This window comes from Capsicum annuum, chromosome 1 (genome assembly GCF_002878395.1).
Source record: "Capsicum annuum cultivar UCD-10X-F1 chromosome 1, UCD10Xv1.1, whole genome shotgun sequence".
Lineage (NCBI taxonomy): Eukaryota > Viridiplantae > Streptophyta > Magnoliopsida > Solanales > Solanaceae > Capsicum > Capsicum annuum.
In genome coordinates this window covers 196,798,708-196,870,796 of record NC_061111.1, presented here as the reverse complement: position 1 = coordinate 196,870,796, position 72,089 = coordinate 196,798,708, and the positions used below count along the sequence as shown (strand labels likewise).

The 72,089-nt window shown below is 34.5% G+C and overlaps 3 protein-coding genes across 12 annotated transcripts; 1 reads left to right on the top strand and 2 right to left on the bottom strand.

Annotated features, from left to right (window-relative positions):
* The first annotated feature begins 13,036 nt into the window (after positions 1 to 13,036).
* LOC107843404 (protein SOSEKI 1) lies at positions 13,037 to 19,406 on the top strand. 5 transcript variants are annotated; one of them, XM_016687683.2, is made up of 7 exons: positions 13,037 to 13,147; positions 15,199 to 15,344; positions 15,454 to 15,523; positions 16,304 to 16,422; positions 17,290 to 17,878; positions 17,991 to 18,095; positions 19,025 to 19,406. In XM_016687683.2, the coding sequence occupies exons 2-7, from the start codon at positions 15,209 to 15,211 to the stop codon at positions 19,194 to 19,196; spliced, it is 1,191 nt and encodes a 396-aa protein (XP_016543169.1). In that variant the 5' UTR covers positions 13,037 to 13,147; positions 15,199 to 15,208; the 3' UTR covers positions 19,197 to 19,406. The 5 variants fall into 5 exon arrangements, with proteins under 5 accessions (XP_016543169.1, XP_016543196.1, XP_047255567.1 ...); XM_016687710.2 differs by having other exon boundaries at positions 13,095 to 13,183; XM_047399611.1 differs by having other exon boundaries at positions 13,114 to 13,178.
* Positions 19,407 to 19,670: 264 nt separating this feature from the next.
* On the bottom strand, positions 19,671 to 24,389 carry LOC107843396. The gene is made up of 5 exons (XM_016687671.2): positions 23,911 to 24,389; positions 22,927 to 23,427; positions 21,889 to 22,245; positions 21,676 to 21,767; positions 19,671 to 20,733 (listed from the first exon to the last, which is right to left on the bottom strand). Exons 1-5 carry the CDS (start codon positions 24,007 to 24,009, stop codon positions 19,950 to 19,952), a joined length of 1,833 nt encoding a protein of 610 aa, XP_016543157.1. The 5' UTR covers positions 24,010 to 24,389; the 3' UTR covers positions 19,671 to 19,949.
* A 41,699-nt stretch (positions 24,390 to 66,088) lies between these two features.
* LOC107857171 lies at positions 66,089 to 71,540 on the bottom strand. Of its 6 annotated transcripts, none has more exons than XM_047399580.1 (4): positions 69,940 to 71,540; positions 69,624 to 69,787; positions 69,143 to 69,259; positions 66,089 to 66,551 (listed from the first exon to the last, which is right to left on the bottom strand). In XM_047399580.1, exons 1-4 carry the CDS (start codon positions 70,013 to 70,015, stop codon positions 66,255 to 66,257), a joined length of 654 nt encoding a protein of 217 aa, XP_047255536.1. In that variant the 5' UTR covers positions 70,016 to 71,540; the 3' UTR covers positions 66,089 to 66,254. The 6 variants fall into 6 exon arrangements, 4 of the variants coding, with proteins under 4 accessions (XP_047255536.1, XP_047255543.1, XP_047255527.1 ...); XM_047399587.1 differs by having other exon boundaries at positions 69,158 to 69,259; XM_047399571.1 differs by having other exon boundaries at positions 66,089 to 69,259; positions 69,940 to 70,039; positions 70,862 to 71,540.
* Positions 71,541 to 72,089: the final 549 nt, after the last annotated feature.

Genomic DNA, 72,089 nt, shown 5'->3' with positions numbered 1-72,089 from the left:
TGATTTTCTCTTTAATTTTAATACTTACATCCGTTTTAAACTTCCTCAACTTATGTTTGACAGAAGGGAACGCGGGATCAGTTGGCAATTTGTGAGCCACTAATTCAGTGCTTAAACCAGGCATATCATCATAAGACCATGCAAAAACATCCTTATAATCAATTAATGCTTGAATCATTCCCTCTTTTAGCCGTGGTAAAGCATGTACACTGATTTTAGTTTCCCTAACATCTTCTTGATCCCCTAGATTTATTAGATAAGTCTTATTCAAATTAGGATTCGGTTTGTCTTCAAACTGTTCCAACTCTTTGCTTATTTCTTCTAGTGTTTTTTCTTCATCATATGTCCTATCCTGCTTCATTACATCTTGATTAGTTTGGATTTTAAGATCATGCTGAAAATTCCGCATGCATGTCATGTCATTAGAATCAGCATAAAGAGAACTGTGTAAGAAAAGAAAAACAAAATATATTAGACATGAAATAAAAGAAACATTGCATTTCATTAAATAAAAAGATAGAAGGGTTTAAACATAGATACCAACATAACATAAACAAACTAAAATCCGAATTACAACCCTGAAATAACTCGAATAAACAGAAAGAAAAACAAAATAAACTACCAAAACTCCCTCCTAACAGGGAGAGGAGTGACTTCCCAATTATTCAGCCGGACAGTTGGACCTATGAATTGCACGTCTGCCATACTGGTACCTTCTCCTGCTTCGACCATATCAACTTTAATACAAAGGTTCTGGAAGTCATCAACCAATTCAACCTCAAATTTCACATGCTTCGTGACACCGCTCTTAACAAATGATTCACTGAGTAGTGGCATTAGGTGAGGGAGTGACCATATTTCCTTTTTCCTTCCCTTGGATTTCTTCAGATCTTCAGCTGTAGGCTCAAATCCCAGACCAAACGTGCCCACGTTCTCACTCGGACATATGGGATGAACTATACCATGCAAAGACGCTCCCAAGCCCTTTCCTGGCTCGAATCCGTATTTCCAAAGTTCACTCACCATCATGATAGAAGCAGAAGACAATTGCGGTCCCAGTATAGCCTGTCATTCAAGGATACGATTCACTGGCACTGTATCAAAAATTTGATAGATGAATGTCTTCTCTATGTTATTTGCTTCAATAAGTGACAAGGGAGAATCTTCGTAGGCTGACAAATCTCCTTCACCATGAAGAACTACTTCTTGCCTGTCATGCTCAAACTTAATCATTTGGTGCAGTGTAGATGCAACCGCCTTGGCCTTGTGAATCCACGGCCTTCGCAACAACAGTTTGTAAGAAGAGTATACATTCAATACCTAAAACTCTACGGTGAACTCAACAGGCCCTATGGTCAACATTAGTTCTATTTCGTCAATGGAATTTGATTTTGAACCATCGAAAGCCCTAACACATACATTGTTGGGCCTGATCCTGTCAGCACTAATATTCAACTTTTGCAAAGTAGAAATAGGGCAAATATTTGTGCCTGAACCTCCATCAATCATAACATGAGTGACGTAGAAATCTTCACACTTCACTGTAATGTAAAGGCCCCAGCTATGCCCTATACCTTCAACAGGCAATTCATTATCAGTAAAGCTGATTCGATTGACCTCAAAGATTTTTCCAACCATTTTCTCAAGTTGGTTGAATGTAATCTCCCTTGGAACATATGCTTCATTTAATACCTTCAGTAAAACATTACGATGCTCCTTGGAGTACAATAGCAGAGATAAAAGGAAAATTTGAGCAGGGGTTTTCTTCAACTGGTATAATATTGAATACTCTGGCAATTTCATCTTTTTCAAAAATTCTTCGGCTTCTTCTTCGGTGATAGGCTTTTTGATAGATGACGGTCCACTCACCGTTGGCTGGGACTTTCTTAAGCTTTCAGGCATGAAGCATCTTCCTGACCTAGTCAAACCCCTTACCTCATCTACATCTTCCATAACTTCTTTCCCATGATAGGTCATCACAGTCTACCCATAATTCCAGAGAACCCTTTTCATATCAACTATCGAAGGTTGGGTCACTATTTTGAGGACAATAGGCGCTGCCAGTGCTCCTTTCACCGTCAAGATGGGCTGACTCAGAGCTCCCACCACTGTCAACTTAGGTTTATCCTGACTTAAATCAACATACCTTCTGGTGCCCTGTACTGTGATCAAGGGTTTCTTTGTGCTTTCTTGGGCTTTATCTTCCCTCACTCCTTTCCGGTTTAATAACATTGCTTTCAAAGACTCTGCTACATTCACCGATTTCTCCTCAATGGTTTGTATCTTGACAATAGGCTTATAACCCCTAGAAGACTCTTTCCTGTCATATATCAATTCTAACATATTGGCTTCAGCATGGGTTGGCAACGGATTCTGGTTAATGTTTGGGCCTTCTGGGGCCTGGACCAACATCTGATTCGTGTTAATAAAATCTTGGACAGCTCTCTTTAAATACCAGTATTTCTCAATATCATGGCCTGGCATATCAGAACAGTATGCACACCTTAAAGAATAAACGAGATTCCTCGGCGGTGGATTTGAAAGCCTTTCTTGAATTGGGCTTAAAACCTTTAACTTTCTCAACCTATCAAACAAGCTAGCATATGACTCCCCAAGAGGTATGAATTGATTTTTGATCGTCTTCTCCTTCTTATACTCGGGCCTAGGCTGAAAACTGGGTCTGGAGGGGTTTTGGTAATTTGGTGGAGCGAATGGGCGATTTTGTGAAGCTTGCGCGTGCTATTGCAGGTAAGAAGGAGTTTGGGCATATGGCTGCGTGCTATATACTGTGTATGGGGGTGGCAGAATAGAATATAAAGGGTTTTGTGGAGGGTAGTAATGGTGGGAAGGAATATGTAGAGCTTGGGCGTAGACTTGGGCTTGGGATTGGGGATAAGGGCGAGGTGGTCTTTCGGGATAGGAATAGGTTCCAGCTACGATAGTCGCCACGTCCTCTTTCTTCTTTTTACCTCTGAATGCACCAAATCCACCTTGAATCGCTTGTGTGGTGGCTTTTAATGCGTCAAAACTCACTATTCGGCCGGTCTTAATTCCGTCCTCTATCATCTCCCCCATTTTGAGGACTTTCATAAAAAACTTTCCCATTGCCAGAAGTAAATGTTGAAAATAGGTCTCATCCTGCGCCTGAATGAAAACTTCAACCAACTTACTTTCTTTCATTCGAGGCTTTACCCTGGCGGCCTATTCACGCCACCTTATCGCGTATTCCCTAAAACCTTCAGTGCTTTTTTTCTTCATGTTGATCAAGGATTTTTCGTCCGGAATCAGGTCGATGTTATACTGAAAATATTGAACAAATTCAGAAGCTAAATCATCCCAGCTGTTCCATTTATCGATATCTCGATCGATAAACCATTCTGAAGCCAGATCAAAAAGAATCTCGCCAAAAAAGGCCATGAGCAGTTCTTTCTTTCCTCCTGCAGCCCTCAACTGGTTGCAATAACGTCTCAGGTGTACAACGGGATCACCATGTCCTACATACTTCTCGAACTTAGGCATCTTAAAACCGGAGGAAAGATTGATGTCTGGGAACATGCAAAGATCTTTATAGGAAACACTCCTATAATCTCCGATCCCTTGCAAATTCCTCATAGCCTGCTCTAAACTTTTCAGTTTCCAGGCTATGATATCCTGTTCCTCTGCTGCGACAGGTTTCTCCATATCAAATGGAAATGCAGGCGGCTGAGTGTACCCATACGGTTCATTCATTTGCTAAGTAGGCTCAGGGGCATAATACTGACTATCTGGAACCTTCAGTACTGGCTCACTGGCAGACCTAAAAAGCCTCATTGTGGGACACACAGCATATATAGGAGTTTTATGTGGTGGCGTAACCACGAACACTGGTGTGATCGGTGGCACTGGCTAAGCAGATGGTCTTGATTGGGGAGCTGCCAAGGGCACACCAGAATTGTCAGGATAATAATATCGTGGAGTGAATCCTGGCGCGTGCTCAGGTGACTCAGTAGGAGCAGAGAATTAGGCCTGAGAGAGCGGTGGGCAATTAGAGATATTCCCAAGACCTTCAGGGAGCGGAGGAGGAGGCATTCCGCTGGCCCATGCCCAGTGTAAATCTATCAATTGTTGTCTGAGCCTTACTACCTCGTCATTGTGTTCAGAACTTTCTTCCCTGTGATCCTGATCCGGGTCAATGAGCGAATTTTCAATCTCCCTGCTAGCCATGGCGAGCTTTGCTTTGGATCTAGTGAAGTATGGGTGACTAACCAGAGTGCTGCATACCTACCACTGTTATCTGAAAGAGCATGCTCATCAAAGACGACATCCGTTAGGATTAGGGCACACAACAAGCATGGGAATCACATTGGTAAAATTGCCCTAAATTCATGTTCATTTCTACCAGCTTTTGAGGGTAGCGAGGTCATTTTAACATCATCCTGATTTTTGTTTACACTGATTTTTTATCTACACCTATTATTATTATTATTATTATTTTTTATTCTTTTCTCTCTCTCTTTCTTTCTCTCTTTTTTTTCATTTTTTTTCTTTTTTTTTCGTATCAATCTCTGTTCTTTTTCTCACGTTATCTACCTTTATTTTATCATTCTTTATGGCTTTTGTTTTTCCTTAAAAGAGGAAAAATAATGAAAAACAACGAAACAAAATGATTAGATCGAACCCAAAAGTAGGTTGCCTACATATCATGTTGTACATGAATCAGATCTTGTGTAGTTCGGGCAGTCTTGCGAAAATGGTCAATTAAACTCTTTTTTCATTCTTTTGCTTGAAACTTTAAGAAGAAAAGAAAATAACAATTTGTCAAAAGAATTGACGAACATCTTTTTGCATTTTTTTTTTACTTTTAAAATACCTATACAAAACGAAACCTATGATTACCAAAGAAAAATCTTTTGGGGTTTTCAATTTTGAATTTCATATGAAAATTAAACTTGAAACTATTAAAGGAAAATCTTTTTGTAGTTTTCTCTTGAAGATGTATATGAAACACCTACTCTAAATAAAGAGTGAAGAAAATCTTTTTTTGAATTTTTGGAATAAGATCAACCAAAAATAAAACCTACGACTATTAAGGATTTTTTTTTTGTATTTTTATTTTCAAGACATGTATGAAACACCTACTCTAGATGAAAAGTGAAGAAATTTATTTATATTTTTTTTTTTTGGATTTTTTAAATAAGATCCCCGAACCAACAATAGGCTGCCTACGTATCTCACTCCCGAAAGAGGAGAATCAGGAGTGCGTAGTTCGTCCAGATTGGACAATTAACGATTAACTAAAAAATTGACCCTAACTTAAGAGACACTACCAAAAACAAATGAAAAAAAAAACTTTTGAATTTTCCGCTAGACACTTTCACTAAGACTGACACCACCAATTATAAAAAAAATCTTTTTGGTATTTTTGTTTTTTTTAGAAAAGGCAAACAAAACTTCTTCTTTTTTTTCAGCTTTTACGGTATTTTGAGAAGACAAATGCAAAACGTAAAAAAAAATCTTTTTGAGTTTTTGGATCGTGAAGAACAAAAGCCATAAAGAATTCTAAAATAAACTACGACATTCCTCTCTCTTTTTTTTTTTCTTTTCGACTCACTTTTTCTATTTTTTTATTTTTCGTTTTTGCCTACGCACCTTACTCCTAACAATTTTTTATTTATTTTTTTTTTCAAAAATCAGTCCGTCAAATGACCACGTTACCCTTAAAAATGCAACAGTTAGCACGTAGGGATGCTTTAGAGGGGAGTCTCCTACAAAGGGCCATGTGGGTTCCGCTAAGTCTCCGTATGATGCACATAAGCATGACCTAAGGGCTGACCTACGTTGTGGTTTACTAACAAGGCTGTTCGGGGGAGCGTATGGTCGATAGTGGCTGCTTTGCTTTTCGCCTACTCCATAACACCGATGGCTCCCCCCTAAAATAAGGGTGACTCAACTAGAGGTTGTGTACAACACGTGTACTACAGACTTGTTGAAGAAAGAAGGTCGGGGGTGGACTCATGATGACAGATATAAAGCGGTAACACATAGGATAAATACTATAAACAAAGAGCACGAAAACGCACAAAAGTAAAAATAACACAAACAATAACCACAAACAATGCTTATACACTCGTAATGCCAAACAAAGCCGATACGACTCAAGAATAAGCTCGAATTCTCACTAGTTCCCCAGTAGAGTCGTTAGAAGCTGTCACACCCCTTTTTAACGTACTCTAAAAAAAGATTTATGTTTTAAGGGTCGAAAAGAGTTTTATTATTTAAGTGACAAGAAATGAAAATTTGTTTTGGTAAAAGGATTATTTACATTTTTTACTCAGAGTCGCCACTTGGCATAATCTGGTGTGCCAAGTCACCATTGGAAAAATCCTTTTCAAAAACCATTTGACTCTTTAAACTGGTTTGCGAACAAAGACTCCGGCTAAGGAATTCTGTTGATCGAGGGGAAGGTGTTAGGCACCCCTCGATCCCGTGGTTCAACCATGGTTGCTTGGTAGAGTGTATCAACTATTTTGGCATTACGAAATATATAAACCACACAAAAAGCACGCAAAATAATCAAACAATAAACAAAACAAAACAAGCCAAAAATGTAAAGTCCAGTCCAATTATACAGTCCAAAAATAAATAATTCGGAAATATAAATCTATTCTGCCCTAGACTAATCCTATACTACGCTCTACCGCTTCACCCGACGCCTCGGGCCTTCACCACGAACATCTTCCAAGTACAAAATACTTCGGGGCATTCCCCGGCCAAATGAGTATAATTTTTCAATGTGAGAAAACCAAACCATTCACCCAAATTTCAAATATTCAACAAAATTTCAAACATTCAACAAAACCCCAAATTCTAAATTTTGCCTACCCAACCTACGTTTGCCTATCCAATTCGATGGCATTTACATTCAAACACAATAAATCAAAATTTGTCCGAATCTAACATTTTCATCAATTTTTCATTTCAACCCCCAACTTATTTTTTATCGATCCATTAAAACATGGTCAAGTTCTTTCCTCAAATCTTCGAAAACGAATTACCAAACGTCATGATCATAACATCAACATCAACAAAAATCCAACAAAAGCATAATCCCATCACACATAAACACAACCAGTTCAAAATAATCAAGATAAAAAAATGAGCTAGAGAAATGGACCTCCACAGAATTCGTTCTTTTCGGTAATAATAAAGAAATTCGGAGCTGAAAACTCGTGTAGGCGACCTCAACAGTGACAAAGCACCAACGACAAGCCAACTCGATGCAAATTTTGAACTCGTAGTCCGACTGAAAACCCAATTTCTAGGGAATGGGCTCACCAAAAGGGTCCTTACCGGTCCTCCATTTCGAAGAGAACGTGACCGATGAGGAGGGGGAGGCTGAGTTGCAGCTGAGGGGTTGTGCGATTGGCTAGCGGCTGCTGAAGGTGGTGCCGGGGTGACTGTTTCGCATGGCTGGTGGCTGGCTGGTTTCTCGTCGAAGACGGCGAGACATGGCTGGAGAGGGCTGTTGACGGCATTGGGTGATGGCTCAACGGAGGGGGAAAAGAGAAGGTTGGCGGTGGAGAAGAGGTGGATAGCGGCGTTGTTTGCTGGCGTGAGGTCGGTGATGATGCATGGCAGATCTAGGGCGGCTGGTCGTCATCATGGTGGCGTTGGTCAGAGCGGGGGCTGGGAGAGGAGCTGGCTACGGCGATGGTGGGCTAGCCGTCGTCGTTGCGATTGAAGCGACAGTGGCGTCTCACCGAAGAGGGAGAGAGGAGGAGATCGAGAGAGAGAAGGAGGGCAGCTAGTTTCTTGGTTTTTAGGATAAGGCCGCACTTGTGTGTATCAATTTATGTGCGTGTATATAGGCTCTGAGGGTGGGTATTGGGGTAGAATAGGTGGGGTAGGGTATGGGGGCATGAGGTAGTGATGTGTTGTCCAAAATTGATAGGAGGAGTGGTTAATTTTATTACAAAAGAATAATTGGGGATTAGGTTTGTTAGTGGGTTTGTTATTTTTGTATTTTTATGGGATATAATCATACGGGTGAGGGCACGTGGTAAGACGGGGATAAAAATGTGTAACTTGGGTCTTCGAGAGGGACAGAATTAGGTGTCTACAGTTGTAATATAAGTGATCTGTTAGAATAGTTAAATAACCTATTGCAAAGGATGAGTAATCTGTTGCAATAATATAAAATATATCACTCATCTATTGAGAAAAATGAATGGTTCATGCAACAGATCACACATCTGTTGCAACATCATCTATTGCAATATATGAGTAATTTGTTAGAACAGTTAAATAACCTGTAGCAACGACTAAGTAATCTGTGGTGATAATACAAAACATATCACTCATCTATTGAGAAAGATGATGGTCTGTGCAATAGATCACACATCTGTTGCAACATATGAGTGATTTGTCAAAACAGCTAACTAACCTGCAGCAACGACTGAGTAATCTGTTGCAACAATACAAAATATATAACTCATCTGTTGAGAAAGATGAATGGTCTGTGCAACAGGTCACACATTTGTTGCAACATATGAGTGATCTGTTGAAACAATTATCAATGATCAATACTGTTTAGATTTCTTCCAACATAAGGGTCGTCTATCGCAGTAGATGAATGATAAGTTAGAAAAATCAAGTCTTGGACATGCCTTGTTGGAAGAGTTGATAGGATTTTACCCAATAGGAAGTTCATCTGTTGCATCAGATCATTAATCTGATGGTTCTTCCGTTGCATCAGATGGTTAATTAGTTGCATTAGATTTTTTATCCGATGCTTAATTTGTTGTAACATATGGTCAATCTGTTGCATCAGATGATTAATCAATTGCATTAAAATTTTAATCTAATGGTTCCTCTGGTGCATCAGATGGTTTATCCGTTGCATCATATGATAAATCTGTTGCATCGAATGGTTAATATGTTGCACCAGATGGATAATCTATTGGAGAAAATAAAAAACAACAACACGATTTTATTCAATAGATAAAACAGCAATATCACCATTTTTATCAAGAACAGAACAAATCAACCCAAATTGTTGTTTTGTTTATATAAACACAAACAACAAAAATCAAACTTCAAAAAAATGCAACAAACAACAAAAAATCATAATTCAATTTGAAAAGAGAAGAGAAGAAATACCAGAAATTGGAATTTCATTCAGATCGCATTTCAAATTAAAGCAACAAATGTTGAAATTATTAACCAATATTATAAGAGAAGTTGGCTCAAGTTCCTTTTTTCTTCAAAACTAAAAAGGCCATAATTTTTACCTGTGAAAGAAAAAAAGGAACAATGATGATTTCAAAGCTGTTGTAGCCGAAGAGCAAGATTGTCACGTCGATTGAAGTTTGAAGAATTCGAAGTTGTTGTGGCCGGAGAGCAAGGCTGTCACGTCGATTGATGGTTAAATTCGAAAAGGAACTCGAAGCCCAACTATTTGTCATCGGATGTTGAAGTCACCGAGGATTGAAAGGAGAAATTTGCAGAACTGTTGGTTGGAGAGAGTTGAGAGAAGCTGTCGAGAGAGAAAGGAGAGAGACTGATTAATTTGGATTGGAGAGAGGAACTCGAAGCCCAACTATTTGTCGTCAAAGGTTGAAGTCGCCGAGGATTGAAAGAAGAAATTTGTAGAACTAATAGTTGGGAGAGAGGTGAGAGAAGCTGTCGTGAGAAAGGAGAGAGACTAGCTGATTTGGATTGAAGAAAGGTGTTGGTTGGGTTGATTTATATTTTTGAAAAGATTAGAAAGTTTTGAAAATATTAATCAAGTCCATAATTAATTTAATCAAGTTTCCTAATGATATTTGACCCTTTAAGTTGGTCAATATCATCAATCCTTCATTCAAAACTTAAAAGACACCGGCCTTTCCTTCAATTTTCTGAAGTGGCTATGTAATTGCAGTGTTATGTTGGGCGATACATTTTTCCCAAATTTTAAGGCCGATGCAGCTAACGCTAAACCCAACTAGAAACCCAAATCCAAGCGGAAGAGAATGGGCCTTTTGGCTGTTTTGAGTGTTGGGCGTCATAACCACAATTTTTGAGTTATTTACTAGAATAGTTTTGGGGGAAAATTGCATAATACCATAATTTATTGTTACTAAACTAAATAAAATTTCTATCCTTTTTATTAATTACCTAAATTCTTTTAAAAAAAAACAATCAGATACATCCAAAAACTCATAAATTTTCAGATACATAATTTTAATTATGTATCTTCCTTTGGTCTAGTTTATGTATTATGTATCTCGATCAAATAGTGTTATAAATAGATGTATCTCAGTAATCAAAATTATGTATCCGAGCAAAAATGGAGTAAATAACTAATTTTACATTGTTAAGTTCAAAATAATAAATGCTAAGTATGTATTCGAAAATTACAAAATAAGAGATTATTTGTAATTTAGCAAAGAATAGGAATAATCAATAATTAGGAGTAACTTGTTTAGATTTATGTAAGTTTTACTAATTTTGGAGGCGGATGATCTTAAACTTTTGATCTCACTAATTCAATGACAAAACTTCAAGTTTAACAACTATTGACTTTCATTTTGAAGATTTGTCCATGTGACAAGCGGGAGTTAAAAGTTCTGCGCTTAAACAACATACCCTAGAACTAGTGCAGGCCTCGTCAATTCTTTGATTTAATTCTAAACAAGTTGTTTCAGCAGGCCAGTAGTTAATGAGTCAACAAATCAAGATTACCTTAACTTGATATGACCTTTGTGTAGAATTTAGAAAGAAAAAAAAAATACTGTTAACTAAATTGAATATTAACATGAGAAAACCAAGTCCTCTTAATTAAATTGCATTTGGTACCAAGAAACCACTCTACTCTAGGTATTGGTTGTAAAGCTATTTTTAATGACAACTTTGAAGTTATACATGTACTATTTATATAAAACGATAATTATTCGAATATTTTAATGTTGCTCGACGCATATATTTTGCTTAGTCGAGAGTGGTCTTGATGTACAAAGTTAAACGGATACCCGTTGACTAAAAATGTTTAATCCTTTGTAAGGGCGTCATGTGAAAGGTAATACAAAATTTTAGCAGGCAGCGGCAATAAAAATTTGAGAGAATAATTCAAGTAATTTTTGGATGAGCCAAAATTTTTGTTAATCTATATTAATTTAGTTGATTTTAATTCGTTCAAATTCAATTCAATCCGTCCATGTTGTTAGGATCAAATAATTAGGTGTCATGTGGAACCTAACAAAACAGACCTCAAAGATGCCAAAAATTAAGAAGACAAACGAGAAATATAACACAAGTGAGACACTATTTAATATAATTCGGTCAACCGACCTACATTCAGAAAAAAAATACGAACAATCCACCATATAAAAAAGAGTATAAAATATCGAGAGAAATATCCCCAGATTTAGGCAAATACATGTGACACACCAACCCTCCACCAAGCATATTCAATCCCATCAATTTGTTAGTCAGTTATTATCATGTGGGGTATTATTAATGTGAATCTTAACAAACAACCCAAACCAAATCTTAACATTAAATCAAATAAAACATGAAGATGATGACATGGCTTGATCACTATCTACATCATCATCATCCCTAGTCTCTAAACCTATAATCTCCAAAATACGACAACTTTTTTGTTTTTTCATATATAGCAAAAACTATAAGGTCCCAAGATGAACAACCCTATTTCTCAACTGCAACGGCACGTAGACTTAGTAGTTTTTGTTATAATGTATCTTCATATATATATAAAAATATTGCTAAGCTTTAAATTAAAAATTTCAACATCAAGTGAGTCTCCATGGTTACCGAAAACAATGACACTTGATAACTTAATTGGTATATTTATATAGGCCATGATAATTTACATTCCAACAGCTACTAAGAAGTGCTTATTATAAGCAAATGAACATCATAAATCATCATTCATATAAAGTTAATTCAGTTCATGCTCAGAAGCTCTTGTTTTTCGGAAGTAGTGCTGCAATGGAAAGAGAAATGTAAGAAGCTATTATTATTACATTCATAATGCCTCTTATCAACCTTTTGCAAGCTTGATATTGAGGTCTAATTTGTTCTTTCTGTCTTTTTTAATTTAAAAGCTTTTGACGGATATTCAGTAGGAGGAAATGAAGTTTATTCTTGTTTTTGGACTATAGTATTAGAATATTTGCGGTTTGGAACTTTGGATTTGGATTGAGTGATTTCAAAAGCTAATCGTCACCCAATTTTTACTTATTATTGGACTAAAAAAATTTAGATTATTTTTTTGTTACGTCACTTAACCTTGTCTAAATATCCCGGAAGTTCATTAGGAGAAATAAAAGAGACATTTTATATGATACGTAGGAAAAATTGAATAGTTTAAGTTCATTGTGAGAAATAAAAGAGACATTTTATATGATACTTAGGTAAAATTGAATAGTTTGAAACATTTTATATGATACTTAGGTAAAATTGAATAGGTTTTTAGTTACGTATAAAAATAAAATATTATTTACTGACTTGATGTGATTTTTAGGCAAAGATGCATGACGTTTGTTAAAAAAAAAATAATTTAGTAACATCAGTAAAATGAATCTTGTTTGTGATTTAACACCATCGATCATCACAAGTAGAAAATCAAAGTTTGGGTCGAATGTGTCACTGCCCCTTAACAAGCTAGAAGTCTATCTTTAATAGGGAAAATAAATTGGATGATTTATATTTAGGATGTAAGAATAATAATGGCGGAGTCGTCAGAATTTTCATCGAGAGAGAATTAAAAAATAATTTTAATAGTACATATAATACAGTTTCTTCGTAAAAGAGCTCGAATTAACCCGTTGCAACTGCCTAGCTCCATGCATGGGAGGAAGACTTGGCTTTTGTGGATAAGCACATTATGAAAAGGTCAACACTCAATTTTCTCACTAATTAGAGATAGTTTATGGCATTTGATTGGTTATTTACTTAACTTCTCTTTCACTAATTATTTCTTGTTGACTCTAACAAATTCAACAAATCATTAGCAACCTAGCTATGGGAAAGAATGGCCACAAATAATTCATTTATCATTTGATATATAAGTTACAAGATAATTTAAAGAAAACAAAAATACAAATGTAGCTAGAAGTATAAGGAAATGTTGTTACACGTCATTAAGAAGAAAGTCAATTAGGTTACCCAACCCTTACTATTTTACGTAACAAGTTTAGTGAGTGATTTTTTAGACAAAATTATAAAAATAGTTCGGCATATCTAGATTTCTTTATATTTTTTCCCTCTAATCTATTTATTATAAAGAACAGTATATATATGTTTTTATGTTTTCCATACTTGCTTGGCAATCTTACAAATGGCAGGCAATTGTTTCATGGATTAATTATGATTTCTATTTTGATCTATGTATATACTTTTATAAAATTGTGTCTTTTCTTGTTTCTAGTTAGAGAGTTAGGTATAGTTGAGGTGAATTAGTTGATATATAATTTTAATCAACTGACCAGAATGTTCTGATCATTTTAGTTTTGGAACCACACACACACAAAAAACTAATTAAAATAAATACTGAATTCCCGTTGTCCTAAAATACAAGTTTCGAAATGAGACACGTGGAACTAGACCCCAAAATACACGGTTGAAATAATGTTATTTCTTTAGTTATAGGGAAATGTTTCAAAAAGGCAATACATAAGGAGAGGTCTTAGCTAAAATAATATAATACTAAAAGAAAATAAACTAATTTTGTTTGATGAGTATGTTTTTAATTACTTGTATTTTAACTCATCTCTTTTACATATTGTTCCCTATAAAAAAAAAATACATAAAAAGGCATATTGTACACATTAATCCTAACTTAGGTTGGAACTTGGAAATCATTAAACAAAAGTTCTTTTGGGCCTTTGGCATGGATGATATACGGAATTAAATAGTAAACATAAAAAAGTGGTAAATAACGTAAATCTCGATAGTTTTGATATTTTATATAATTATTAAAAAATTTTATTTTAGGTCTGCTGCGACACATAATTAGCCCCTGATAGATACAATGAAGGTACATTTTTTTCTTTGTAAAAATACATAATTAGCTCTCGATATATTTTTTTTTATTTTAGGTCTACCGAGATACCCAATACATTCAAAGAAGATACATTTTTTCTTGTAAAGATACATAATTAGCTCCCGATGCATGTTTTTTTTTCATTTTGGCTTGGGTCTAGCGAGATACATAATTAGCTTTCCGACTATCCAATGAAGATACATAAGTAGTTGAAAATTTTATAATTATCTTATAAGGGTGGAGATTTGTATAAATATGATAAGATAAGGTATTTATGTTTACGTTATTTTTCAAAAAAACAGTTTGTAAACCAAAAAAATAACATACCACTAGAGTACTCATGCAGATCATTACAAAATTATGGATAAAAGAAAGTTTCTCAACGTAGAACAAAAATATGGTCAAAAGCTGCTAACCCCCACCACCCCCCCCCACCCACCCCCCCCCCCCCCCCCCCCCCCCCCTCCTCCCAAACACACAATACATACATATATGAGTATATGTATACATTTATATATATATATATATATATTTCCATTTCCTTGTATAAGTTGAGCATATCGCGGGAAATCAGATAAAACTTTCTTGGAATACCTAATTTTTCTACTTCTATATATGGTTTAGAAGCTCTAGATCTACTTCTTCATCACCCCCCCACCCCACCCCACCAATCTTTTTTTTTCTTGATCAAAAACACACCACACTTTCTCTTTCTTTCTTCAAAAGAAACAAAGCATTAAGGTAATCTCCAAATCCAATAATGTTCATTTTGATTAGTGTGTAAGAATTTTCTATACATGTATACTTTAAATAAATTTGAACTACACTAGCTAGGCCTGCACTTGCACATATTTACATATACTTACAAACATGTTTCTTTTAATATAATCTTATTTTATTACTTATAATTAGATAAAGTTGTTGGTTAAAAACACGATGAAATTCGTTATTCCCTTTTCTTTTCCTTCTAATCTTTTTGTTATAGCAGGCCGGCATATATAATAAGGACATAGATTTGTCCCATACTATTGATCCTTTGATTATTTACTAGTATATTACTGCTATTACTTTCTTGAATTTCTTAATATTATTTTAAAGCATGCCTAGAAAGAAGAATTCACTTTGTTTTATTAAAATTTGTTTGCTTAATTAACTTAAAAATGAATTAGGAGAAGATTAATGGAAGGACAAAATCAAGGAGGTGGAGAAGTGAGAAGACTTCATATCATATATTTTTTGAGTAGAAAAGGTCGTATTGAACATCCTCACCTCATCAGAGTTCATCATTTCTCCAGAAATGGCATTCGTCTTAAAGGTAATTAGTTCTCTAATCTTAGTATATATTTTGTTGTTTTTCCTTTTAATTTGTTGTGAAAAAAGATGATTAATGGGATTTTGTTTGATTAATGATTGGATAATTATAGATGTTAAGAGATGGTTGGGAGAATTGAGAGGAAAAGACATGCCTGAATCTTTTGCTTGGTCATACAAGAGGTTAGTACAAGTTTTTATATCATGAAAATTTCCAAGGATGGTGTATTGAGATAAAAAAAACTTACTCATACTCGGTGTTTACTAAATCAATAATTACATAGAATACATTTATGCATACTTTTTTATCATTTAACTAATTGTTAATCTATATATATTTTCACCTTAACCTATCACTTGATTATGATAAATTATCATAACTTGGTATACACATTGAAAATTTGAGCTGGAAGGGTTATGGCTTCTTGATATACACCGATTCTAAAGAGTAATTAACGAAAAGTGATTAATAGACATCGAGGTGTCTAACCAGCGGCTGAGTCAGGAATTTGACGAACAGTGTGTAAATTTTCTTCTCAGTTATGTTAAGAGTGTGCGTATTAAATATACACTCGTAATAGACAACATTTAAACTTTGTATACCACCATGTGTTGTGTCGAACGACTCTATTGATATTAGTTATTGAACTTCAAATAAAGAGCGATGCATAATGCGCCAAACCGCCTAGTAAAATTTTCTATGTATGAATTAACAGTTTAGAGTGAATATTGTATTTGAAAATTTGGATTTTGTCTATTAAAATCAGAATCAAGGTACAAATCTCATATGACAGAGTAAAATTTAATGCTCTGATGATCCTCTAGTTGGAAATGGGAATCAATCATATCATACCTCAAAATTCAGTCTCAATTAATTGTGCTGGACATATATGATTTGGAAGTTGAGATTTTATTCCTAAAAATAGAAGAAAAAAAAAAAGTAAGTCAAAATTTGTGATGCAGAAAATACAAGAGTGGATATGTATGGCAAGACTTACTGGATGAAGATCTTATTACTCCAATTTCGGACAATGAATATGTCCTTAAAGGATCAGAAATTTCATCCATAATCCCCATTAAAGGCAAGTACCCCTTCTCACTTCTTATTTTTGGGTTAATTTCACCGATGATCATTTAATAGACATTTAAAAATTAAAATTATATTTTGACCACGAAATAAATTATAAGTACTAATTTGGAGTCAAATAAAGTATAAATAGAATATTTTAAAATTTTACGTTCAAACATATTTTTCGAAGTGAAAAAAAAGTAGATTTTCATAACCAAATGAGCCCTTAATTTTTTCTTTGTAACATTAAAGCTGTAAAACTATATTTTATAATAATAGTAAAGTCATGATTGAACTATCTATAACGCTAAAATCACAAAACTAGTTTAGTCTATTAGATGAAATCAACCCTCCAATTCTCTCATTCTTTATTAATATTGAGTTATTTAAATTAGATCACAAAAATAGTAACTAACTATTATAACAATATATAGGAGTAATTACCTTGGACCAACATTTTCGAACATCAATTATAATAATATTCATCTTTGCAGTAATTTGGAGTCAATAAAGTACGTCAACATTATTTTAATTGGTGTCCAAAAATAGCAGTATTTATAATAATATTCATTGGTATAACTATAACAATTTAATGTCCATGCCTTTTTAAAAAAAAAAAAAGACACTTGCCAAGAAATGTAACAATTTAACCACCTACTATCTTCTCATTAAATGAATATTGCCTTATTTAGCATAAATTTAGTTCATTTTATTGTTGGAAAAGGACATTCAATAATCAACCATATTTTACTTACTTACAATCACTTCACAAAAATGATAAATCTAGACATAAAATTCCCATCAATTCAAGAACAAAGTATTAAATTGAACTTCACTATATTAACCAAATTTTCTATATACTATATAATTTCTTCTGCAGATGTTTCATTTGGTGAAAAAGGAGTAACAGCAACAACCATGCAAAAGGAACAAACAAAACAAGAAGATCAAAATCCAATGGATTCATCAAAGAAAACCCCTTCAGAGATTGAAGAAGAATCACAAAACATTGCTTCTGAAACATCAACAATCACCACTGATAATTCACCAAAATTCCAAGAAGAAGAAGAAGAAAAAGTTAACAACTTTGATAACAGTTTTTCTTCTAACTCTTCTTCATCTATTTCTTCTTTTGGTTCAATGAAAACCAAGAAGAAAATAGATCAAGACCATCATCATGTGATTGAACATGGAGAAAACAATAGTACAGACAAAAATTCATCGAAAAACCCGAAATTCAACAAGAGTAAAAGCTATTCAAATGGTGCATCCAGTATTTTTCGTAATTTGATAACTTGTGGAGCTGTGGATACTAATGATGCTGGAATTGTTCCATTGAGAAAAAATAAAACTTCTTTAAGTAGTGATAAAACTGTGAGTTTTTCATCTGAGATTTGTAAAGCTGACAAAATTGGAGGATCTCAAAGGATTTTTGGTACTAGTTGGAACCAACAAACAACTAATGGAAGGTAATTAATTAATTTTCGCTTATTATGAACAGTTACTTATAGTTATTTTATAAGGTGTAGAAATTCTGTTGTGTTGTTAATGATATGATTATTATTTTTCGATAAATTGTAGGAAGAGCTGTGATGGGGCATTCGGTTATTCAAAGAACAAAAGTGAATTTGGCAGTCGTAGATCAGTTTCTGCTAATTATAAGCCAATCAATGGACCCAATTGCTCGTAAGTTGTTTCACTTACAACTATGTATTACATTCAAGAAAATCATAGTTAAAATTTTGAAGTTTGACTGTCGTTAAATTGACAAGTTTTCATAGGGACTTGAAGAGTATGTCATTTTTTGTCTAAACTATCATTAAACGTCTCACATAATAAAATAAAATCTCCGGTTAAATTAGGAAAAAAGAATGTGTTATATGCTTGTTGTTTACCTAAAACATCAAAAGAATTGGATCAAGTTCAATTTGTCAAAACGACTAATGTTTTGGGCTAAATAAGTAAAGTTCTTTATTTTCGTAAATCTCATGTCAAGTCAAAACAGGTCTTCTTTTTTAAACGGAGGGAGTATTTCTTATTTTAGAAAAATAGTTTAAAAAAAGATAAAAGCTAATTTATATAATCCAACAAACCCAAGTCAGTCAAAAGAAAATTTGTCGAACTTCTGTGTTCAAGACCCTAATGGAGCAAGGTTTTAAATCTTTCTTTTGTGGTCAATTTAAACAAAGTGCCAAATCAACCAAAAAGGGAATCTGTAGGTCAAAGATTTATCTTTTTTTTAGTTTAACTTTTGACCTTTTCAGGTCAGCATCATCCAATAACCCCTTTAATGTGTTTTCATCTTTTTCTTGTGTAAGGTCTGTTAAGTACTTGAGTTAGTATCTTCTACTTTGTTTATTGTTACATGTTTATTTTTGGCTGTGTCCATCTTGGCTTCGTAGTCTTTATTGATTTCCCTTTTAGTTGCTTTGTTTTGCTAGGGTACTGCTATATTTTCTTGCAACATGTCTGTTGGAAACAGTTTATCTACCCTACTAAGGTAGAGATAAGGTCTACATACATCTTAACGGGAGTATAGTGGGGTTGTTGTGTACAAGGAAAGACAAAAATGGAATAATATGTCAGCATAGTATTAATTCATGACACTGTTGCAGGCAATGTGGAAAGCCATTCAAGCCAGAGAAACTTCATGCCCATATGAAATCCTGCAAAGGGATGAAAGCACTGGCAAAGGGTGCTTATTCTGCTACAGCTGCTGCTACTGAGAAGACATCTAAGGATGCATCAAAAGTGGATTCTCTTTCTGCAAAGTTCTTGACTCATTAAATGCTAGAGCTTTCATTTTAAAAAAAAAATTATTCTTTTTCAGCTTCTGTTGGAATTAGATTATGGTTTTATTTTTAGAACTTGGACACGCCTTCCATGTATATTTGAGTAAGAAGGTCCACAGGCAAAAGCCTAAGCAATTCAAGAATGTAGAAGTGTAAGTCCATTTTTACTGCATTCAATAGTTATAAGCCTTATTTTCCATCTTAATCTCGAGAATAGCTCTGCAGAGACGCTTCAAATTACCCCGTGCAATGCGAGTTAATTGAGCATATGTACAACATAAATACCAATTTACATCAAGGACATACCTAGTCCAATCCCACGAGTAGGACGGTAGAGTGTACGCAGACCTTATCTCTAAACCTTGAGAGCTCAGGAATAGGAGTAAAGAAAGTCATGTCAATATACTGTAGACTGATACCAGATTAAACAAACAAAAATAAAAAGACAGATGGGTAAAGAAGTCTGGGATATTTGGGGACAGATCAACTTTTGATGTTGAAAATATCTAAATTTAAGATTTCTTTCTCCAGTTCAGAGAAGCAATGAAGATATATTCTTCTATACATTTGGATACTGAAGCACTAGTCATATCTACTCCTCTCTAAATATCTTAGAGCCGGGCGATCAATTAGGAATTGTGTTAATGACCATATTCATGTCCCCGGAAAATACCTTATCTATAGCATCAGGAAAGAACAATCAAATTTCCAGGCTGTTAGTTGTTAATAGCTAAGACCATTGCTCGTTTTACTTGCCTCCAAGAATCGTGGAGTCAATATGGTTGAGCAAAAACCTATATAACTTCTTTTTTAACCCTTCTACCCTCTCGTCTACTCTGTTCCCTAACTTAACCATGTCATCCAACCACTGATTGACCCTTTTGAGCTGACCAAGAAGACCTGCAATTTCAGAATTCTCTTCCACAGTATTCAGCCCAAATCCCTTGCTCAACGAATCTTCCAAGAAGTTCAAGAACCAAGCCCGAGATGAAGAAAGCAACTTTTCTGCTAAATTTGCAGCCTCCTTCAGCCCACTCTCTCTCGACCATTCTTTCCTTTTAATATTTGTTCTTCTTGTAGCTGGTAAATGCTGCTTCGATCTAGATACTGATCTTCGTCCACTAGAATCAGGACCAGACGGCCCATTGGTTTTAATGCTTGGCTTGTTTATAGGCGAATGGTTTTCCGCTTCAGTAATCTTTGGATTGTTCTCTAGTATAATGTAATGAGATTTCTCGCTATCCAAATTTTCCTTCTTGCCTTCCTTTATCAACAAACAGAAATTGGAAAGATCGGAATCAATTGCAGCTTGAATCCAAGAGGCTGCGTTCTTATTTGTAAAATTATCACAAATTTCTGGAAAGGGATTCTGCAGACAGAACTTGTCATTGCCTTTTGCTTCAGGAGTTCTCGTCACCAAGGATTTCGTAACAGCCGCTGCTTTCTGCATGTTTTGATGAAGGTTCAGAAATTGCTCAACCAGTTGTCCAGCAGGTACTTTCTTTGACGCTTCACATAGCTGTGCAAACATGCTGTATAGAGGTAGGTGGTAAGGAGGAAGCTTACCTTCTATGTCTTACGGGCAGAATGTAGGTTCATAAAAAAAACTAAAAGGACATGATGCAGGACAAACAGAGAATAAGGAGAAAGAAAAAGGAAAAACTGAGAAACGAGACGAGAATAGGAGAGATATATAAGATAGGAAAAAAAATAGAGAATGATGGAGAGATTTAATTAGTAAATCATCAGTTCATCAATGAATCAAATTCAAATAGGTCGGTGCATAAAACTTCTGTGTATGTAATATAGAGTTGTGAACAAAATAGTACCCTTAGAACTACTACTTAAACCAAATGGCAAGCTGGATCCTAGAATTGGAAACAGAAGGTGGACATACCAACTGTCCAACTCCACATCGAAAGAAATGAGATTGAAATAAGAAGTTTAACCAAATTTGCCCGCCCCAGAGGCAATCAAGAAAGCCGCAAGTGAAAATATAACAAACAAAAAGGTGATCTTATTCAACCATTCTTGCCTATACATTGCAAAAGAAAAGAGTAGATAAAACTTATCTAGGTTCACTTTTACTTCATTTCCAACGAATGGATAATGATAAATAATATCTAGTAATCACAAGGTCATGGGCTCATGGCGCAAGCCAAATGGACACTGCTAAAGAAAGGAACGTGCCGACTCAAAAGGCAGCAAACACCACATAGTCTTGCATGGTACCAATATAAAAACTATAAATTTGATGCAAGATAACATTGCTGGATGAGCAATCAGGTGGAGTGCTGCAATATTAGTGAATTAAAATAAAACTATCTAAGTAAGATTGGCCAATATAGCGTTATTATACAACTAAGCGATCAAGACATTACACAAAATTTATTTACAAATAGACACCAACAGAATATGTGATTCAAATATTCAAATGCAAAGTAGAGGCATTGAAATAAAAACTGAACAATTACCTCATGCACTGGATGACATTTTCTGCAGCAGCAGCTTCTTCTAATGCTTGCATCGCAGACAGAAATGCGACATTCCTATGACTTATAACTTCCTGAAGAAATTACAATACACAATTTGATACACAACTTCCTGAAGAGAATATAATTCATAATTTGATAGACAAGCATACCGCTATCATAGACTAAAAACAAATACATTCATTCTTCACATACCTTGCCAAGGTCACCAACTGTAGATGGAAGTGAACTCCATGAAATCCTCGAGTCTGACCAATTTTTAAAACTGAGAGCCACCTTTGTCAGATTGGACGGAAGAGTCTCATCTTGTGTAAGCTCTAGATCTTTTCTAGTTGGCTTGCCAACTGATCTCGGTGAGACGATAAGCTCTAGATCTTTTCTAGTGGGCTTGCTAACTGACCTTGGTGAGACAAGCTCTAGATCTTTTCTAGTTGGCTTGCCAACTGATCTCGGTGAGACAATATTATTTTTACTTTTAAGCGGTGAAATACTTGCAGTTGAACGCCTTGGTGTTGAAACTTTGTCTAAAGAAGGCTTCTTCACAGAAGAAAGCTGCAAAATATCGACTCATCCAATTCAAACACAATCAACAGAACATAGGCAAGATTTTTTTTTAAAAGAAAAAAGACTTGGTCAATATTATATGTTTAACTAAAACTTCAGACACATCAAACTAAATAAAACACTAACATGATTCGAGATGACTCATCATCCGTACTCTATAACATACTAAGGCATATAAAAGCAAGCCATATAACTACAGGATACATTTCTTAAAATTTCCATGGAGACAAAATAGCCAGGTAGCTTGAGCTACAACATTGTGTTACAATATCTGGATTTAGCATGAACAGATTGTTCCGATATCTGGCCCATACATCCATTATGAAACAAAACCAAGTGTGATCATTTTAAAGAACCAAACAAAGAAAAAAGACAAGGACATTGAAATTAACCTAGTGCATTAATGTCTAACCATTTTTACCCTAGGTTTAAAATTGAACAAGCACATTTACCTAAAAACATAAAAACCAAAACTACTACTCTCCTAACAAACACATCAGTAATGGCAATGAATAAACACAACAGAATTCTAGTTGCTAACAGCATTAAAGCAACCAAACTTAACCCCTTTAAAAGAGAAAACTTCACTACTTTGTCAAGCTTAAATTAAATGAAGTCACATTCTGCCAAAAAGTTCATCAACAACCAAAACAAGTGGGGTTAACTTACTGTATCCGAACCCGATAACCCGGTTCTGGATTTTGACCCATTTCTCTCACCGGGGCTCCGATCCCATCCTCTTCTTACTGAATCCAAACTCAATCTCCTCATCTCTAACCCCTCCACCTTCCCATTTCCTATGGACTTTCTTCTTGATTTCACATCCTCATTCACCGCCACGACCCGTTTAACCTCATTCTTCTTCCCCTTTTTCGGGTCGGGTCGGTTCTTGGCAGTGAGAAAATCACTGGAAATCAAATCTTTAGGATCCCCAACACATGGCCGCCTCTTGGGAACCGGCTTAACACCACGAAGAACCGGAACAGGTGAACCGGAGTCAAGACGAGTGACATGAATGAACTGACCCAGTTGGATCTTGTCACTCAGTATCAACTCAGCATCTTGTTCTGATACAGAAACGTAAGCTGAATGGTGAGAATCAGACACGCGCAGATAAAATCCCCTGCTTTTCCATGGATCATCATCAAGTGAAGGAACTATACTAATCACCTGAAAACCCCCATAACATAAAAGGATTAAAAAAATGCACAGAGTGACAGAAACATGAAAATAACAGGAGTTTTTTAATTAAAAAATGGAGGAAATGGAAAAGGGATTACAAGGCATGGCTAAAGTTCAGGCAACCAACCAACTTAGCTAGTAAGATTTCCGAAATAGTAGGATTCAAATCATCCACAAAAGAAAAAGTTCCCACTATCAACAAATTTCCTTAGTCGGAATCTCTGTCGTGGATCAGATTTCAGAGTCAAACGGTTTGAAAATGATTTTCTTGGTGACTTGACACACGGAAACTCAATGTCAAATGGTGACTCATATCTCTTTGGTCACATTCGAATTTGAAAACCCCTTTACAAACTTTGAACAAATAATCAAATCATTTGATAAAAAGGGGGTGTGACAGCTCGAATACCTTTTTATTTGACCAGCATTGTTATTTAAAAAAAAAAAAAAAAAAGAGCTGGAATAACTAACCTGAAGAAGAGCAGAGCGGTGTTGGCCAGCGACTTTAGTATCTTTATCATCGAGGTGTTGCAAGAGTTTAAGCAAAATACCAGGCGTGAGAGACGCCATTAATGCAATGTGGATGAACAGAGTAAACAGAAAGATTATCAAACATGGCACTGTCAACAATGCAAGAAGGAAAAGGACAAAGGGAATAGCTTCAAGATTTGAGAGATGGGAATGGGGGAGGGGTCTTAGCGAATCTCAAAAAGTTTTGAGACGACAGGTGTCAAATGGGGATGTGGAGTTTGGGTGACAGAGTTGCAGAAATAGTACATAAGAGAGTGGGAATGGGCGCAAATATCAGAGTACATCCGTAAGGAGGAAGCCAGTACAAGACAAGATTCAACTAATAAGCTACCATCCTCCTACCTGGACAACTAATAATCCCTTTCTTTGAGACACATTCAAAATCAGGTTTCGGGTTCGAGTCTTCTTTTGAGCAAGCATGCTTTTGTTAAGAGTGTTTTATTTTAGTATGAAGATTTTTAGCCTGAATTTGTATTCAGTCATATAGATATTAAACACTAACAAGAAAATCAAAAAAAAATCTCAGAATATGGTTATGTAACTTTCGTTCTGAATTTGAAATTTGGAATTAAGAAAATTTAAGTTTGTGAATTTGTAATTTTTATAATTTGAAGTAATGTTTGAATATTTATCTCACTTGGAAAAAATTTAATGTTTTGTGAGCGAAAGCCTCAAAACAACTGTTTGAGCTAATTTTTATGAACTTAAAAATATTTAAAAATTAAATTATTAAAATTTGATCAAATTTTATGATCAAACACTAGCTAAATTTGTTAAGTGCATACTTGACAACGAAAACTTTTTTTCAAATAAGGACCTATATGGTAATGATAAGTATTCATACTTTTTGAAAATATTTTCACTTTATTTAAAAATCAGCTCAAGAAAAATTTAACTACAATATAAAATTGTATTTGAAATTTGAAAATTACATAAAACATCATTTTCACATTTTTCACTTTTTCTCCATTTTTCTTTTTCAATATTTTCCCTAAATTTCTTCCTTTCTGTAAAAATAACCCAATTTAAATTATATTTCATGTTTAAATCATATTTCTTGTTTTTAAGTGAAGTATATTCTAACAACCAAATATTATTTGCAAAAAATATAATCGAATGCAACTCCACAACTTTATCTTCAAAAAATTTAAATAACATAAAATAATATTTGTAATAGTATTTAGTAAACCATTACATGGTCTGATTTATGACATAATATAATTATTTATTTTAAGTTATTACTTTCTTCAAAAAATAGGATCAAACATAACTTCAACTCCAACTCTAAAAGCTTCAAATAAAATAAAAAATATTTAATTTTCATGGCTAAACGGCCACCTAACATCTGCACATTTTACTTGTTCATGTGTCTAACTTGACACACCTTTTACTATTACATTCCTATTAGTTATTTAATTATTGAGAAATAATTATTATTTAATAATAAAAATAAAATTGACATAAAATAATAAATTAATCTTATTTTTAAATTAAACAAGTGAAATTACACAACTATTTTTACCGGGACAAGTAAAATGAAAGGATGGAGGCTGGAGCTATAAAAAAAAAAAAAAAAGATGGATGGAGCTATAAGCTATTCTGGATTTCCCCTCAAACAAAGGATCTTTTTTTAATTATTTTCTCCTCCTATACGTGATCCATTGTTTCAACTGCACGGTTGTGGCCGCTAGGGTCCTCCAAATTATAAAAAATTGGATAAGTTTCTTCCTATTTGTTTGGAAAAAAATATTGGAAGAAACTTTATAGACTTTGTAATAGAGTATTATTTAATCCGACCAGAAAAGACCTTAATCACTACTTTGATTTGTGAATGTTACCAAAAGTGAGAAATGTCCTTATAAACGCTCCGACAATTGGAACATCAACTGTCCTTCTAAATGCACTTAGGATTGCTTTGCTTTGGTAGATTTCCTCCACTTTTTTTTTTTTTCAATTGGCAAATGTGTTGGCACAAGCGAGAAAGAGGTACAAGTTAAGTTCTCAAGTGCTCGTATGTTCGTTCATCGATGTATACATCAAACCACATGATCTTCAGAAACTTTTGTATGTGTATGTCATTACATATTTGTTGGGTCAAAGTGAATCTACTTGTTCCGTTCTATTGGAAAATGACTTGTACTATGGTCCTAATGTGCGTCGTGTCCCTCCTTTGCCTGCAATTCGTATTTGTAGATACTCTCGCTACATTATTAGCTAGGTAAAGATAGACTGATCGAGCTATCCCTTTGATAAAGGGCATCTCGTATTTGTAAGTCATATTACACGTTGATTGGATAAGAAACGTGCATCTCTAAAGTCGAGATGTGTATTGGTTGGGTCTTTAGACCAACTCAAAGGGGTTGATATAAACACACACAGGCATGTATATCTTATTTTTAATCCAATGAACCTCAACACAACAACAAAAGTACATCCCACTAAATAATATTATTATAAATAACCTATAATTGTGAAATAACTTGTGTCTAACCAAATGACCACTTCAGTGTACATTTTGCATTTCCACTACTAGACAAATTTGATATATACTTGTAATAGTATAATTTTCACATAATTTCTAATTGTCTAATTTCATTTGAAAAGATAAAACATTTTATACTTCATCTAGTTATTATTAAACATTGATCAAATTAATTCGCATTAATGAAACAACGAGAAAAAAATATTTCATTCATCCATGTTTACTTGTTCACTACTCCCTTCGTCCCATTTTACTCGTCTCAATTTGACATTGCACATTGATTAAGAAAAACAATTAATAATATGACTATTTTACCATAGTAATCCTATTAAATGATGTTTACATTTTAATTTGGAGATAAAACTATTAATACTAAGGGTAAAAAGGAGAAAAAAATTATCTTGTCTTGATTAATGAAAAATGACAAGTAAAATGAAAAATTAAATTAGAAAATTTGGGACAAAGATAGTACTATTAATTTGACACGTATTTTAAAAAATAATAAATTATAGGAGTAATTTACTATATTACTCTTTGAATATAATTAAAAAAAAATTCGAGAAATGCATTGAACAATAAAAAGTATTTAATAACAAGATCAAAATGAACACAAAATAGTAAATTATGCATTAGTCTTTTCAAACGAAATAAATATTATTAGATATTTATTTTTAATATTTTAGACGAGTAAAGATGAACGGAGGGAGTTACATGTGATGGTATTCTTCCTCAAAACTGAGAACATTATGGCAAAGGAATCATGAGGGAACAAAATCAAACTAAAGGACAAAGAGGTGCTTCAATGAATAATACTCATGATGATACACATATATATCGAAGCTTTTGACATAGAGTACCATGTAGGCCAAAGTCAAGATAGTGACTCTTCAATTGAAGTAACCTGACATCTTTTATATTTGATACCGTCAAGATTTTGATACCAACACATTCTTATTACCAGTACTAATTAATGTGTATACAAAACTATGGTATATATACGAATCGCCTAATGAGTACCTCAATAATTTTGTATTTATACAGTAATACTATACATAACTAATTAACTATAGTATTTATACAAATCGGCTTATGCATAACTCAGCTTGTAATTTCTATTTGCATACTATGGTCGAATTGGAGGCCTTCTCCATGATCTTACAAGGGAAAAATTTGCAAAAGAATAATTTGCCAAAACTATTTTGTCATATACCTACTAAATTTCTTTTTGATTTAATTTTTAGGGTTAGAGTATAAAAAGTGGAAAAAAGTTTAAAAAGTGGGGCCCACACGTGGGCTAAGGGATCATTTCAGCATTTTTACAACTTTGCAAATTTAATAAAATACACCTACCACCCTCCACTTATTCCAATGAAAAAAAAAAAAAAAAAAACTCTTTCTCTCCTCTTCAATTCTTTTCCAACTTCAACTTTCAAGAAAGTTGTTCCCAACACCTCATTTTCGTCTCTTCTTCTTCTCCAGCTGCTAAGGGCTCGTTTTTGCTTCGTAAGGTAAGTTAAAATCAAGTTTTGATAATTTGTAGATCTATTTAAACGGGTTTTTTTGCTAATCGATTCGCAGTGATGTAGGAATTTTTTTTTTTTTGAATTTGGTTGATTAGGTAGTTAAAAAATGAGAATTTTATAAGTAATGAGTTTGATTTTGAATCAATGGTTGAGGTTTTATTCAGCATTTTTGTCAGATTTTTTCGTCGATCACGGTGTTCAATTTTGAAATTTTTGTTTAGGAGTTTTGGTTCAGTTCTGATTTTTTTATAGCAATGAAGTGTTGAATGGTGGGATAATAGTTATTATAAGAGTTATTTTGACAATTTGATTCAAATAGTGACATATTTCTATCTGTTGACTTGTGGTCTATTAAATTAGAATGCCCTAGATTGAAATCAATTTTTAGACGTATGAAATTCTATTAAAATATGATTGCTGAAATAGTGAAAATTAAAAGATTAATAGCTAATTAGTTTGATTTGTAGCACTAGTTTGATTTTTAGCAATATTTGAGTTTTGATATTGCATTTTCGATTTTGGTTCAATTATTGTATTATTGTGTAGTGAACTGTTTAATGATAGAGTATTTCTTAGTTTTGGGGGGGAGAGGAGGGGGGTTCATTTGAGCATATAGTAATTTCTATTGGTAGACTTGTGGTCTATGAACTGAAAATGGTCGATTTGTTCTGTAGTTGTAGATTCTGTTGAAAATAGCTAAAAAAGACCCCTTGTTAAATACAAAGCCGGTACCGCATCTGATTCTGCTGGTAGCAGTAGAAAAAGAAAAGTTGAGGCAGTTAAAAATGTCTCAAAAAGAAAGAAAATTGAAGAGGCAGTTTTCGAGTCAGATTCGAAATTAAAGGAGATAAGAGAGTACGTCGATTCTAGTGAAGATGTTGCCAAGCGTAGTGCTAGTGGTGATAGTGAAGAGAGCGGAAGAAGTGAAAGAAACAATGCTGATGGGGATAATGATCCCTTGTCCGTGCCATCTCTTTCAAGGTTTATTTTTGTGGAGCGGTATGACCTTCGAACGATAATGGACGAGTTTGGATCTTTCCCGACAAAGATATCGGTCAGATCAAGAATTACAACTTATTGAGAATTTAAGCAAATTCTTGTCGACCAGGAGTTGAAGAAAAGATTCAAGCGGTCCTGTTTTGGACACCTGAGAAACCTTCAGGAACATCTCAAATTCAATAGGCAGTTGGTCCATTATTTGTTGTTGCGATGCGTCAAGAATGATAAGATGTGTCATTAGATATGGTTCTGCGTTAACAAAAAGTCTGCCTGTTTTGGCTCGAAAGAGTTTTGTTTGATCACAGGGCTGAACTGCCCATCATATCCCAGTGAATAAAAAATGAAGAGGGTGCTAGTCAAGGGGGAGCATTTTTGCTTTAAGGTGACGAAAAATAAAAATATTACAGCGGCCAACTTGTTACACCTGATCAGAGCGAATAAGCTGAACAAGGAGTGGTAGTTTAAATGTTGTTTACTATGATTTTTGCATACCATGTTGCTTGCAAAAGATTCGATGAAGGTTGTCAACATAAAACTAATTTGAATAGTCGATTCTTTGAGTTTCTTCGAGAGTTATCCGTGGGGAAAAGAGACATTTCAACTGATCATGGACTATCTAAAGAAAAAAAGTGACCTGAAGAAGCAGGGGGGAGTATTTAATGAGAAGCAGAAGGCAACCTATGCTTTATTCGAATTTCTCTGGACATTCATGGTATCTACGATCAACCCTTTAATGAGATTATCATAGATTCGTATTTTATTTATACTCTATCATAGACTATGAGTTATTTTTTCACTACTGTACTGCTTGCAGATTTGGATCTATAAGGTCTTTCCTCATCTTGAAAAATTTGCAGGAAAATCAATGGATGAGCCCTTTTCCATTCCCTGCATCCTCAGATGGCGCACAAAAAGTGGCAAGATAATCGAACGTGACCCATTCAAGTATAAAGAAAAAGTTACCGAGGTATGAACTTATTTTTTATTATGCAATAATACTACTGTTGTATCGAATGTTATGTAATTGTTAATTAATTTTTTGTAGAACATGCACCCGTACATCATTCCTACTGTTCGTGAGACGAAGATGGATTACATGGTTATGTTTAAGCCATGTACGGATGAGGTGAAAAATGATGTCCTCGATGGCTTGAATAAAGAGTTAGAAGGGGTGATTGTCCTTACTTCAAATGAGGACAGTGATGATGACGGGGATTTGGGTGGTAACCCCGTTAGAGTACGCTTTGGTGATGATGCTTCTCCGAGCACCTCCAATTCTCCGAGCACCTCCAAAGATGCAGCGGGCACCTCATCCCCTGGGGATCTTTATAAGCGTGTTGTTATGCTCGAGAAAGCGATGTTGGATATTGATGTCTATATCAAAAAGAAGAGATTGAAGAAAAAGGAAAAGGATGAGCAACAACATGAGCGAAGTGACTTCATTTAATAATTTATGTAGTTAATGAATTTTCAGCCTTAAATATTAGTAACACTTTGCAATATGATGACACGGTGCATGTGGACCTTCGGTAATCGAAAAGGAATGAAGAAGGGGAAAAAAGAAATAAAATGGATGAGTTGGCCACTGTTGTGGAAGAAGAGGACAAAAAAGGAAAAGAAGGATGAAGAAGAAGAAATGGAAGAAGATAATAGCCAAGAAGAAAGTAGAAAAGAAGCAGCTGCAGCTGCAGAAGAAGAAGAAGAAGAAGAAGAAGAAGAAGAAGAAGAAGAAGAAGGAGGTTGAAAAAGAAGCATCAACAGATGAAGAAGAAGGCAAGGAAAAAGAAAAAATTGATGAAGAAGATGAAGAAGCTGACAAATAAGAAGCTGAGGAAGAAAATAGCAGGTGAAGAAAAAGAAGAAGCTGAGGAAGAAACAACTGCTGCAGGTGAAGAAAAAGAAGAAGCTGAGGAAGAAAACGAAGTTGAAGAAGCCGCAGCTGCTGCAGATGCTGAAAAGGAAGGAGAACAAGGTGAGAATGAAGCAACAGAAGCAGCTGTTGAAAAAAAAGGAGATGAATCTGAAGATGGAAAGGAATAAACAGCAGACCAAAAAGAAGGAGAACAGAAAGAAGAAAAAAAAGAAGCAGATCAAAAAGATGTGGTCATGGATATCGTTGATGAAATCAACAGCAACATTTGTGTTGATGAGAAAAATGGAGAAAAATACATTTGAATGCTAATATTGTTAATGTGTTGATGAATGATCAGTTATTAGGATATGACAAATATTTCTTTTAGTTTGACAAATATGAAAGTTGAAGAATCTGTTGGTAGGATATGAGAAACATTCTTTTATCTTATGAAATTTGTTATAATTCTGCACTGAATCTATTTCTATCAAATAGTATTGTTGCATGGAATTTGAATATGCATTGTATTATCATAATTGATAGTGTGTATAGTTTACATCATAGAATGCATATTTAATCTATCGTATACTGCTTTCATGGTCTATCATTACCATGCTACTCGATTTTAAGTTGATGTATTGTTTGGTCAACTGTGATTCTATGTAAAACAATTTTAACATTATATAAAAATAGAAGTATTTTCATTTATTCAATATCACTACATCCATGTTACACTTTTTCAAAGAACAAATACTAGCATTATAGCACATAACATCATTTTTAGGCCATTCTCCCTTTCTTCGGCCAAAATCAGTTTTTGTTTTAGTTGATCCCTCTCCACTTGGGTGTCATGTAGCAATACTTTCAAGTGATCCCTCTGCTCTTCGACTTCTTTGAACAAAGTCATGAGAAAATTTTTATTTTCTTGGCATTCTCGAAAACTTTGTAGTAGATTAAATTTTGTCAAACCATGAAAATTTGATGTCTCGTGTCCCCGATTCAATGTTGATGGACTGCTTGGAGGTGATACCTCGTCAAACCATTTAAAAAAGAGCATGCGTCATCATCCTAGAAAAAAATAATAATTGCATAATGATTTACTTAACTTTATGAAGAAAAAAAAAGGCATACACGACTCACCTTAGCAATTGCATAATTATAAAATTTGCGACCCGGATTTGAGTCCGAACGTGACGTCCTCAAGACAGCCGCATTTCCGCAATAACAAATTAGAGTCTTTTTAGAATTGTATGTTTGGAATGCTTGAGACATTGTAGAATTTTAAAATAAAAATAATGTGGATGAAATAAAATAATGAGGGATGGAGGATATTATATATGAAGTAAAAAGAAGTGTTAACATTGAAGAAGTACAAAACTACCCGTTTGTTGCCGTTGGAACAGTAATTGCATTTTTTGAACTATTGTTGATACTTAATAAATTATCATAGATCATGACCTATATCAGTCATCAACGAGATACTAAAGTCTACCATCGACACTCGTAATCGATGAACCCTCAAAAATATGTTAAATAAAAAATATTACAGTAAAAAATATACTTGTGCTTTGAGGGTCCATCGATTCGATTGGTCTATCGTAGACTTACGTCGTAAGAAGTGCATCAAAAAAATCTCCTAATTATGCGTAGACCTCTGCTATAGACCAACACTTGGATGTTGTTTAATAATGAATAAATAAATTAAAAATAAATATAGTATGGGTTTGTACACATATGAAGAAGTGTAAACAAGTTACATAATCATATTTGAATTTAGGGGTGGTGAATTAAGGAGTGTGTGGGTGAGGAGTGGTCGAACAAATAATATCATAAGAGTAATGGTTGTCAAAGCACAAGTATGTTTTGAGAATGATGATTGTTCAACCACTATCCATTCCACATACTCATTTGATTTGGGGTGGTGATTGAAGAGTGGTGATTGAAGGAGTATGTGGAATGAGTAGTCATCAAATACAATCAACATCCTCAAAACATACTTGTGTTTTGACAAACATTACTCTTAGGATATTGTTTGTTTCGATCACTACCCATCCACACACTCCTTAATTCATCACTCCTAATTTGTGTAAGCTCTAATATGATTATGTGACTTGTTTACACTCCTTCATATGTGTACAAAGTCACACTACATTTATTTTTAATTTATTAATTTATTTTTTAACAACATCCAAATGTTGGTCTATAGCATTGTACATAGAACTATGTGGTCGACGAATAATCAGGAGATCAATCTATGCACTCCTGACGGTGTAAGTCTACGTGTTATGGGTGTCAAACGGGCCGGGCCGGGCCAATCCGGAACCGGCCCTTCCATTTTAACTGGGTTGAGGGTCAGTTAAGGGCCAGTTTTGACGCTAGCCAGGCCGGGCCAAACAGTAAAAAAATTAAAACCCACCCTAACCCGGCCCACTTAACCCAACCCGGTCAAACCCACCAAAACCCGGTTAAAAACCGGTCAAACCCGTTTAAAAAATAAATAAATAATCCAATATACACTATATACACTCCAATATACAATATATATTTATAAAAAAATATATAAACAATTACACATATATACGTACCATTCAATATATAATTATATATGACTATACGTACTACTTTAAATAAAACATATGCTATAAGAGTATAATATATATATATACACTACAATATATATATATATATACTAATTTATAAAACATATACACATGTATACGTTAAATATATACTACTTTAGAAGATATATATGCACCATTCAATATCTATGTACTACTTTAAATAAAATATATACTACAATATACATATATATATATACAACAATATGTATATATAAATAGTTACATACTAATTTATAAAACATATACACTTGTATACTTTAAATATATACGTCTATAGAAGATATATACACATATATATGCACCATTCAATATATATGTACTGCTTTAAATAAAGTATATTCTACATTTTATATATATATATATATATATATATATATATATATATATATATATATATACAAATTTATAAAACATATACACTTGTATACGTTAAATGTATACTACTTTAGAAGATATATACACATATATACGCACCATTCAATATATATGTACTGCTTTAAATAAAATATATACTACAATATACATATATATGTACAACAATATGTATATCTATAGTTACATACTAATTTATAGAACATATACACATGTATATGTTAAAGATATACATCTATAGAAGATATATACATATATATACGCACCATTCAATAATATGTACTACTTTAAATAAAGTATATACTACAATATATATATATATATATATATACTTACATACTAATTTATAAAACCTATACACTTGTATACGTGAAAGATATAAGTCTATAGAAGATATAAACACATATATACGCACCATTCAATATATATGTACTACTTTAAATAAAGTATATACAACAATATATATATATATGTGTGTGTGTGTGATAGTTAATTAATAATATATTAAAAGTAAGTTTTTAATTTAAACTAGAAATTCATTTTAAATCATTTTAAATCAATATATAGGTACTACTTTAAATAAAATATACACTACAATATATATGTATATACTAATATATATGTATATACTATGTATATATATATATATAGTTATGTACTAATTTATAAAACATATACACTTGTATACGTTAAATATACACGTCTATAGAAGATATATACACATATATACGCACCATTCAATATGTATGTACTACTTTAAATAAAATATATACTACAATATACATATATATGTATTACAATGTATAGATGGTTATATTATACTAATTTATAAAACATATACACTTGTATACATATAATATATACATCTATATAAGATATATACACATATATACGCACCAATCAATGTATATGTACTACTTGAAATAAAATATATACTACAATATACATGGATTACAATACATAGATAGTTATATTATACTAATTTATTAAACATATACACTTGTATACGTTAAATATATACATCTATATAAGATATATACACGTGTATATGCACCATTCAATGTATATATACTACTACTTATAAAATATACTATATTATATATACATTACTATATATATAGATATACTTATATACTAATTTATAAAATATATACACATGTATACGTTAAATATACACTTCTATAGAAGATATATACACGTGTATACGCACCGTTCAATGTATATATACTACTACTTATAAAATATACTACATTTTATATACATTACAATATATATAGATATACTTATATACTAATTTATAAAACATATACACATGTATTATTTAAATATACACTTCTATAGAAGATATATGCACAAATATACAAAACATATGCTACTTAATATAATAAATTAATAATATTTGGTAGTAAATTAATAATATATTAGAAGTAAGTTTTTAATTTAAAGTAGAAAACTAGAAATTCAATTTAAAATTTTAAATCGTTAAATGAAAAAATATAAAAAGCAAGGACTAAGGAGTGAATGAATTTGGGGAATTTTATTGATTGCAAAATGATCCAAAATTTATAATTTACATGAATGAAAAATCTATAAATTATGCATCATTTTTTCCAACTCACTCATGTTAATATTAATGGGAACTTGCATAGGATAGTCGAAGTCAACGGGGGAAAAACCATGCATTGGACTTGATTTTGCTGAGTTCTCCCGTGAAGTCATAATTTCTTCAAGTTTCAGCTCGTCGCTCGGCTCCGGTTCCATTCCTTGGTTTCTTCTTTCCACTCTAATCCAATCTCTGAGGCAAACTAGAACATTCATTGCATTGCTTCCCAATTAGTGTTGGTTGACTCCAAGCTGCTGTCGTCCCTGACTAAAGACACTCTCTGATGCAACGGTTGACATTGGAACATTCAAGATATCTCTAGCTAATCTTGAAAGCACAGGATATTGTGTTTCATTACTCCTCCACCAATTCAACGTGTTGATCCGTCGTCTGCGATCCTCTGGTGCCGTCCGAAGATAATATTCCAGCTCTTCCGGATAAGTTGGTGTGTAAGTTCTCTCATCAACACTGTTCCAACAATTTAAATCATAAAACGAATCAAAAACACCACTATGTGCCAGCCTTTTAGAAGATGATGGCTCCTCGGGAGGATGAGGAGCGACAGTTGGAGTGATATTTGTAGGTACAGCTAAATCAAATAAATTAGCATAGTGATTATATAATTTTTCTATGTAATCCTTTGCATCAGCCGTAGCCGTCCACAAATCAGGTTGTACTTGTTCAGAATCATGGTTAGTATTTATTTCTAAGTTAGTATAAATAAGAGTACCAAAGTGACACATATTATTATATTTCATGCACGGATTTAGCATAGCACCAACCAAGTAAATAGGGGGAATCGGAAAAAAATATTTTTTAAATTTCGTAAACATGGCGCCAACAGCTTCTTTATAACCTTCTTTATTTTTATATTCTTTGAGCAAACCAAAAATATCGGCTATATATGCCAAAATATTACAAACAGTAGGATAATAAGCACCAGAAAATTCAACCGTAGCTACATAAAATTTTTCTAAAAACTTAACAAGATCATTAATTACAACCTAATCAGAATTATGTAGCATGCAATCAGCAGAATCAACAAATGAACCGCAATGTTGGTTAAAAGCTAGTGTAATAGGAATTCTATGTTTATAACAAGTTTTTAAAAATTCATACGTAGAATTCCATCTAGTATCAATTTCCTCAGGCATCAAAATCGGTGTAAGTCCATTTTCTTGACATTTAACTTTAAATTCTCTAATTCTCGATCTACAATTATTTTCTTGAATAAAACCAACGGCAAGACGAATTTTTTCAATATAAAGCTCAAAAAACTCAAGACCATCTTTTACAATTAAATTATATATATGACATGCACACTTAATATGAAAAATTTCAGGCAAGGGCGGAGATAGCGTTGATTTTATTTTTTTATAGCAGTCTTGTTGTTAGAAGCATTATCAAAAGCAATACATAAAATTTTATTGTCGATACCATAATATCCGGCAATTTTAACAATAGAATCAGCAATAAATTGTCCAGTATGTTTACGATCTTCATCATATAAAAAAGCAAGAATACGTTTTTGCATCACGAAATTATTATCCATCAAATGACAAGTAACGGTTAAATAATCATTTTTATTTACAGCACGGCCAAGATCAGAAGTTAGAACAATCTACATTGAATATTTTTTAACAATGTTGATAAATAAAAATAATATTGTGAATGAAGTCTAAAAATATCAGACCGACAAGTAATTCTAGGAATATCGTTAAACATAGGATTATAAATTGCTTGTATATAACGAATAAAGGCATCAGAAGAAGGAAAATTAAAAGGCAAACAACCCACAACTACCATTTTATCCATTTCTTCCCGGTCCCTCAATTTATTATACTTCTTCGCTACGTGACCGATTGCTGTGTCCATTCTAGTTTGCGTTGGCCCACCAACATCCCCACCACCTTTTGCAATATTTAACTCTCTTTTGTGATCTTCAGCTACATGTCTCATTAACGTACCCATACCCCCTTGCTTGCCTCCACTTCTATGCTTATATATTTGTTGACAAATATTGCATTGCACCTCAATATCTGATATACGTTCAAAAAATTGCCATGCAATACTAGTTCTTTTACGAGATCTTGGGGCACTGGGAGGACGGTGAGGGAGATTAACCGATTCAGATCTAACGTTAGTATCTCCTAATGCGGGTGTCTCAGCAATATTTTCATTATCTTCGTCTAAATTAACCGCATCTGCTTCATTTTCTTCTTCTATACCGTAATTTTTCTGAGCTTCTACATAATCCATATCGTGAGCACCTTCACCTATTTTTTTCTCAAAAGATGTACCAAGCGGTACCGGAGGCGAAGGCACACGGGTATATCTACTACTTGAACTACCTCCACCGCTAGTAATTCGCTTTTTACTACCACTACCGCTTTCGGGACAAAAAATTTTAACACCTTTAGTAGCGAGGTTTCTTAATTTATCCATAATATAAATTAAATTAAACTAAAAATGTTCAAAATACACAAATATAATAAAATTAAATATTAAACAATTAATACAATAAATAAAAATTAAACGTAAGAGATGGAACAACAATATCAAATTTTGAAAGTATCCGAAGGTTGCGACTTTAGAAACTTCCGCTCGTACTTTGTAAACGAAAAATTAAAAAATTAAAGTGAACACTTTAAGAAATTAAATATATTGAATATTTGAGAATTGAGATTTGAGAGAGAATGATTTGAGAGAGTGAAAAATTGTGTGAAAAATGAATTGAAGTTGTAGGGTATTTATAGAATTTTTTGGGGATTAAAAAATATTTTTTAAAGTTCTTTTTTTTTTTTAATAAATGGGCTCAAGCTAGCCGTTTGGACCCAAAAACGGCTATATAGCCGTTGGGCCAATGGCTAGTTTGGCCCAAAATCTTTTTTTTTTTTAAAAAGGAATTCGGGTCGGGCTGGGGTGGTTAACCGGCGGGCCTGGACCGGGCTTGGTCCGGGCCGGGTTAGCCGGACCCATTTTAAAAAAATAACCGGCCCGGGACCCGAAACCCTAAAGTCCTAGGGTTTATCGGGCCGGGTTAGTTACAAGGGCCGGATCGGACCGGCCCACTTGACACCTCTATCTACGGTAGACCAAGCGGATGATGGACCCTCAAAGCACAAGTAAATTTTTTACATGAATTTGACATGGGTCAACATCGATGACAGTCTATTAAGTGTCACCAACAGTTCAATATTGCTTGTTTAACCGCCTTCAAATCATGTGAGTATGTGTTTAAACCTTTTTTAATTTAATTATTTTCTTTCAACACCCCAAATCATGTGATTATGTTTTTAAACTTTTTAAAATCTACTTATTTTCTTTGACTAGCCCAAACACGTGATTTATCTATTTATATCTTTTTTAATTTAATTATTTTCTTTCACCAGCCTCAAAATTTGTCATTATCTTTTTAAATCTTTTAAAATTTAATTATATTCTTTCACCAGCCCCAAATCATGTGATTATTTATTTAAACTTTTTATTAATTTAATTATTTTCTTTCAAACTACAAGAAATTCATGGGCCATCGATTCATATAGTCTACCGTCGACTATTATATTTGATCGAGGCATGAGGGAGTCTAAGATCGACGCATACTATATATGTGATTTGTATTAACTCTACGTGAATTCAATCAACAGATGTCTTCATTGAACATGTAATGAAGCAAACACAAAAAACAACAATAACCAAAAAGTGGGAAACAAAATTTGAAAACAGAAATACTTATATTAAAATTTGTTCATTGCACAATCATGGGAATCATACATTGGCACAGCGGCCAGAAGAAGCAAAATAAGCAAAAAAAAAGAAGTTTTCTTCTAATAACAATCCTACCAAGAAAGCTTATTCTGCAATGAACACGTACAAAACTTTATAAACATAAAATAAAATAAAAACTTAAAAATTAATTTCAGGGGATATTGGGGGATTGATGTAGTCAGGGCCTTCCATTCGTAGCCTTTCCAGAATTGTCCTCAAGAAACGAGAAATTCGATGGAGTTCCCGCTCTAAGTAGATGCGGTCTTAAACCAGGCCAAAGAAAAGGTGATCGAAATCATTCCTAAGCAGGAAGAGAACGTAGTGTCTTGGGGGAACACGTCTGATGGGGCGCAGGGGTATCCTTCTGGGAGGCATGAATTCAATTTTGGTGAAGAAGAAGAAGAGGGTTTCTAATGTTTTTGGTTTAGGGACAACTGAAGGCTTACATAAAAATAGTCACTTTACTTATAGACCTATAGAATGTGTCCTTTCATATTTCCACCCAATGGTCAATCAATGCGTGTGAGAATAAAAAATGTTTGGCTTGTGTATACCAACAGTTTTTTTTGTGAACAGACATTTTTACAGCTTTTAATTAAATGAAAATGGAAAACAATGATTCAATCCATTGATTGGAGAGATATAGCGGTAAAAAGACCCACATAACGTGTTTGATGAGTAATCATTTAACCAATACATAATATTTTATGGACCGTGTGAAAGATATACCATAGAATTATGTTGTCTACCATAGACAAAGCTTTAAGTGGATTACAACTGAACGTTAAATTCTACAGAAATGCATAGTTATCCCTCAAAACAGCAGCTTTAGAACTGAACAAAAAAAAACCTATCTAAGATTTGTTGGTCATGTTACATGTGGTTCTTTTGTGCCCGAATTTCTTACATATTGAACACCTATTCCTCCTTTTGGTCTTGAATGTCTCACTGACGCCCTTAACGCGTTTGACTTTCTTTCTTCTGAGTTTGGGATCGTAAGGGGTGGAGAAATCTTAGATTCTTATAATTCATGTGGAACAGTCTATTCGGCCTCTGGAGGGACAACGTTAATAGCTTTTGAGTATGCGAGGATGTAAGTTTCAGCTTTATAAATTGGCAAAGAGTACTCGTAGATGGAGTTACCATAACCTACATCATCGTTATACTTTGCTCGCAAAGCTGTCATCGCATGTTTGCACGATATTTTCACCAAGTCAAATTTTCAACAAGAACAACTCCTCTCCAAGAGATTGACCTTAGCAGTTACACCGTTGCCAAACACCATGAATTGGTCGAGACCCCCATTTGTATTAGTCACATATAAGAAATCGCTCGTACTCTTATTATCCCTTAGGATAGGCCTGTGCATATTTTGGTACAAACTGTTAACCCAAATCGTTAATTTGATTATCGGGATAATGGTTCGATTATTTTGAATATCGATTCGGGTGCCGAGTTGGTAATTTCTGCTATTGGGTTATTGGTTTGGGCCACGATTTATTAGTTTTTTTTATCGGGCCACCCGATAACCCGATAAAATAATAGGTGTTGTGCTGGGCTACTTCTAATAGTGGACTATTATCCCCCTACCTAATGCGGCCCATACTCATTACTCCATCCATACCCACTGGCCTAAGTTCAATTATTCACAATTTCACATTTCACAATTCAGTTCACATTTCACAATTTAGTTCACATTTCACAATAGATAGGGTTAGGGTATTATTGTATCCTCTTTCATAATCACGCCTCACCTCTCACTCTTAGTCTCTCACTCTCTCTCAGTCACTCTCTCACATCTCTAATCTCACTCTCTCGACTCTCAGTCAGTCTCTCACATCTCCGAGCTCACTCTCTCTCAGTCTCTCAGTCATGAAAAATTATTGTTGTTGACAAGATCGAACTTGTGCCGAAGATGGAACTTCGAATTGAGCCAAAAATTTGAATTAGAGTCTATTCGCTACTCACATCTCTGATCGAAAATTGAAGGTCAAAAAATTTCAGGTAACCTTTTTTCTCCATTTCATTTGCATGTTCAATTTATGTTGTTATTGATAGATGATAGTATTCTACTTCATCTTCACTTTCTGTCTAATCTCGATCTTGTCACTGGTATGGCAGTATTGACTCTTGAATAGTTGTTCTTGGCTTATTTCAGATTTTTAGTTGAGTGTGTAAATGAAATGGAAGTGGACAACATTGTGCGTGTGATTGAATAGTGCTATATTTGGTTCTTTGATGAATAAGGTGATTTTTTGGAATTTAAATTATATATGTTCAATGTTAATGATAAACCCTATAACCGAACTAATAACAATGAAAAACCAATAAACCGATTAACCGATATCTTAACGGTTCTTTAACGGTTTAGCATATATACAAACCGATAATGAATAAGTAAAATCGATAATTTTCAAAACTGAATCGAACCGAATGATATACAGCCCTATCTTAGGATCTTTTTCGCACAAGGCACAAATTTGTTATTTTTGCCATCGACAAAGGCATGCCGCTTTCTAAACTTTTCACCAAATTTTCTAGCAATTGAATTGAGTATGTGCGACATGGGGTACTCCCGTTCATACAACAACACCGAGTTGAGCGACTCGGCGATGTTTGTGGTCATCACATCGTACCTATTACTCGAAAAGTGTGTTCTACTCTATTTTTTAAAATCAAGCACATTTTCAAGGACATGTACTGCCTCGGGGCAATTATTTTTCAATTTGGCAAAATGCTCGCTAAACTCATCAACAGTATAAGCCTTTGCCGCGGCATAGAATAGATAAAGATGTTCTCTACAGTGCTCATTCACACGCAGATTTTCGGCGAGGTACCTCATGCAAAGTCCATGATGTGCACGACTGTAAACACGGGAGAAGGCATTGGCAATGCTAATGTGCCTATCGAAGATGACATACAAATCTGGTTCATCTTCTACTATAGACTTCAACTTCTGGAAGAAGAAGGTCCAAGAAGCATCGTTCTCTTTATCCACAACACAAAAGGCAATTGGATAGATATGATTTTTGGTGTCCTATGCAATGGCACTCAGCAACACCCCCCCTACTTTCCATACAAATATGTGTCATCAACAAAAATTACTTTTCTCATATGGGTATATCCCCGTATGCAAGCTCTGAATGCTAAGAAGTAGTAAATGAATAATTCATCCATCCTATTTACCATGATAGAGTAAGAAGACTCGGGATTCAATAACTCCACCATATGGAAAAAAGCTGGCAAACAAGCATATCCGTGCTCCAGTGTCCCGCGAATGACGTTCTTTGCAATTATATTTTCTTTCCAACACTTCTAAATAGCTTGTGTTGCAATGCTTCTCCTTAAACACAATACTTTGAATTTCTCTTATGTTTGGACCCTTACCATCCCGAAAATGATTTACACATAGTGAAATAATCAATTCGGGAGAGATTCTCTTATGCCTACGAGTGGCGTATTCAACACTGCACGTGTACAGCCCGATATACTTGTATATATGAAAGTCATTCGAGGTTTCATACTTTCTTTCCCAAAAAAACCAGCCATAATCACGAAATAAGCATTTTGCCTTCATGAATTTATTACAACTCTTCTCCATACAATAATCAAAAGACAGCCTCATCGTTGCTGCGTCTAGTAACATTTTCAGCTCTTTCTTGTTGGTGAATATTTGATCGTAATAGAAATTAGTTCCATTGGTAAAGAAATGTGTTGTTATGATCCCGTTCCACACCCTTCATCATCATCTTATGAGTCCGATGAAACATCTTTCATATGCATAGAATTATCTTTCATATTAATTAGATGATCGCCATTGTTCGTAATTATTTAAATTGTCATCGACTGTCGAACACTGAGGTGGGGGTGGTGATGAATTCAGCGGTCCTTCAAAGGAACTCTCAACTACATTTATCCTTAAAATAGGCCTAAAGCCATCTGCATCAACATCCATCATGTACATCAGCACACGTACATCATTATTTAAGATTGTAGGATTCACTTTTCCCTCTAATGCATTAGATAACTAATCACCACGTCGCTCAACGCGCAATCTAGATCCTCCCTCTACATTATGCTTGCAACTAATTTATCGTACGAACTGTTGTGGTGAACAGAAATAGGCATTGTCACCTTGGTAAAAGATCTTCATTTCCAACATTTGGGAGTCTCCACCCATTCTCCCATGAAATCACTAGAAACCAGAATAAATTCTGCAATAGACATCCTAGAATTATGCTTTAGTCGATGGTCGATTATGCTTATAGTCTAGGTGGATTATATGCACGATCGATGAATGATGATGAGTGGTTGATGACTGGGCAGGTATCCGTACGAAAATCTTAAAATTGTAAATTCTGCTTCAAATCAACTATCGTTGGGTTTATGGAATAGAGAAATAAACTTGGAGTCGCTAGAGCTGTTGTAATGTACTTTCTAAAGTGGTTTTGAGTAATTTAAGTGATTTAAAGTTTTTTAACGATGGTGGAAAGTGTGTTTGAGAAGATAGAAAACAAATGGGATAACAATGGATGCAATGGACAAGCTTATGATGTTTGTGGATTGATTTACAGCTGATCGCCAAAAAATAACGCCAAAAAAATGACCGGAATCGGAGCTTTTTGGAGGGATATACAACGACCTTCTATTTTTAGCTTTTGGCTTTTTTTTAATATTTTTAAAAACCTAGATATTTTTGTACATATAATGGTGGATGATGGAGTGGGTTGAAGTGTGTTATTAGAAACTTATGTGTGAATTTATTAAGTTTAAAATATTGGGTTAAAGTGAATTATCATAAAACTTTTGGGTGAAGTTGTTTAGTTGAAAAAATTAGTGGTGACATGGAATTAATTGGGTATATGGCCAATTTTTTCAAACTTGTGTTTATTTGACAAAATAGTTTTCAAAATGGGCATTTTGGCAGCAAACCCCATCTTACAATAGCTAAGAATTATTGCTTAACTCCTCGAAACTGATTCAGTGGAAATCATCCTCCTCCTTCAATATCCTTCTTTGCCTATTACTGATATTATCTCCAAAAGTAGGTTAATGTTGAAGAGCGTGGAGAGACCAGTAGTACAACATAATTTTCGTGAAGCAAATCAAGTTGCTGACATTTTGTCAAGAATGGATTTGCATCTACCTCACATGAGCTATGACCGCATTTTGTTATCCCCACCAGTTGCAGTTGCATGTAGATCAGCTACAACGAGACACTAGGGAATAATTGGCAAAGAAGGCACCCTTCAAAACTAATTTGCCAAATACCCACTTAATTTTTTTTTGATTTATTTTCTAGGTTTACGGTGTAAAAAGTGAGAAAAAGTGGAAAAAGTAAGGGACCAATTCATAATTTTTACAACTTTACAACTTTAACATAATACACCTAACACCCTCCACTTATTCCAATATAAAAAAAACTTCTCTCTCTCCTCTTCAATTCTCAACTCCCGCTTTTGAAACTACTTCTCCCAAAAATACCATTTTTGTTTCGTCTTCTTCTCCAACTGCTAAGGGGTCGTTGTTGCTTTACAAGGTTAGTTAAAATCAAGTTTTGATCATTTCTAGATCCATTTAAATGGTTTTTTTATCTAATCGATTCGTAGTGATATAGGAATTTTTTTTCAAATTTGGTGTTTTGGTTTAGTCGCGGTTTTTTTAAGCAACGAAGTGTTGAATAGTGGAATAATTGTTGTTTGAAGAGTTATTTTGGCATTTTGATTTGAACAGCAACCTGTTTCTGTCCATAGACCCGAGGTCTATCCGTAGACTCGTGGTCTATGAAATGAGAATGCCCTAGATTGAAATCAATTTTAAGACGTCTGAAATTCTTTTAAAACATGATTGCTGAAATAGTGAAAATTGAAATATTAATAGCTAATTAGTTTGATTAGGTGCACTGGTTTGATTTTTAGTAATTGTTGTGTTTTGATATTGCATGTTGGATTTTGGTTCAGTTATTGTGTAGTGAACTATTTAATGGTGGGGTGTTTGTTAATTTTTTTTTGGAGGGTTTTCATTTGAGCATTGAGTTATTTCTGTTGATAGACTTGTGGTGTATGAACTGAAAATGGAAGATTTGTTCTTCAGGTGTAGATTGTATTGAAAAGGGGTAAAAAAGACATCATTTCTAAATGCAAAGTCGGTACCGCTGGTAGCAGTAGAAAAAGAAGAGCTGAGGCAGTTGGAAATGTCTCAAAAAAGAAGAAAATTAAAGAGTCGTTGTCCGAATCAGATTCGGAGTTAAAGGAGATAAGCGACTATGTCAATTCTAGTGAAGAAGTTGCCAAGCGGAGTGTCAGTGGTGACAGTGAAGAAAGCGAGGAAAGTGGGAGAAATAGTGATGATAGGGATAATGATTCCTTATCTATGTCGTATCTTTCAAGGTATATTTTCGTGGAGCGGTATGACCTTCGAATGATAATTGACGAGGTCGGATCTTTCCCGGAAAAGATATCGATCAGATCAAGAATGGCTACTTATCGAGAATTTAAGCAAGTTCTTGTCGACCAATAATTGAAGAAAAGATTCAAGCGATCCTATTTTGGACACCTGAGAAACCTGCCGGAACATCTCAAGTTCAATGGGTAGTTGGTTCATTATTTGTTGTTGTAACGCGTCAAGAACGATAAGATGCGTCATGAGATGTGGTTCTGCATTAACAACAAGTCTGCCTATTTTGGCTTGAAAGTGTTTTGTTTGATCACGGGGCAAAACTGCTCATCATACCTCAGTGAATAAAAAATGAAGAAGGTGTTAGCAAGGGGGACAATTTTTGTTTTAAGGTGACAAAAAACAAAAACATCACGGTGGACAACTTGCTACACCTTATCAGAGGGAATAAGCTGAATGAGGACCAAAAGTTCAAGTGTTGTCTACCGTGGTTCTTGCACACCATGTTGTTTGCAAAAGATTCGACGAAGGTTGTCGACACAAAATTGATTCGAATGGTCGATTCTTTGAGATTCTTCGAGAAGTATCTGTGGGGGAAAGAGACATTTCAACAGAACATGGACTATCTAAAGAAGAAAAGTAACCTGAAGAAGCAAAAGAAAGTATTTGATGAGAAACAGAAGGCATCCTATGCTCTATTTGGATTTCCCTGGGCATTCATGGTATCTACCATAAACCCTTTAGTGAGTTTATCGTAGATTCTTATTTTATTTATATTTCACTGTTGTACTGCTTAGAGATTTGGATCTATGAGGCCTTTCCTCATCTTAAAAAAATTGTTGAAAAATCAATGGATGAGCCCTTTCCCATTCCCCGCATCCTCAGATGGCACACTACAAAAAGTGACAAGATAATCGAAGGCAACCCATTCACATATAAAGGAAAAGTTACCGAGGTATGAACTTATTTTCTATTATGCAATAATACTACCGGTGTATCGAATGTTATGTAATTATTAATTGATATTTTGTAGAACGTACACCCGTACATCATCCCTACTGTTCGTGAGACGAAGATGGATTATATGGTTACGTTTGAGCCATATACGGATGAGGTGAAGAATAACGTCCTCGATGGCTTGAAGAAAGAGTTAGAAGGGGTGACTGTCCTTACTTCAAATGAGGACAGTGATGATGACGGAGATTTGGGTGGTAACCTCATTGGAGTACGCATTGGTGATGATAATTCTCTGAGCACCTCCGAAGATGCAGAAGGAACCTCATCCCCTGGGGATCTTCATAAGCGTGTTGCTGCACTAGAGGAAGCGATGTTGGATATTGCTGCCTATATCAGAGAGAAAAGAATGAAGAAAAAAGAAAAAAGATGAGCGACAACAAGAGCGAGATAACTTCATTTTATAATTGATGTTGTTAATGAATTTTTAGCTTTAAATATTAGTATAACTTTGTAATATGATGATACAGTACATGTGGACCTTCGTGAATCGGAGAGGAATGAAGAAGAAGAAGAAAAAAGGGGCAAAATGGATGAGTTGACCTCTGTTGTGGCGGAAGAGTAAAAAAAGAATAAAAGAAAGATGATGACGAAAAAATGGAAGAAGATAAGAGCCAAGAAGAAGGTGGAAAAGTAGCAGCTGCAGAAGCAGAAGAAGAAGCGGTAGCAGATGAACAAGAAGGCAAGGAAAAAAACTGTTGAAGAAGAAGCTGACAAAGAAGAAGTTGAGAAAGAAGCAGCAGGTGAATGAAAAGAAGAAGCTGAGGAAGAAACAACTGTTGCAGGTGAAGAAAGAGAAGAAGGTGTGGAAGAAAAGGAAACTGAAGAATCACCAGCTGTTGCACATGCTGAGAAAGAAGGAGAAGAAGGTGAGAATGAAGAAGCAGCTGCAACTGTTGAGAAAAAAGGAGCTGAAGCTGACCAAAAAGATGTGGTCATGGACATTGTTGATGGAATCAACAGTAACACTTATGTTGATGAGGAACTTAGGGAAAAAGACATTTGAATCCTAAGCCGCTTAATGTGTTGTTGAATGATGAGTTGTTATGATATAACAATTTATTTTTATTTCACAAATATCAAGGTTGAAGGATCTGATAGTAGGATATGACAATTATTCTTTTATTTTATGAAACTTGTTATGATTCTACACTGAATCTGTTTCTGTCAAACTGATTTGTGGCATGGAATTTGAATATGCATGGTGTAGTCGTAGTTGGTACATTGAATGTTTGATATCATAGAATGCATACTTAATATTTCATATACTGTATGCATAGTCTATCATTACCCTGCTGGTCGAATTTAAGTTGACGTGTTGTTTAATCGACTATGATTCTATCAAAAATAGTATTAACATTATAGAAAAATAGAACTATTAATATTTATTCAATATCACTGCATCTATATTACACTTTTTCAAAGAACGAATACTAGCATTATAGCACATAACATCATTTTTAGGACATTCTCCCTTTCTTCGGTCAAAATTATTTTTTATGTTAGTTGATCCCTCTCTTTTTGGGTGTCATGTAGCAATAGTTTAAAGTGATCCCTCTGTTCTTCAACGTCTTTGAACAAAGTCATGAGAAAATATTTATTTTCTTCACATTGTTAGAGCCTTTATAGTAGATTAAATTTTGTCAACCCTTGAAAATTTGATGTCTTGAGTCCCAGACTCAACGTTGATGGACTGGTTGGAGGTGATAGCTCATCAAGCCATTTAAAAAATGAGCATGCGTCATTATCCTAGGAAAAAAATAATAATTACATAACGATTAATTTAACTTTTAAAAAAAAAAGCAAATCACTTTCGCAATTGCACAATTATAAAATTTGCGACCTGAATTTGAATCCGTGCGTGACGTCCTCAAGACAGCCGCATTCCTACAATGACAAATTAGAGTATTTTTAGAATTGGATGTTTGAGATGCTTGCGACATTGTAGAATTTTTAAAAATAAAATAAAGTGAATGAAATAAAATAATAAGGGATGGACACCTTATATATGAAGTAAAAACGAAGTGTTAACACTGATGGCTTACAAAAGTAGCCATTTATTACCGTTGAAAAAGTAATTTTTCTTTTTTGAACTGGTGGTGACACTTAATAGGCCGTCGTAGATCATGACCTATGCTAGCCATCGATTAGTCTGGTCTACCGTAGACTTACACCTTTAGTAGTGCATCAATTGATATCCTGATTATGTGTAGACTATGGTGATCTATGTACACTTCTATAGACCATCACTTGAATGTAGTTAAAAAATAAATTAATTAATTAAAAATAATTTAAATAGATAATCACATGTTTTGGGGCTGGTGGAAGAAAGTAATTTAATTAAAAAATATTTAAATAGATAATCTTGGAGTGGTGGTGACAATTAATAGACCGTCGTAGATCATGATCTATGTGAGTCATCGATTAGTCGGGTCTACTGTAGACTTACACCTTTAGTAGTGCATCAAATGATATCATGATTATGCATACACCACGGTGATCTATGTACACTGATATAGACCATCACTTGGATGTAGTTAAAAAATAAATTAATTAATTAAAAATAAATGTAGTGTGAATTTCTACACATGTGAAGGAGTGTAAAAAAGTCACTTAATCATACTAGAGCTTACACAAATTGAGGGGGGGGGGGGTGAATTAAGGAGTGTTTGGATGGGTAGTAGTTGAATGTTTAATATCGTAAGAGTAATGTTTGTAAAAGAACAAGTATGTTTTGAGGATATGTATTGTATTTAATGACTACACATTCCACATACTCCTTCCATCACCACCCCTAAATAAAAATAGTATGTGGAATTGATAGTGGTAGAACGATCATCATCCTAAATACATACTTGTGCTTTGACAAATATTACTTTTAAGATATTGAACATTCAACCACTACTGTAATACCCCAAAAAATCCAAAACAATATTAGATCTATATACCAAGCTCATGCATAGTACATCATGGTTCTTTTATAGTTTTATGAGTAATTTAGATGTATATTAAGGCGTCAAATAACTCCCAGCTATCAGACGAATCAAAACATTCCTTACCGATTGAATTCTTGAGAAGGATATTGGTATAGTCAACTTCAACCAAGAATATATCTTATTATACTTGGTTTTTGAGATCATAACCTATCAACAGATATATGATTGAATTAGCTTTCCAACGATACCAATTTCACCTAAATCCGATATCCGAGCAAAGAGTTATTCCTATTTTACTCCAGCATGTCAGGCTGGAAACAGTGTGACGACATTCGTGGTAGCTTACCACATTTGTGACACCTTACCACAAAGGTCGTCATCCTTAGGCAGAAACCAGCTCCTAAGTTACGACATTCGTGGTAGCTTACCACACTTGTGACGCCCTACCACGAAGGTCGTCAGCCATAGGCAGAAACCAACTTCTGTATGACGACATTTGTGGTAGCTTACCACATTTGTGACAAGGTACCACATTTTTGACACCTTGTCACAAATGTTGTCAGCTATAATTTTCAGCAACTGAGAATTTATTTTATAAGGGTATTTTGGTCTTTTTCCTTCACTTCCCACGACTTATAACCCTAAAGAGCCATAATTTTTCCCATTTTTCTTCAGTTAAGCATCTCAAAAGCCCTCTCTTACGCTCTTAACCAAAAGATTAGGGTTTTCATCAAACTCATCTCTCAAAAGCAAGATTCAAGCCTTTTTCCAAGATAATCAAGAATTAAGTTTCCCAATCCAAGAACTCTCCAGCAAATCATCAAGGTTTTCTTTCTAAGGTATGCGTAGTGTTCATCTATGGATTCAATTCGTTCATAGAGCTCAAGAATCATGCTTTTAAATATTATTTTGTAAACTTTTTGTGGTGATATGAGCATCTACTTGTTGATGATTGTAATTTAAGTTTCAAGATGATATCTAAAGGTGTTTTCATAAAATATATGTGGTTGTTAGTTGAAAAACAGGAAATTTGGGTGGTTTGATATGATGCAAGTATGAAATCCACCTATGCCTTAAAGAATGCATGCAAGGTGTTTGATAAAATGCCTAGGATGCTAGAAATTCATATATGAACTTTGGGTGGTTTGATATGAAGCATGTATGATAATGGAGATATGAATTATGTACATGAAATATATCCATGCTTTCCCCTATCATGTTTGAGATGTTGAATAAATACATGAAGTATAATATCCCCTACTTATGACAAAGTGAATTGTGGACTCCAATCTTATGATCAAGTCAGTCATGTTGTGTCTGTTTCCTTTCATCAAGTCCTGGGGGTATTCGTACCCAAAAATATAGTTGTGTGCCTAGAGCCATGTCATGTTTCATGATATACAAAATCAAGCCATGATTCAGTAGAATTCAGTCAGTCGTGTGACTCAAGAAAACTCAGTATTCTCAGTAATTTCAGTGCTCAGTAACCTTAGTAATCTCAGTAGTTCAGTAATCTCAGTACTCAGTAATAACTGTAATCTCAGTATTCAAAGTCAATCTTAGTAACTTCAGTACTCTCAACCAGTCCTCAGGACTCAGTACATTTTGTCAGTCATCGGAATCCAGTAAACTTAGTTTAGCTCCGCTAAACAATACCACTAGTATCTCTAGTTTATTAGTATCAGTTCAGCTAATCAGTTCAGTTTAGTTATTCAATTTAGCCCAGTTATTTAGTTTAGTGTCTTTCAGATGGGAGCAGAATTCAGCACCGAGTGATCCTAGGGATAGGGACTCACCCATTAGATTAGGACTGAGATCCTTAGAAGCAATCCCTAAGTTCCAGAACTATGTAGCCAGCATAGGTTGAGACATCGTAGCTTGTTATATGAGGGTAGAAGAGGTGGCTTAACCTATTATATGAGGGTTCCCACCGTTCTCACTAGAGTTACCTGTGATAAGAGGGTTGCTCACATGTTGTCCTTATTAGTGGCGCGGTATTGACACCCTTCCAGTCAGGGCAGAGATTAGACCCTAGTCAGCTTAGCTTAGGGCATGTCGGTTAGATAAATACATCCCACAATTTCAGTTACAGATTTCAGGACTGCCAGCTACAATCACCCAGTCTCAGTAAAGAACTCAGATAATTCTTTAGATTTCAGTATATCAGGATTGTCAGATACAGTCAACTCAAATACAGTGCAGGACTTAGATAGTTCCATCAGATTCGGTATTGTCAAATACAGTTACTCATGTTATCACTATTACCAGTTCTCAGAACTTATACTATCAGTACTCAGTTTCAGAACTGCTAGACACAGTCAATCAAACCATTTCTTCATAATTTGAACTGTCAAAATAGTCGTTCATCTATTCAGTATCTTAGTATCAGTACACTCATGTTGTCAGTATTGATACTCAGTAGTCAGTATCTCCACGAGTTCAGTTACATTTATGTATGCATGTATGTATTCGCACGTTCATATTAGTCAGCATTATTCATGTATATAACCCTTTGCATTTATCCTACCTCACTCATATACTCAGTACATTCAGACGTACTGACACATTTGTGCTATGGTACTTTATCTTATGTTACACCATAGGTTCAGAGGCACGAACTCCAGATCAGCAGTAGTATTCCAGTGTTCAGAGTTTGCAGTGAGTCCTTCTCATTCGAGGATGATATAATTATTGCTACATTTACTATTTAGTTGCTAGATGGAGTTAGTTGGAGACATGTTCCTTCAACTCTTTATTCAGTTGAGTTAGAGCCTTTCAGACTAGATGTCAGATTAGATATTCAAATCTCATTATTTTCAGTATTTATGACTTATTTTGGTATTGTTATACCTTTTTCAGACATTTTGTTATCAGACATTTATTCAGTTCGGACCTTATGGCCTTTCATGCTTATGTTTCTTTATTTTATGATATATTATGCAGTATACAGGTACAGATATCAGTCATGGATTAGCTTGTGGTCCTTCTGGGTCATGAGCACCGTGTAGCATTCCGGTTCAGAAAATCGAGATGTTACAAACTTGGTATCAGAGCCTAAGGTTCAATAGAATCCTAGGAAGTTTGAAAGTCGCATCTAGTAGAGTCATGTACATACGTGTGTTGTACACCACACTTATATGTAGAAGGCTATGAGATATTTTAGGAACAGTTTCCCTTCTTTCATGTCTCAGAACGTGCTATAGCAAGGTTCCCTAAGAAACTCATGTAGATTCTCATCATACTTCACTCATGTTAATTTCACCTTGTTAATTTCACCTTACTTTCAAGGTAACAGAAACAGTAAAGCTCAAGTCCTAAAGATAGGACTTTCTCAGACAGTATCCCATCAGTTAAGTTGTGTTCCAAAGTTGTACGAATTTCATTCCTGATCATGAGAACTCATTCTCGAACCTAGATTTAGATATGCCATTAGATCCCTTCTCAAAATTCTATGATAACATGTGACCCAGAGTTAGAAGGATGAACCTAGGATTCTCGCAGTAGACAAGTTGGGATACTATATCCAGATAGAATAGATTATATATTCATGGGGATAATTGTGCCAGAATGAATCAATAGGCTTGAACAGTGCGAGTTAGAAATTTAAGTTTATTGACTTGAAATTAAGCATAAAGGTATGAATGTAATATTAGTAGTATGTGAGGAAACAGAGACAGATAATGTGTTTAGTAAGGCGATTATGTGTCGATCAAAGTGTAAGCAGGTGATGATGATTGCAGTTCAGTTCAAAGATTAGTTTACTGTTCACAAACTTATGATGATGGTTTTAAGCTAAGGGCAAGATGTTAGATCAAGTAACCCAGTCAGGCTCTCAGATTCCAGTAGTAGCGTTAGTATGTACAAAAAAGCAGTTAGGGAAGACGATTCCCAACCCATTCCTTATCTCAGCATAAAGTTTTGTACTTCAGTCAACATAATGCCTATGCATGCTTCATGTCTCAAATTCCATGAATACAACTTATGTTCACAAGTATTCCATAGAATCATCTGCGTTTTCAATTCCAAGCATAGGGAGTTCAGTTCCAGCTCACTCAGTATTATGAATCATGTTCCACGAACTCAGAAATTCCAGACTCAGGTTATGCAACTCATGACTTATGTACACATATCATGCTTACAGTATACTCAGTTTCCATGACTCATGCTACGCCCCCACTGATCAGATAAATTCATACTATATCATGCATATACTCAGTTTAGACCTTTTTGGTAAATCCATGTTATTGATATTCTATTTTTTAGGTTTTAGCCATGTGTCAAGTTCAGTCAGTATCCATTCATGTTTCAGGTTCTCCTGAGTTAACCCTTTAGAGAGCTCTCTTTATGAGAATAGTATAGTGTTGAGAAATTCTTAGATGGGAGAGAGTTAATATTTCATGTTAAGAGCAGATTATTGCATGCAGTTTTATACGAGGGTATAGATATAAAGATAGACTTGAATATCCTGCTAGTATGCAAGCAAGGAGCTAGCGAGAGGTAGTACTTAGAAATTGGGGAAAATTCAGAGTGTGAATGTATATTCAGATCCTTGACTTATGTCAGCCTTCATTGTGCAACTATCACAACTCAGTTTCTATCTCAGTTACAGTTCAGTACTCAGTAATTAGTGTTCAGTCTCAGAATTAAGCACTTCAGTATCAGTTTAAACCTCAGTTTTAGTATTCAGTTATCAGGACCCAGCATATAGATCCAGTATGGATCCCCGTTACAGTCTTAAGTTATAGTGTCAGCTTTAGATCAGTATTTAGCTAAAAAATTCAGTTTAGTTTTAGACTTGCTTGACCATAACGTACAGTTATCAGCTACTCAGTTATAGGTATTTCAATACCTCAGTCTATGAAATATTTCCAAATCATGTAATACATTTGGTCCTGCATTTTCAGATAATACAACTTTCATGAAATCCATGATCAGTTACCCCCTGTTATCCAGTCAGTCCCTTATCATATGCATAATACGTTATGGCCTCAGCCCAGCTACTCAGATAAAGTGCAATTCAGTCTTGCATACCCACCGTTCAGTTACCAGTTACTCAGTTAATCAGATAAGTCAGTATGTCTATACATTCATGCATCATGCTTCAGTTTTAGATCTCAGATAATCAATCATGATTTTGTACCTAGGTGCCTTGTGCATCGCCTCAAATTCCTTAATATCTCAGCAAGGTGACATAGTTTCCCAAGGGGGAGATACATTATAGCCCCCAAACTTCCATGATTTAAACATGTCATTTTCTTTGATGAATCTATCTTGGAGGAAGTGTTACTTATGAGCCGACCCTCTAGCCTCAAAACTCAGTCATAGGCCATGTACTCAATGTCTCAGTTCAGTTCATGAATCAAGTTCCAAATTCAGTTATGTTCTTATATTTTTGCTCATGTATATTGAGTAATCAATCTCAGATTCATCAGTATTTTCAGTTCATGGTAGCAGTCTTCTTTGAGCTTACTCATTCTCATGTTCATATTTCAGTATCAAACTTGGTATTCAGTTCCATGCTTAGTTTTTAGTTCAAACTTGGTATCTTTACCATTACATGCTCAGCCGCATGTTCGTGAGTCAGTTCAGTCATGTATTCACGCATCAGATATGTGTGGTCAGCTTATCAGTACTTTTAGTAATGCATTCACGTATCATATCAGTCATATAATCATCCATCAGATATGCATGGATTAAACTTATCAGTTACACATCAAATATGCATTCTCAGTTTGAGAAACTCAGTTTATCGGAACACTCAGTTCTACATTCATAAATCCGCTACCCATGCATCGGATATGCATGTACAGTATGATATGTTCAATTTTTAGTCATGTCATCCATGAAATCATGATCAGTCATTCATGCTATATATGCATCGTTTTATCTTTTCTCCCCTCTCAAGCAGTCATCATTCTAGGACGAATGTTTCTAAGAGGGAGATATTATAATACCTCAAAAAATCCAAACCAATATTAGAGCCATGTACAAAGCTCATGCATAGTACATCATGATTATTTTATAGTTTTATAAGTAATTTAGATGTATATTAAGGCTTTAAATAACTCCCAGCTATCAGACGAATCAAAACATTCCTTACCGATTGAATTCTTGAGAAGGATATTGGTATAGTCAACTTCAAACAAGCATATCTCTCATTATAATTGGAATTTTTGAACTCATGACCTATCAATAGATATATAATTGAATTAGCTTTCCAACGATACCAATTTTGCCTAAATCTAATATCGTAGCAAAGAGTTATTCCTATTTTACTCTAGCATGTCAGGCTGGAAATAGTGTGACAACATTCGTGGTAGCTTACCACATTTGTGATGCCCTACCACGAAGGTCGTCAGCCTTAGGCAGAAACCAGATCTTAAGTGACGACATTCGTGGTATCTTACCACACTTGTGACGCCCTACCACGAAGGTCGTCAACCTTAGGCAGAAACCAGCTTCTGTGTGACGACATTCGTGGTAGCTTACCACATTTTTTATGCCTTGTCACAAACATCGTTAGCTATGATTTTTAGCAACTAGAAATTAATTTCATAAGGGTATTTTGGTATTTTTCCTTTACTTCCCATGACTTATAACCCTAAAGAGGCGTAATTTTTCCCATTTTTCTTTAGTTAAGCATCTCAAAAGTCCTCTCTTACGCTCTCAACCAAAAGATTAGGGTTTCCATCAAACTCATCTCTTAAAAGCAAGATTCAAGCCTTTTTTTAAGATAATCAAGAATTAAGTTTCCTAATCCAAGAACTCTCCAGCAAATCATTAAGGTTTCCTTTCTAAGGTAAGTGTAGTGTTCATCTATGGATTCAATTCGTTCATAGAGCTCAAGAATCAAGCTTTTAAATATTATTTTGTAAACTTTTTGTAGTGATATGAGCATGTACTTGTTGATGATTGTTGTTTAAGTTCAAGATGATATCTAAAGGTGTTTTCATAGAATATATGTGGTTTTTCGTTGAAAAACACAAACTTTGGGTGGTTTGATATGATGCAAGTATGAAATACACCTATGCCTTAAAGAATGCATGCAAGGTGTTTGATAAAATGCCTAGGATGCTAGAAATTCATATTTACAAAATTCCATGATATCTAAATGACAAGTCTATGTTAGCTATACACTTCAATATGGATTTCTATGCTATTTATGTGTTGTTATTATTGTGGTATGAAGCATGTATGATAATAGAGATATGAATTATGTACATGAAATATATCCATGCTTTCCCCTACCATGTTTGAGATGTTGAATAAATATATGAAGTATAATATCCTCTACTTATGACAAGGTGAATTGTGGACACCAATCTTATGATCAAGTCAGTCATATTGTGTCTGTTTCCTTCCATCGAATCCTGGGGTATTCGTACCCGAAAATATAGTTGTGTGACTAGAGCCATGTCATATTTCACGATATACAAAATCAAGCCATGATTCAGTAGATTCAGTCAGTCATGTGACTCAGGAAAACTCAGTAATCTCAGTAGTTCAATAATCTCAGTGATCTCAGTACTCAGTAAGCTTTGTAACCTCAGTATTCAAAGTCAATCTCAGTAAATTCAGTACTCTCAACTAGTCCTCAGAACTCAGTACATTTTGTCAGTCATCAAAATCTAGTAAACTTAGTTCAGCTCCGCTAAACAATACCACTAGTATCAATCTAGTTAATCAGTGTCAGTTCAGCTAATCAGTTCAGTTCAGTTATTCAGTTCAGCCCAGTTATTTAGTTCAGTGTCTTTCAGATGGGAGTAGGATTCAGCACCGAGTGATCCTAGGGATGAGGATTCACCCGCTAGATTAGGACTGAGATCCTTAGAAGCAATCCCTAAGTTTCAGAACTATATAGCCAACATAGGTTGAGACATCGTTGCCTGTTATATGAGGGTAGATGAGGTGGCTTAACCTATTATACGAGGGTTCCCACCGTTCTTACTAGAGTTACCTGTTATATGAGGGTTGCTCATATATTGTCCTTACCAGTAGCGCCGTATTGACACCCTTCCAGTCAGGGCAGAGATTGGACCCCAGTCAGCTTTGCTTGGGGCGTGTCAGTTAGATAAATACATCCCACAGTTTTAGTTACAGATTTTAGGATTGTCAGCTATAGTCACCTAGTCTCAGTAAAGAACTCAAATAGTTCTTCAGATTTCAGTATATCAAGACTGTCAGATACAGTCAACTCAGATACAGTACGGGACTCAGATAGTTCCATCAAATTCAGGATTGTCAGATATAGTCACTCATGTTATCATTATTACCAGTTCTCAGAACTTATACTATCAGTACTCGGTTCCAGGACTGTTAGACACAGTCAATCAGACCAGTTCTTCATAATTTGAATTGTCAAAAATAGTCGTTCATCTATTCAGTATCTTAGTATCAGTACACTCATGTTGTAAGTATTCAGACTCAGTAGTCAGTATCTCCATGAGTTCAGTTATAGTTATGTATGTATGTATGTATTCTCACGTTCATATTAGTCAGCATTGTTCATGCATATAACCCTTTGCATTTATCCTACCTCACTCATATACTCAGTACATTCAGGCGTACTGACGCATTTGCGCTATGGTGCTTTATCTTATGTTACACCATAGGTTCAGAGGCACGAGCTCCAGATCAGCAGTAGTATTCCAGTGTTCAGAGTTTGCAGTGAGTCCTTCTCATTCGAGGACGATATGATTATTGCTACATTTATTATTCAGTTGCTAAATGGAGTTAGTTGGAGACATGTTCCTTCAAATCTTTATTCAGTTCAGTTAGAGGCTTTCGGACTAGATGTCAGATTAGATATTCAGATCTCATTATTTTCAGTATTTATGACTTATTTTGGTATTGTTATACCATTTTCAGACATTTTGTTATCAGACGTTTATTTAGTTCGAACCTTATGGCCTTTCAGTATACAGGTACAGATATCAGTCATGAGTTAGCTTGTGGTCCTTCGGGGTCATGAGCACCGTGTAGCATTCCGATTTAGAAAATCGGGGTGTTACAACTACCCATCCACACACTCCTTAATTCACCCCCTAATTTGTTTAAGCTCTAATATGATTATGTGACTTGTTTACACTCTTTCACATGTGTAGAAATCCACACTACATTTATTTTAAATTTATTTATTTATTTTTTAACTACATCCAAGGGATGGTCTATAACAGTGTACATAGATCACCGTGGTCTACACATAATCATGATATCAATCGATGCACTACTAAAGGTGAAAGTCTACGGTAGACTAGACTAATCGATGACTGACATAGGTCATGATCTACGACGGTCTATTAAATGTCACCACCACTTCAAGATTATCTATTTAAATCTTTTTTAATTAAATTACTTTCTTCTACCAGCCCCAAAACATGTGATTATCTATTTAAATCATTATAATTTAATTATTTTCTTCCACCAGCCCCAAAACATGTGATTATTCATTTAAATTATCTTATATTTAATTATTTTCTTCCACATATCCTAAAATGTGTGATTATCTATTTAAATTATTTTTAATTTAATTATTCTCTTCCACCAGCCAAAAAATACATGAAAATATATTTAAATCTTTTTTAATTAAATTATTTTGTAATAATATATTATTATTTATTTTAATTTAACCGATGACCCATCGATTCACATAGTCTACGATCGACTAATATGTACAGTCAAGGAAACACTGAGTATACAATCGATGATAGACTATATATTACTTTTTACTCTTCAGGAAATTAGTCAAGCTACAGTACTGTAAATTGAACAAGGCATACATATTTGATTCGAGTTTTTATTTGTACGGAAGAATAACCGACACATACAAAAAACAAGGGATCAGAACAAAGAGGGTAAACACAATGTTAAAACAAACTGAAACATACTTATATTAAACTTGTTCATTGCATTACATAATAATATTTACAGCGAAAAGGGGAAAATAGAAGAAGTTTTCTTCTAACAAAATCCTACAAAGAAAGTTTCTTCAGCAATAAACAAACCAAAAAAACTTTAAAACACAAACTAAAATAAAAAAGTAAACTAAATTATGGGGATGGTGGGGGGTGATGTAGTTGTTGTTGTCCATTCCAAGACGCTCCAAAATTGCTCTAAGGAAACGAGCAATTCGTCGGAGCTCATGCCCCAAGTACCGTCGATCTCATCCCAAGCTGTAGAAAAAATGGTCAAAGTCATTTTGAAGCAGCAACAGATCATAGGTACGAGGTGGAACTCGTCTAATTGGGCGAAGGAAAATTCTGCGACCAAGCATGATTTCAGGTTTTGGTGAAGAAGAAGAGGATTTTTGATATTTTTGGTTTAGGGACAAGTGAAGGATTACGTAGAAAGAGGGACTGTACTTATAGACCTATTGAAGGCGTCCGTTCATATATCCACTCAATGGTAGGTCGACGTGTGTGAAAAGAGAAAACGTTTGATTTGCGTATACCAGCGGTTTTTCTTGTGAACAGACGTTTTGTGCAGCTTTTTATTAAATGAGAACGGGAAACAAGGAAAACAATAATACATTGCATCGATTGGAGAGATAAGGTGGGAAAATGACCAAGATAGCGTGTTAGATGAGCAATAATATAACCAATACATAATATTTTGTAAATCTTGAGAAATATACACCATAGACTTTACGTAGTCTATCGTAGACAACGATTTAAGTCGATTAAAACTGAAGGTTAAAATCTACAGAAATGCACATTTAGCCACCAAAACAGTAGCTTTACAACTGAAGCAAAAAAAAAGCCTATCTATGATTTGATGGCCATTCTACATGTGGTTTTTTTGTGCCCAAATTTCTTGCATATTGAACACTTATTTCTTCTTTTGGACTTGAGTGTCTCACCGATGTCGTTAGTGCATTTGAATTTCTTCCTTCCGTGTTTGTGATCGTAGGGGGATGAAATTTTAGTGTCTAGCAATTCCTGCGGCACAGTCTATTCGGCCTCCGAAGGAACAACGTTAATTGCTTTTGAGTATACGAGGAGATAACTTTCAGCTTTATAAATTAGCAAAGAGTAGTCGTAGATGGAGTTACCATAACCTTCGCCATCGCCATACTTTGCTCACAAAGATGTCATAGCATATTCGCACAGTATTTTCACCAAGTTAAATTTTCGATAAGAACAACTCCTCTCCAAGAGATTTACCTTGGCAGTGACGCCATTACCAAACACCATGTACCGGTCGAGAACCCCGTTTGGATTACTCACACACAAGAAATCGCTCGCGCTCTTATTATCCCTTAGGATTTTTTTCGCATAAGGCACAAATTTATTCTCTTTACCATTGACAAAGGCATACCGCTCCCTAAAATTTTCACCAAATTTTATAGCAATTGAATCGAATATGTACGACATGGGATACTCCCGTTCATCCATCAAAATTGAGTTGAGCGACTTGGCGATGTTTGTGGTCATCAGTCGTACCTATTGCTCGGAAAGTGTGCTCTACTCTATTTTCCAAAACCAAGCACATTTTCAAGGGCATGTGCTGCCTCGAGGCACTCACTCTTCAATTCTATCAAATTACCGCTAAACTCATCAAAGGAATAAGTCTTTGCCGCGGCGTAGAATAGATAAACATGTTCTCCGCAGTGTTGATTTACGCAAAGATTTTCAGCGAGGTGCCTCATGCAAAGTTCGTGATGTGCACGACTTTATACATGGAGAAGGCATTGGCGATGCTAATGTGACTGTCGGAGATAACACATAGATCTGGCTCATCTTCTACGATAGATTTTAGCTTCTGGAAGAAGAAGGTCCAAGAAGCATCATTCTCTTTAACGACAACACAAAAGGCAATCAAAAAGATATGATTTTCAGTGTCCTGTGCAACGGTACTCAATAGAACGCCCCCATACTTGCCATATAAATGTGTGTCATCGACGGCAATTACCTTTCTCATGTGGGCATATCCCCATATGCAAGCTCCGAATGCTAAGAAGTAATAAACGAACGATCCATCCATCCGGTTTACCACGATAGAGTAAAAAAATCCAAAATTTAATAACTCCACCATGTGGTATAAAGCCGGCAAGCAAGCATATCCGTGCTTCGGTGTCCCGCGAATGATGTTCTTCGCAATTACACTTCTTTTCCGACACATCCAATAGCTTGCGTTGCAACGCAACTCCTTAAAAACAATCCTTTGAATTTCTCTTATGCTTGGACCCTTACCATCCCGAAAATAATTTATGCATACTGAAGTAATTAATTTGGATGAGACTTTCTTGTGCCTGCAGGTGGCGTGTTCAACACCGCACGTGTGCAACCCGACATACTTGTATATCCAAAATATATCCGAGGTCTTGTATTTTTTTGCTCGCAACAACCAGCCACAACCACGAGATAAGCATTTCGCCTTAATCAATTTCGTGCAACTCTTATCCATATAATAATCAAAAGACTACCTCGCCGCTGCTACGTCTAGTAGTATTTTTAATTTTTTCTTATCGGTGAATTTTTGACCACAACAGAAATTGGTTCCGTTGGAGAAGAAGTGTCCTAGTTGTGATGTCGTTCCACGGTCTTCATCATCATCTTGCGAGTCCGATGAAAAGTCTTCCATATGCATAGAATCATCTTCCATATTAATTGGATGATCGCCACCATTCTCGTAATTATTTAAATCGTCGTCGATCAAATCATCGTTGACTGTCGGACGCCGCGGTGGGGGTGCTGATGAGTTCAGCGGTCCTTCAAAGGACCTCTCAACCATATTTATCCTTAAAATAGGCCTAAATCCATCTACATCAGCATCCATTATGTGTGTCAGCACACATACATCGCTATTTATGATCTTAGGATTCACCTTTTCCCTTGAATGCATTAGATAACTAATAACCATGTCGCTCAGCGCGCAATCTAGATCCCTGCTCTGCATTACGCTTGCAACGAATTCGTCGTACGAACTGTTGCGGCGAACAGGAATGGGAATTGTCATCTTGATAAATGATCTCCATTTCTGACATTTGGGAGTCTCCACCCATTCTCTCATGAAATCACCAGAAATCAGAACAAATCTTGCAATAGACATCGTAGAATTACACTTTGGTCGACGGTCGATTACTTACGGTCTATGTCGGGTTGTATGCACGGTTTATGACTGACGATAACGGGTCGATGGCTGCACAGATATCCGTACAAAAACTTGAAATTACAAATATTGCTTCTAATCAATGATTGTTGGGTTAATGGAATAGAGAAATGAACTTGGAGTCGCCTGAGATGTTGTAATGCACTTTCTAAAGTGGTTTTGAGAAATGTGAGTGATTTAAAGCTTTTTAACAATGGTGGAAAGTGTGTTTGAGAAGATAGGAAACAAATAGGGTAACAATGGATGCAATGGACAAGCTTATGATGTTTGTGGACTAATTTACGGCTAATCGCCGGAAAATAACGCCGGAAAAGTGGCCGGAATCGAAGCTTTTTGGAGGAAAAAATAACCACATTCTATTTTTAGCTTTTGAAATTTATTTATTTTAATATTTTTGGAAAACTTAGATATTTTTGTATATGTAATGGTGGATGATGGAGTGGGTTGGTGTATTATTAGAAACTTGTGGGTGAATTTATTAAGTTGGAAGTATTGGGTTAAAGTGAATTATTATAAAAGTTGGGGCTAAAATTATTAAGTTGGAAAAGTTGATGGTGAGGTGAAATTATGTGGATATTTGACCAATATTTTAAAACTTTTGAGCATTCGGCAAAATAGTTTTGAAAAAGAGGTGTTTTGGCATACTTGCCCGAGACACTAGTGGAGTAGTGGAGTACTATGTAGTAGATTAGTCTCTTGGTTAGTGTTTAATACGCTACGTTGTTTAGGAAATGAATCTATTAGTAGTAGTTTGTGTGTATCTTTGAATGCTAAGCCTAGTATTAGTAGTATGGTAACTGTTTGTAATAACTCTAGTACTCTTACCATCGTTGCTAGCGGTGTTCCTACTGTTTGTAATGATATATATATATATATATATATATATATATTACCAGTAAAAAAATATCTGTTTGCATTTTTAGATCACTGGTGGGAGTTTTGAATTAATTATTAATTAACTACTAAAAAACCAAATTTTGGATTTGGGGCTTGGAATTTCATATCCAAAATTTTTTATTATGCTTATTCGTTACATATTGGGCGTGAGCTCAAATATGTGATATTAAGTTTGATATCCAGCTAAATCAGTTAATATACCTCATTAGGCTAATGAATACTGCAAACTGAGATGCATTCATTATGACTGCATTTTTCATTGTTATTTAAAGATATGTTGCACTAGGTCATTAAGGAAGATTATTAATTGATGTTTAAATCACATGGAACTTACAACCATCGAGTAGTCATCAACTAGTGATAATATGATATGTTTAGACATGATTTTTCTTTATTTAGATTAGGTATTATCTTTATAATGGTTTCCTTGCATGAATGAAATTTTACTTAGATCATTGTGGTGCAATGAGAAATTATTAAGACAATTTGACATGAATATTTTACTAGGATGTTTATTTTTGCAAAAGAAGAAACTCAACTTATAAAATCAAAATCAAAAATTCCAAATAACCAAACTGATTAACTAAAATCAAACTTGAGAAATCCAATCAAGTCTAGATTTAAATTTAATTTCTTGAATTCAGAAACCACATATCCAAATTAAAATTTTTATTTTCCGCCCCGAATAGTAATAACAATCTTAGTTTAGGACTGGAGTTACAATTTCACATTGAAATTATATCTTACACTACCTAGGTCCATGAATTTCAGTGTTATTATATTTTACTCTTTCGTTCTTCTTATTTACCATTTATGATCAGTAGCTAGTACGAAAAAATTCTCTTTAGTTTCTAAAGCTACAAGCTTACTAATTTTCAGTTTTAAACAATGAACTTCAACATTGTAAAAAACTGTTTTAAATTTCAGTAATTATAAATATTGAATGAAGTATTTGAAATTCAAGTAAAATGAGAGTTTTATGAAAATGCTTTAATATTTAAGACTAAAATGATTTTTTTGTTCGAGTGGTTCTTTTTTTTTTTTTTTTTTACTTCATCCAATTATTCAATTCTCTATTGTTAATATTCTTATGTCGAAAGTTAGGACTAACTATTTTAGTTAGAAAATAAAAGAATGAGAAATGAACTTATTGGGTTCCACTCCTTCGGCCCGTTTAGCCCAATCATTGACAGGTCAATTTGAGGCAAGTATTTCACTGGGCTCCTTTAATTTTCTTTTCGGCCCATGTAACGTGACACACTAGTTGTAATTTCAATATTTTATTCCATTTCCTAAATTGTACATATATGATTCATGAGCCAAGCTCTATCAGACACAGTCTTTTTATCTCACCTCTGAGGTAAAGGCTCTCTCTATCCTCCAAACCTCACTTTACGAAAATACCTTTGAATATATTATTATTATTATGTTGTTATTATTATTGCATATATGATTCACAAAGTTGAGAGATACCAGAATAGACAAATATATTTATCGTGGATTTAGCAGAACGTGTGTAAACTTCCACATACTGGAAGAATACGATACTTCCTCTTCCCCTTCCTCTTCCTTCCTCCTTAATGCTACTTAACACCACTTCATACTATCTCCGTCTCATTTTATGTATCGTCATTTGATCGAGTACGAAGTTTAAAAAATAAGTGATGATTTTCTAAAGTTTACAAAATTATCCCTCTTAAAGTTACTATTTTAATGTGTACTTTTTAATTGTTTTTTCTTAATAAGTGGAACCCACGAAAAATAAAATGGGAATAGTGTAATTAAATAGTTAGCAAACAAGGAAAGTTAGATATTATTTTTTAGACGGATTAAAAAGTAAATGACGAGACATAAAATGAAACGGAGGAAGTATATAATTATTTTTTAAGTTAATTATGGTAAAATACTAAGTATTCATTTGATAAGAAGATATTAAAATACTGATAAATATAGTATATTCGTAATGCTTCATTACTACTATTTCAATTAGTTGTATCAAAATTATTTTTTCTACGTTATTTGATTTGAATTGAAAATAGCATTGCCTGATTTCACATATCAGATAAATGTGGGTTTTTTTTTTCTTCAAAAAAAATGGAAAAATTTGATGGTTAAAATCTGAATAATATAAAACATGTCACGTTCACCTATGTGAAATCAAGCGAATCTTTTTCTCCTTTCAAAAACTGATACCCTCTTTAAAATATTATCATCATCGTCATCTTCGATGCTTCTCACTCTATTTATAAAATGATTTTTTAAGTGATTCTTTTAGTTGAGATTTTATTTTTAAATAAATGTATTTTTAAAATTTTTAAGAGTATGTTGATCATAATTTTTTAATATATCATTGAGTTTAAATATAGTAATCAATATCACTCTACAAAAAAATAAAATCTAATTAAAGATAAATTTAAGTATCTTTTAATTTTTTAGAAGTGAATAGTTTGAGATTTTTTCATTCTAAAAAGAACACTTATCTAGAAATAAAGAAAGTATTATAGCATTTAACCATTAAATTATGCAAACTTACACGAGTGTGGAATTGAAGCAAATACACAATGGAAGAATCTAGAAATTGAGAGAGAAAGAATGAGAAAAAACGATTCCATATCTGATGTAAAAATGAAAATGGGCAAAAACCGTCAATTGATTTCTGAAATATCACATATATACAAGTTAAAATATTAGACCCAATTAAAATTAAGAAACTAAGGCGGGTTAAATTGTTTCTTGGGCGCTACTGACTGTACAAGCTCATTCCTAACATCCCCCCTCAAGCTGGAACCCAAACCCAACTTGGAAAGTAGATCCCGGTGCTGGACACCAGTTAGCGGTTTAGTGAGAAGATCAGCCAGTTGCAGGGAAGTAGGGACGTATTGCAAGGAGATCAAACTAGCTTTCAACTTTTCCCGTACGAAGAAACAATCAATCTCAATATATTTGGTGTGCTCATGAAAAAACAGATTCCTTGCAATGTGCAAGGCAGCTTGATTTTCACAGAGAACCTGTACAGGAGAAAATGGGAGACACCAAAGTCAGCAAACAAACGAACTAACCAAGAAATTTTTGCCACGATCTTTCGAAGAGCCCTATATTCAGCCTCGGCTGAAGAAAGAACAATTGTGGGTTGCTTATTGGATTTCCATGAAACAGGGGAACCACCAAATAAAATATAAAAGCCAGTGATGGATCTTCTGGTATGGATACAACCAGCCCAGTCAGAATCACAAAAACCAGTGAGTGAAAAATCATCAGACTTATTCAAAAGAATGCCCATATCAGGAGTACCAGCCAGATAACGCTATATATGGAATCCATCCTCTAAATGAGGCATACGGGGACAATGTAGAAACTGGCTTAGATGTTGGACAACAAAGAAAATATCGGGGAGCGTATACTGCAAATAATTGAATTTTCCAACCAATTTACGGTAAATGCTGGGATCAGGGCAAGGAGTGCCCACATCAGCAGATAACTTTCCATAAAGCTCCAAAGGAGTAGCCACAGGAGAAACATTAGAACAGTGAAACTCAGATAAAAGGTCTGAAGTGAATTTATGTTGAGTCACAAGCAGCCCGAAATGCTGACGAATAATTCTCAGACCAAGAAAATAATGGGCCTCACCCAAATCCTTGATATTGAAACTATCATCAAGAAACTGTTTCAAGGAAGAAATTTGGGTGGAATCATTGCCAATAAGCAAAATATCATCCACATACACAGCAACGATAGTAATAAAAGTCCCAGCAGATTTGGTAAATAGAGAATAATCTTTTGGACTGAGAATGAAACCTTTGGATTGTAAAGGATGGGACAATTTAGCATACCACTGGCGAGAAGCTTGTTTAAGTCCATAAAAGGACTTTTTGAGCTTGCATACAAGAGGACCAGAAGAAGAATCAGAATGAAAAACTTATATGCCCTGGGGAATCTTCATGTACACTTCCTCCAAAAGATCCCAATGAAGAAAAACATTATTGACATCAAGCTGAAATACTTTTCAGCTTTTCTACGCATTTAATGGTAGACATTTTGACTACGGGAGAAAAGGTCTCATTATAATCAACTCCTTCAAGTTGATTGTCCCCACGAATGACCAACTGAGCTTTATATCGCTCAATAGACCCATCAGCTCGTTGTTTAATCTTATAAACCCATATAGAAGGTATGGCCATCTTGCTCGAAAGTAAAAGGACTGTATCCCAGGTCTAATTAGCCTTCAAAGCAGTAAATTCTTATAGCATAGCCTGTTGCCAAGCAGGGTGACCAGAAGCCTGGTGATAATATTCTGGCTCAAGTATGCCACTTTCACCAGAAAAACAAGACTTGGAACTAGAAACAGAAGAACAATTGGAGTCTTTAAGATAGGCAGGTGTGGAAACAATCCTAGAGGATTTTTTAGGTTGAGATGGAACCAATGGAACTGAAGAAGAGGATGTATCAGCTGAAATAGAATCAGAAATGAGAAGGGAGAGGAAAGAATGAAATGGAGGAATAGATAGGGAAGGAGCATAAGGAAAGATGGATTCATGGAAGAGGACATCCCTGGAGAAAAACACCTTGTGAGAAGAAAGAGATATGCCGATGTAGTAGCCAAGGAAGACAAAAGATAAGGACCTAGATTAAAATTTGTCTCTTTGAGGGATAGGAACAGTGGCATAGCATAAACAGCCAAATATCTTGAGATGAGAATAAGAGGAAAGAGTACCACAGAGAATTTCAAAAGGAGTTTTGTTGTGTAACAAAGGAGAAGGAAATCGATTAATGAGGAAGGTAGCAGTGAGAACACATTCACCCCAATACTTGATTGGGAGTTTGCACTGAAAAAAAGAGCTCGTGAGGTGTCTAACAAATGTTTGTATTTTTTTCACTACACCATTTTATTGTAGAGTGTGGGGACATGAAGTTTGATGAAAAATACCATGGGAAGAGAAAAATTGGATGGCTTCACTGCTAGAACCTAGTTCAAATGCATTATCGGATCTAATTATTTGAATGTTTACCTTAAACTGATGTTGAACAAAGAAAAAGAAAGACTTAATCATAGTGAACGCATTCGACTTAATGGTTAACAAGTGGTCCATATGCATCTAGTATAATCATCTACAATAGTTAAGAAGTATTTGAAACCATTGTATGTTTGGGTGTGTTAAGGGCCCCAAAGTTCAAGATGAACTAGATGAAAAAGTATTGTGGAATGAATAACACTTTCAGAAAATGGTAAACTTTGTTGTCTTGTCATAGGACATATAGAACAGTGAAATATTTGCTTGTTTGGTAAAACAGATTTAAGGAAAGGAATAGCTTTCATTTTAGCAAATGGCATATGTCCCAGCCTTTGATGCCAAGCCAAATCAGGACTGGCAGCATTAGTACAATCAAGAGAGGTCCTACAAACATCATGAGTTTGCAAATAACTTTCAGAATTAGGTAAAGAAACAGAAGAAAAATCATCAAAACTAGTAATAGAATTAGGTTCAATAGGAGGAACAATATCACTATATACATTTTTATCACAAAGTCCAGAGGAAACAGGGAAGGAAAAATTTTCAGGTATAGTTGAAAACAGAGGAAAAATAGTGTTGGAGATAGATACATTGAATGCAGCAACCTGGGAAGTAATGGTTGGTAATTGAAGGGAGTCATTCAGCTGAAGCACATATAGTCCATTGGAGAGTTTTCCAACTTCCAGTGGCTTCTTCAGTGAATGGCCCTGTAAAACACAAGAAGTAGAACTAAAGTGAGTTGTACAGTTAAATTAAAGCAGAAGTTTGTGAAGAGATATGAGTTTGAGATATGAGGTTATATTAAAAACTTGGTACTAATAAAGCATGATGCAAAGTTAGATCAGAATGTAAAGGCAAAGAACCAGTGCATGTGACTTTAACTTTGTAACCATTATAAAGAGAGATTAAGTAAGGTGTAAGAAGAAGTTTAATATTGATTAAAAGGTGTTTGTGTGGGGTTATGTGGTTGGTGGCTCCGGAATCTAAGATCCAAGAATTGTCATATATCTAGGAAAGGTGACATGCAAAGTAACAACATTTATTAAATGCAGAGAGACTAGTCACACCTACAAATGTGGCAGAAGCACACAATCCAGAATCGTGCAACCTGTTCTGTTGCAGCATGGAGAGAAGATGATCATGTTGTTCTTTGCTAAATCCATAAAGATCATCAGAGGCGAGAAGAGATGAAGTAGAAGATTGTGATTGTGAATGAGCAGGTGGATGAGTAGCGTCTGATGCAGCCAAAAAAATCAGTAGATTGAGTACAAGCAGCAGTCTTCTTATCTTTTTTAAACTAATACTCAGGAGGATACCCAAATAACTTATGAAATTTGTGTACAGTGATCGGGTTTCTTGCAGTATTTGCAAAACAGTCCTGAAGTACCTTGATCCTGATTTTGCTGGAAATTAAGTCTTCTATTGTCAAAGCCTATAGTGGACTTCCTATTGTCAAAGTTCATCCTTGGCTTATTCTCAAAATTCACCTTCGAAGGATATGGTTTGCGATCAGAAGGGCCAATAACAGAAAAGGAAATAGAGTCGGATGCAAATGAAGGAATAGAAGATTAAAACTCGGACTGTTGTTCATCATGAATTAACATGGAGTATACACTATCTATATCCGAAAGTGGTTTAATCATCAGTATATTTCTCCTAATTCCAGCATAAGAATCATTTAAACCAGCTAAGAACGGATGAACTATTTGTTCTTCCTCTAACCTAGATCATGCCTCCTTACAATTACAAGTACATGGAGGATAAGTGATAGAAATGGTTAGCTCATCCCACAATTTTTTAATGTGATTGAAATATGATGTTATGCTAGAAGAACCTTGAGATATAGAAGAGATATCTTTCCTAAGTTGGAACACCTTGGTTCCACTAGGTTGATCATATCATTTTTCAATTTCATACCAGATTTGTTCAGCAGTTTCATTTCGAATAATAGTTTTAGCAATCTCTTTATCAAGGCTATTGAGAATCCATGCAATTACCATGTCATTACACATAGTCCTGGCATCATATAAAGCAACAATAACGGGTAGTTTACGGTGTTTACCATTTATGAATCCTAACTTTCATTTAGCAAATAAGGAAATAAGCATTCCTCTTCTCAAACTATCGTATTCATATTCATTAAATTGTGTGGTAACCAAAACCATACCAGGATAGTCAGAGAGATGCAGATAATACGGGTGAGTGGGAGCTAACTGTCCACTCGAAGTGGTAGAACTATTCGAAGACATTTTACACAGTATAGAGACCAAATTCCACCACAATCACAAAATTAGAACAGAAATCGTTACCAGCCTTCTTCACCATTCGAAGGAGTAAGAGCCTCTAGCAACAGATAAATCATCACCGTCGAAATCGTCAGAAAGAAGTTGAAACCAAAAAGTACCAAAATCCAGCTTAAAAGCTATCAAAAATCACCGAGAGCTGCTGAATCGAAGTATACCAAGCAAAAAAATCTTTAAAGTTTCCAAAATCACGAAAAAAAATCACCTTGATCTGTAAATCTTAACGAAAATCTTCAAGGATAACACCGTTCAAAGAGGAAGAGCAGAAATATCAAGATCTCGTGCTTTGATACCATGTAAACTTACACGAGTGCGGAATCGAAGCAAATACACAATGGAAGAATCTAGAAATTGAGAGAGAAAGAATGCGAAGAAATGATTTCATATCTTATGTAAATATGAAAATTGGCAAAAACCGTCAATTGATTTCTGAAATATCACATATATACAAGTTAAAATATTAGATTGGGTCAACTATACAAAGATCCAATAAAAATTAAGAAACTAAGGAAAGTTAAATTATTTCTTGGGCTCTACTGACTGTACAAGCCTATTCCTAACAACTTAAGACCGTTACTGATTTTTTTTCAGTTTCATTAACAACTCCCACCTACGCCTCCCCTCTACCCCAAAATAATTTTTTTTTTTAAGAAAGGAAGAAGAAGACGAAATAATCCTCTACGAAAGTCACGTGTTTACCAAAAAATGTCCCTCTTCACCTATTTTGGGCATACACATATCATCAATATTTGAAGAGGTCCTTTTTGAAAGTCACATTTAGCCCCTATTTTTCAGGTAAATTTCATTCATGGTCACTTAACTTTGTATTTATTATGCAAAAGTTATTTTTCTTTTATGCATTTCATCCATGATCATTTAACTTTATGTCTACTACACAAAAGTCACTTTACTTCGACCATCACAAAAGTCACTATGACCGAATTTTACAATAATCCTACCGAAAAAATAATGTGTCAACTTTAATTAGCTCTTAATTTTAATTTAAGAGAATATAATATATTACACATATCTTGATCTTTTTTATATGTGCCCGAACCGATTTTCCTTATGAATTATATACCGAAGAATATCAATTTTTCAATAGATTAGGCTACCTAGTGAAGATTATATTCATAAAAATAAAATTATACTTATATATTCTTAAAATCCTCTAAAGTTGAGACATGTGTTGATAAATTTTTTTTTTCCGCCAATATTATGACATGTAGTTGAT

What these genes read in the sequence shown, in the direction of transcription:
- LOC107843404 (XM_016687683.2), top strand. Translation starts at nt 15,209, where the DNA reads ATGGAAGGACAAAATCAAGGAGGTGGAGAAGTGAGAAGACTTCATATC. An exon ending in AAATGGCATTCGTCTTAAAG is followed by an intron (nt 15,345 to 15,453) that starts GTAATTAGTTCT and finishes GGATAATTATAG; the next exon opens with ATGTTAAGAGATGGTTGGGA. An exon ending in TTTGCTTGGTCATACAAGAG is followed by an intron (nt 15,524 to 16,303) that starts GTTAGTACAAGT and finishes TTTGTGATGCAG; the next exon opens with AAAATACAAGAGTGGATATG.
- LOC107843396 (XM_016687671.2), bottom strand. Translation starts at nt 24,009, where the DNA reads ATGGCGTCTCTCACGCCTGGTATTTTGCTTAAACTCTTGCAACACCTC. An exon ending in GGTTATCGGGTTCGGATACA is followed by an intron (nt 22,246 to 22,926) that starts GTAAGTTAACCC and finishes GATATTTTGCAG; the next exon opens with CTTTCTTCTGTGAAGAAGCC. An exon ending in AATGTCATCCAGTGCATGAG is followed by an intron (nt 20,734 to 21,675) that starts GTAATTGTTCAG and finishes ACCTCTATACAG; the next exon opens with CATGTTTGCACAGCTATGTG.
- LOC107857171 (XM_047399571.1), bottom strand. Translation starts at nt 70,015, where the DNA reads ATGAACTTTGACAATAGGAAGTCCACTATAGGCTTTGACAATAGAAGA. An exon ending in CCAGCAAAATCAGGATCAAG is followed by an intron (nt 69,788 to 69,939) that starts GTACTTCAGGAC and finishes TGGCTGCATCAG; the next exon opens with ACGCTACTCATCCACCTGCT. An exon ending in TGTGTGCTTCTGCCACATTT is followed by an intron (nt 69,260 to 69,623) that starts GTAGGTGTGACT and finishes TGTGTTTTACAG; the next exon opens with GGCCATTCACTGAAGAAGCC.